Source organism: Dryobates pubescens, chromosome 2 (genome assembly GCF_014839835.1).
Source record: "Dryobates pubescens isolate bDryPub1 chromosome 2, bDryPub1.pri, whole genome shotgun sequence".
NCBI classification, from domain to species: Eukaryota; Metazoa; Chordata; class Aves; order Piciformes; family Picidae; genus Dryobates; species Dryobates pubescens.
In genome coordinates this window covers 3,509,124-3,578,404 of record NC_071613.1, presented here as the reverse complement: position 1 = coordinate 3,578,404, position 69,281 = coordinate 3,509,124, and the positions used below count along the sequence as shown (strand labels likewise).

Genomic DNA, 69,281 nt, shown 5'->3' with positions numbered 1-69,281 from the left:
ATTGAGCCTGAAGGCTCAGATTAAAGACTGCTGAAGTTTAAATGTGTGGTGAGTTAATGCCCATTCTGAAAACAGGGGGGAGGGCTTGCGAATGCTTTGCCCTCCCTGCAGGGCGTTTTCCCCCTGGGAAACTGAGTCTGTTGCACTCTCCCGTCCCTGCCCGGCTAGGGTATAAAAAGGGAGGGCATTGGAGTCATTAGGGCTCCTTTTTGGCTCCTGCCTCTCCTGGCCAAGAGCTACTGCAGCTGCTTTCCTGCTCCCCTGCCACGTGGTCAGGCCTGATCCTTCTCCCTGCTGCCTCTGTGCCTCTTCAGAGAGAGACTGGTTTTGTATGCTTATTCTTTGTCCCCCTCCCATCCATCCTTGTTCCTTGCCCTTGTGAACCTTACCTTTTAAAGAAAACTCTTTACCTCTCTACTTCCAGGCTGACTCCAAATTATTGTTTGGTAGATTTGCTCCTTCCCTTTCCCTTTTTTTCCCCTCTCTGTTGGGAGGGAGGAGGGGGGAGTGGGGGAGATATTCTCAGCCTTGCCCCCCATCTGAGCTCTTAACTCCCAGTTAAGGCTCAAACCACCACAAAATGCTTGCAAAAAGTCAGGTAACTGAGGTCTGAATTTTCAGCAAATAGTAGGGCCTCATTGTTATTGTAGTGCTATCAGTTCTGTAGGTGTGTAGAGAGAGCACAAGGTAAAGGAGAACACTTTGAGAAGCACTGCAGTAGTGCTATCAGTTCTGTAGGTGTGTAGAGAGAGCACAAGGTAAAGGAGAACACTTTGAGAAGCACTGCAGTGAGACATCCACATCCCAGCTTCAGCTAAATGGCACAAGGTGAATGTTAATGAAGTCTGTTCCTTTTGCAGAGAAGAGGCATGATATACACAGCAAATACAGCATCAAACTGCAACATCATTTTTCTTTCAGTCATCCTTACAGCTTTTGCCAACCTGCACAATTTAAGGTCATACAAGCACATAAATTCCACAAGACAAATGATACAATTCAGAACACAGAGAAATAAATGTAAAATAAAAAACCCCAAACCAACAAAACCACAGAACACATTTCCTGATGCTCCGGAAATCTTCAGAGGAAGTTTAACACACAAAATGGAATTTATTCAGCAGCACTGATTAAACTCAAGATGAGGCAAGGATCTTCTTTACAAAGTAAAGGCACCAGCTCTTTGTAAACACAGAGTCCTCTCACTTGAACTGAGAAAGCACTCAAAATATTCTGTGGAGGCAACCTGCGTGGGAGTGTTCCATTTGCCTGTGAATACTTCACAGTAGAGATACCAAAGACCTTTCTCCACCTTTCGACTGTATTTTCTTAAAATTGGTTTTTCTTCAAGTTATCTATTGGGAATCTATAACAGTCTCCCCAGAAATGTTACAATGAACCTGTAAGACAGTGTTTTCTCTTATCAGGGAAGTCATTCTACCCCTGTACCCAGCACTGGTTAGGCCATACCTTGAGTCCTGTGTCCAGTTCTGACTTGCTCGAACGTGTTCAGGGAAGGGCAGCACAGCTGGGGAGGGGGCTGGAGCACAAGGCCTATGAGGAGTGGCTGAGGGAGCTGGGGTTGCTTAGCCTGGAGAGGAGGAGGCTCAGAGGAGACCTTATTGCCATCTACAGCTACCTGAAGAGAAGTTGTAGCCAGGTGGGGGTTGGTCTCTTCTCCCAGGCAACCACCAACAGAACAAGAGGACACAGTCAGGGGAGATTTAGGCTGGATGTGAGAAAGAAATTCTTCACAGGATGGCTGGCCATTGGAATGTGCTGCCCAGGGAGGTGGTGGAGTCACCATCCCTGGAGGTGTTTAAAAAGAGACTGGATGAGGCACTTGGTGCCATGGTTTAGTTGAATAGATGGTGTTGGGCGACAGGTTGGACTTGATGATCTCTAAAGGTCTGTTCCAACCTGGTTAACTCTGTATCTGTCTTCTGATACCTATCAAGAAGTTTCAAGGCAAAAGAAAGGTCAGATGCCTGTGTGAAACACACGTTTGCAGTCATCTCTTGCTTTCAGTATTGTGCTATAGACAGTTTCCAGAAGGAACTGCTGGCTAATGTTAAAAATACAGAAACACTACTTTTACAAAAAGGAACTTGTGAATACCCTTCAGCTGCTACTGGCTCTCTGACTATTCAAACGCACTAGCAAAGGCTACACAAAAGATACTTTTGATCATGACTGCACTTGGAGATTCCAGACTTGTTTCAAGTATGCATCCAGAGGTACAGGTGTCTCTAGCACAGAGAGTCCTCACACAGCTCTTCGCTCATGAAATGTAAAACTTGAAAACCATTAGAACAAATACTCCACACCGAGGTGGATGGTCTGCATCTTAGGCAAAATGAACTGGCCATCTTCACAGACTCCACCCCACAGCTTTCATCAGGATCAACCAAACACATTTTACTGCCCACCCACACAAATCCAGTGATTACACTAATTAACATGGTTCAGTGTCCAGCCACACTTGTGCGTTTCCAAGTCATCTTCGTCCAGCTTTATAAAGCCGACTGCATTTTTAACGTAGTACTCTCAGGTTCTGCAGGACTCTCAACTGGTACCTGGAGAGGGGGAAAAGAAGGCAGGAATTGAACTGTCATTCACTGGAAGCTATTCCCTACCTAACTACTCTTAAGTAATAATTAGCAATTAAGTAATTATACCTCAGTACTCTTAAGTTCCAGAGAAGGGCAATGAGGCTGGGGAGAGGTCTGGAACACAAGCCCTAGAGGAGAGGCTGAGGGAGCTGAGGTTGTTTAGCCTGGAGAAGAGGAGGCTCAGGGGAGACCTCATTGCTCTCTACAACTACCTGAAGGGAGGTTGTAGCCAGATGGGGCTTGGTCTCTTCTCCCAGGCAACCAGCACCAGAATAAGAGGACACAGTCTCAAGCTGTGCCAGGGGAGGTTTAGGCTGGATGTTAGGAAGAAGTTCTTCACAGAGTGATTTGCCATTGGAATGTGCTGCCCAGGGAGGTGGTGGAGTCACCATGCCTGGAGGTGTTCAAGAGGGGATTGGACGTGGCACTTGGAGCCATGGTTTAGTTAGTCATGGGGTGTTGGGTGATAGGTTGGACTTGATGATCTCTGAGGTCTTTTCCAACCTTACTGATTCTATGATTCTAATCCAATCATGCTAGAAGAGTCAGCAGCACTTACAGCTTTAACATCCAAATTCGTAATCCCTGAATTCACGTTGTGTCTTCGCAAATCTGATTTTATTAAGGCTGAAACAATAAGCAAACAGAAAACTGGTTCATAACCCTGCAACAGCATACATTTCAAGGGGAATATTTGTACTCTGCAAGCACATGGAAGCTGCTTTCAGCACATTTAATGTGAGCCAGCAGTGTGCCCAGGGGTCCAAGAAGACCAATGGCATCCTGGCCTGCATCGGGAATAGTGTGGCCAGCAGGAGCAGGGAAGTCATTGTGCCCTGTGCTCAGCACTGGTTAGGCCACACCTTGAGTCCGTGTGGGGTGTCCCTGCCCATGGCAGGGGGGTTGGAACTAGATGATCCCTGTGGTCCCTTCCAACCCTGACTGATACTATAATACTACATACTCAAAGTACCCTCATTTATTCTTCCCTCATTACTGATAGTTTGAACTTGCTCCTCAAAGTACACAAAGGACATTACAATAAAAGCTTTTAAACCATGTGGGAACAAAGCTGGGGAGGGGTTTGGAGCACAAGCCCTGTGAGGAGAGACTGAGAGAGCTGGGGTTGTTTAGCCTAGAGGAGGCTCAGGGGAGACCTTATTGCTGTCTACAACTACCTGAAGGGAGGTTGTAGCCAGGTGGGGGTTGGTGTCTCAGGCAACCAGCACCAGAACAAGAGGACACAGTGTCAAGCTGTGCCAGGGGAGCTTTAGGCTGGATGTTAGGAAGAAATTCTTCACAGAAAGAGAGATTGGCCATTGGAATGTGCTGCCCAGGGAGGTGGTGGAGTCACCACCACTGGAGGTGTTTAGGAGGAGACTTGATAGGGTGCTTGGTGCCATGGTTTAGTTGATGAGATGGTGTTGGGTGATAGGATGGACTTGATGACCTCAAAGGTCTTTTCCAACCTGGTTAATTCTATTCCATTCCATTCCATTCTATAGCAAAGCTTGATGCTTTGAGCACTTGCAGCACATTTACAAGCACCAGTATGTGTAAGTCATTGGTACAGTTGAGAAATACATCAGCAATTTCTTGCAGATGTATTTGTTTACAGTTACTATGCTTCTCTGGAACAGACATCTGCCCCAAATCCCAGATATGACTGTGGCAGTTTTAGGCTATGCCTTTAAAATTTAGCTGCAGATTTGGAGCAGACAAGTAGAAAATTATCAATAAATCACTGTTGGGTGTGAAGAGGAAAACAAATGATTGTCCTAAAGAAATTCATAGAATGGAAGTCTGGGGTAAAAGGAGCTGTATCATAACAATTCTTCACATTTCACTTCCATTCCCATTCCTTTTCTCTTCTGACCTTGGCTGTTTTGCTTTGCCCAGGAGCTAAGGGTGCTTCTGGCTGGCCTTTGAGATAAGACTAACACTGCCTTCTCTCAACCTCTTTCTCTCTGGTACACAGGTAGGGGAAGAGTTTTTGTGGGGTAGTGGAGTGGCTTCCCTGGTCTTCTGGGGGGTTTCCTTGTTATTTGCTAATTGTAAACATCTGTATGATATTGTAACTCCTGTATATTTTGTACACATTCATTGCAGTCCATTGTAGAGTGTAGCTTTTGCTTGCAAATACAGCTTCACTTGCTTCTAACTGAGTTAGTCTGGCTAAAGTTAATGCTGGGGGAAACTTCAACCCACCACAATGACTCAAGAAATGTGTGAGAGATGGCTGTCTGTATAGTAGTGACAACATCCTTAAAACAAAGGGCACACACAGAGCAAGCATTTGAAGTGAAAAATCAAAGCAAACTAACCCAAGCCTTGCACTTGCAGCTCCTGTCAGCCCAGACAGAAAGCCACAGATTTAAATCCTAGGTGCCTAAAAAACTGCCTGGAAATTAATTCTCTCAAAGAAACCTCCACAATTTTTACATGAAAGGGAAAGCATTTCTATGTTTCCAATGAATTACCTGTTAAGATAATGCCCACAAAAATCCAAGCACAAAGAAAGAGGTTTCCTGCACGAGGACTGTAGTCTGTTGTGAGTTTTCCTTGAACAAGTGTAAAGACAATTCCAAATATCTATAAACAAACAAGGCACTTATCAGGATCACTCAGAAAAGAATCATCACTTTACCTTGCAAGGTTTCAAATGAAAAAAAACAACAAAAAACCCCAAAAAACCTACAGCAACAGAACTGAGACTTAAGCAGCCAAGTCTAAGAAAGCCTTCTTAGATTCAAGGAGAGTGGCCTTCTTCCTGAGCATCCTGCCCAGGTGGCCAAGAAGGCCAATGGCATCCTGGCCTGCATCAGGAAGAGTGTGGCCAGCAGGAGCAGGGAAGTCATTCTGCCCCTGTACTCAGCACTGGTTAGGCCACACCTTGTGTCCTGTGTCCAGTTCTGGGCCTCGCTATTTAGGAAAGATGTTGAGATGCTGGAAGCTGTCCAGAGAAGGGCAACAAAGCTGGGGAGGGGTCTGGAACACAGCCCTGTGAGGAGAGGCTGAGGGAGCTGGGGTTGCTTAGCCTGGAGAAGAGGAGGCTCAGGGGAGACCCGATTGCTATCTACAACTACCTGAAGGGAGGTCGTAGCCAGGTGGGGGTTGGTCTCTTCTTCCAGGCAACCAGCACCAGAACAAGAGGACAGAGTCTCCAGCTGTGCCAGGGGAGGTTTAGGCTGGATGTTACAAAGAAATTCTTCCCAACAAGAGAGATTGGCCATTGGAATGTGCTGCCCAGGGAGGTAGTGGAGTCACCATCACCGGAGGTGTTTAGGAAGAGACTGGATGGGGTGCTTGGTACCATGGTTTAGTTGATTAGATGGTGTTGGATGATAGGTTGGACTCTATCTCGAGGGTCTCTTCCAACCTGGTTAATTCTATTCTATTCTACCTGTTCCCTTGTAGCAACAAGATGGTATAACCTGTGCTGACGCATTAAGGAGTCCTGAGGAAGTGCCTTCAGATTCTGGGTATGTAATTTCCACAGCAAATTCAAACCCAAGTGGGAGATAGCCAGTCATGAAGAACCTGGTGAAGACAAAAGTAAAAGGGCCTTCATCTATCACTACAGCTAAGAAAATGAAATGCAAACACATGGCATTATGAATTAGATGGTATTCTGAACTGTCTGTTTTCAAGACTCAACACTTGCTTTGCTGGCTTCATTCCCCTGACCTCATCCAACAATTTTAGCCATACATCTCTCTTTCTGGGACAAAGAAATTCAAATGTGTTTGTCATGTTTCCCACAACAACCTTCTCTGACCAGTCCACAAGCCACTCCATAGTTGTTTTCAAATGAAAGACATACACAACCAGTTGACCAGCCCAAACATCCATGTTGGAAGACAAAAAGAGACACCATCAGCAGGGCATGTGGCTGGACATTGGAATATCTGCTAGAAGTGGCTGTGAGGGAAGCTGTGGGGACCAACAGGTGAGAGGAAGAGCAGGGGCTTAATGTAATTGAGGTTGGTTGTTATTTAACTGAAACTCTCAAGGTGTTTCTGGCTCTACCTTGACTACAGTGTCTGGATACAGCATCATTTCTTCAGCACCTTTTGGGCTTTTTAGACTACATATATATGAGAGGTGCTCATGCTTTTCTGAGAGTATGTTGCTTGGGCTATCAAAACATGTCTTAAATGAAAATTACACAGAAGCCAGTCTCAGGTATGCTCAGTTAAACTCTTAATGACTTATCTGCTGGCCAACAGAAAGATTCAACTTTACTGCAGGCAGCATGTTTAGCTGCAACCAAACTGACCACACACAGACTTCGGCTAGGTCCATTAAAATGTCAAAAGGAATTCACTGGTGAGTTACTTTAGATTAATTCTGATGTAACAGAAGGTGAAACCCTAGTAAACCCTACCTGTGAGCTACAGGCACAGGTCAAGAGCATGACAATACAACACACAGTAGCATGGTTTAGCTAAAACAGTCAAATATTGTGTCTGAGCAGAACCTCAGCAAGTCTTCCAGTCCTCTTTAATTGCTCACCCAAGTACTCCTCCAGTCACAAATACTACTATAAGGTATCCAAGGTCCAGGGTGAAAGTAAATACCACCATGCCAATGAAAGAGAGAATGTAAACAATCAAAGTAGTTTGCCTGCAAGCCAACCAAACACAAAGAGAAATTAGTAAAAATGATGTTGTTAACATAAGGTCACAGCACATGGCTGAAGCATGGAAGAGTGACATTAACAGTGCTTACTCTCTAACAACTGACGTTCTACAGCTCTAACATTTGCTTCATGTAATTCTGACTCATACATATCATGCAGTGAGAACTTATATACCTTCCTGCACTCTTTACTGCCTTGGTTATATGGCTGTTTACTCAAAGCTAAAAAAGACTTACTCAAAGCGTGCACAAGCACAGCAGATACTATTACCTTAAGACTACTTTAGCTCTCCTCAATGTTGTACCTCTTGGCCATTCCACAGCCTGGCCTATTATACAATACACGAGCAGCCAAATCAAACTCTATTAGCAACAAAAGTCAGCCTGTGAGGCAAGTCAAACAAAATCTCATTACAATGGTCTATTTATTTTAAAGCTGGAATATTAAAGCACATATCACTTATTTAGAAGCCAAAACACATGCAGAAACACAGCCAATCTACAGCATTAACATTCCTGAAGTTTCTAGAGCTCTTGCACATAGAGTACCAAGAGTCAAGTCACAGGGGAGAACTACTCCACCAGAAGCAGCGCTCCAGGGCACTGCTCACTCCTGGGGGGCACCACACCATGGGTGATGGACCCAAAAGCTCCTACCCTAGAAGAGCTCTGCTCCATGGGCATGCCTCAAATTAAAACAGATGTTATGCTTACTAATAGGATCAGGAGTAGTATATTGAGGAAACAAAAAGAGAGAATCCATCAGCTGTACATTTTACAAATCAGCAACAGAGAGCAGGTCTTGAGCTTTTATGCTTTCCTAGCAGGAGCCCACTGAGCCACTGGGCTCCTGAAAAGCCAGCAGATGGAAAACTCCTTCACATCATTGCATTCTCCTCTCATTTCTTTTGGCCAAGAACCAGTTTGTCTCAAGTGTTTTTTGTAGCCTCAGAAACTAGTCTCCATCAGGGCCCCTAAACAATCAGGGATGAACTGCATTTCATCAGCAGCTCACTTCAGCCCTCAGGTTGCAGTATTTTTCTAATGCTATTGCAACCACTCTCCTACCCCTAACCCCAGACATGCCTACCCACACTTACTTGTATGTTTTAGTGTAATCCAGCCACAAACCACAAATAATGGAACCCACCATTCCTGCCACCACCAGTGTCAAGCCAATTCTCCCAGCGTTCACTTCTTCTCCCTTTCAACAAATATTTATATGGTGCTCATTAATAACTTGCTTCCATTCAGAGTCAAGTTCAGACCTCTTGGCAGTCACAGGTCATAACATTCCTGTGACTCCCACAGCTGTATGGTGCAAGAAATTGCAGGGGGGGCATATAAAGGAAACAAAACGTCTGAGCACACGTAATACCTACATAATAATAAACATCATCCCTGCCAAGTGTACAGTTAAAAAAGAAAAGAGATCCCAAAAACTTACCTCATAATGAGTTACTATCATCTGGTTTAATAATGTTGAGACAGAATAAAATGCCCCAGTCATAATACCTGCAGTGCCAAAAGAAAAGCTTCAGTCATTCCAGGTATAGCCACACAGATCTGCTCCCCCGCTAAACATTTCATCTTATGATATATAAGACTCACATCAAAGGCAAAACCTTTTATCTGTCCAGTTCTGGGCCCCTCAATTTAAGGATACTGAGACACTTGAGTGTGTCCAGAGAAGGGCAACGAGGCTGGGGAGAGGTCTGGAGCACAGCCCTGTGAGGAGAGGCTGAGGGAGATGGGGTTGTTTAGCCTGGAGAAGAGGAGGCTCAGGGGAGACCTCGTTGCTCTCTACAACTACCTGAAGGGAGGTTGTAGCCAGGTGGGGGTTGGTCTCTTCTTCCAGGCAACCAGCACCAGAACATGAGGACACAGTCTCAAGCTGTGCCAGGGGAGGTTTAGGCTGGAGGTGAGGAGAAAGTTCTTCCCAGAAAGAATAATTGGCCATTGGAATGTGCTGCCCAGGGAGGTGGTGGAGTCACCGTCACTGGAGGTTTTCAAGGGGGGATTGTACGTGGCACTTGGTGCCATGGTTTAGTTAGTGATGAGGTGTTGGGTGATAGGTTGGACTTGATCTCTGAGGTATCTTCCAACCTTATTGAGTCTATGATTCTATGATCTGCCACATAAAATCTCTTTGCCAGACCTGCTGGCATTCTGAATCCAGCTGAACCTTCCAGCACTGGCTGCTAAGTACAAGTCTGACCATCCCTCCCCCATAAAAACAAACCCACCACAACTAAAGGTCAATGTGCTTTTTGCACACAGTTGAACTGTTCTGCCAGATGACAGCCAGACAGCACCACTTACCATAACTGATCAGCAAGAGTACAAATGGAATATTTCTGAACAAATTAATAATTGACTGCTTGTAGGAGTAATTCTCAGGAGGCATAGTCTGCAGGACCGCTTGAGAGTGACTAGGAGGGTATTTGGGCTTTTCTTCAAACACTGGGGGAGAAGAAAGAACAATTTTGATTTGTCTTTACCATGAACTTGTGGATTTTAAGCACTTCCATGAAAAAAATCAAGTCACAGAACTAAAATGTGCTAACTATTTGGTCACATCTGACCACCACCAACATATGATCAAAGACTTCATTTGAAATGTGTCTAAACCTTTGTGTCTGAACTGGCAGACTAACAGAGAGAAGGCATGGACTACTCAATGGATAAGGAACTGGCTAGAAGGCCTCCCTCAAAGAGCTGTGGTCAATGGCTCAACATCCAAATGGAGACCTGTGATCAGTGGAGTCCCTCAGGGATCAGTACTAGGACCAGCGCTGTTTAACATCTCTGTTGGCAACATGGACAGTGGCAATGAGTGCACCCTCAGCAAGTTTGCTGACAACACCAAGCTGTGTGGTGCAGCAGAGCCACTGGAAGGAAGGGATGCCAACCAGAGGGACCCTGACAGGCTTCAGAGGTGGGCCTATGCCAGCTTCATGAAGGCAAAGTGTAAGGTTCTGCACCTGTGTCAGGGCAACCTTAAGCATAAATACAGGCTGGGTGACAAGTGGATTGAAAGCAGTCCTGCAGAGAAGGACTTGAGGGTGCTGTTTGATGAGGCATTTGACAAGAGCTGGCAATGTCTGCTGGCAGATCAAAAAGGCAACCACATCATGGGCTGCATCAAAAGATGAGTGGCCAGCAGGTCAAGGGAGCTAATTCTGCCTCTCTAATCTGCTCTTGTGAGACTCCACCTGGAGTACTGAGGTCAGCTCAGAACATGGATCTGTTGCAGAGCATCCAGAGGAGAACCACAAAGATGATCAGAGGACTGGAGCACCCTTCCCACCAGGACAGGCTGAGGGAGTTGGGTCTGTTCAGCCTGGAGAAGAGAAGGCTTCAGGCAGACCTTCCAGCACCTGAAGAGGGCCTACAGGAAAACTGGAGTGGGACTTTTTTTAAGGATCTGTGGTGACAGGACAAGAGGCAATGGTTTTAACCTAGAGCAGGGTAGACTTAGATTAGACATTAGAAAGAAGTTCTTTACTATGAGAGCGGTGAGACACTGAAAGAGGTTGCCCAAAGAAGTTATGGGTGCCTCATCCCTGGAAGTGTTCAAGACCAGGCTGGATGAAGCTTTGAGCAACCTGGTCTAGTGGGAGGTGTCCCTGCCCATGGCAGAGGGGCTAGAACTAGATGATCTTTGAGGTGCCCTCCAACTCAAGCCATCCTATCATTCTATAGGATGCTAAGAATTCACATCATACCATAATGCTCTTGTAGCAAAAAGCCCAAGAGACCAAAATATTCTGAACGAGGTCACAAACTGTTTGTCACTTAACCCTGGTGCAACATGTAAGTGAACACAAGTGAACCAGAGAAAATGGAACCTCAGTTACTTCAAGCAGTCAGATGCTTTAAGTGAGATGTTACAAGTGAGAGATGGTCACCATTTAAACTACAAGAAGAGAACACTTACCAACTCCAGTCAAGAAGAACAGAAGCGTGGACACTATCGCTGTTCCGTAGAACATGATGCTGATGTTGTGTGCCATCAGAGCAACATCATCAGGCGTATTTGGAACCAAAACAGGTGGCAATAAAAAGCCAATTGCAGTGCCAAGCTGTAAAGCAAGAAAAGAAAGCCAAAAATAATCATTTCTTTCTTTTATGTTCACAGGGAAAAGTGAAAAGCCTTACCAGGGGGGGTTCAGAATGTATCTTATAATAAATCTTAATACAACCACGAAGGAAAAGTGTTTCTTTAGTATCATACTTCTGAGTCATTTGCTCTCAAAGACATTTCACAATCAGGCCTTTCACAACTCAGGTTTTAACCTTTTCATTTCTAAATTAAACCATAAAACTAAAGCCTACTACACAGCACACTTAGCAACTAAGCATTAAGGAATTTTGGGGGGGCAGAAGAATCTTTCACAGGAAAATGCTGTGCACACACATGGATTTGTATTGGTCATGCTATCCTGAGAAGGCTGGGGAGGGACTGCTCAGGATCTCAGGTAGTGATAGGACTAGGGGGAATGGAATGAAGCTGGAGGTGGGGAGATTCAGGCTGGAGGTGAGGAGGAAGTTCTTCACCATGAGAGTGGTGAAGCCCTGGAATGGGTTGTCCAGGGAGGTGGTTGAGGCCCTGTCCCTGGAGGTGTTTAAGCCCAGGCTGGATGAGGCTGTGGCCAGCTTGATCTAGTGTGGGGTGTCCCTGCCCATGGCAGGGGGTTGGAACTAGATGATCCTTGTGGTCCCTTCCAACACTGACTGATACTATGATACTACTATGCTGCAAATGAAAGCCTATGGATGACAGAATGAAAGGGATGACAGAAGGCTCCACCTACTGTTGCAGAAACACTCTTCTCTTTTTCCTCAATTAAAATGCTTCACTTGATGTCACAAATCCTACCACTACAGTAACAAAAACTGACATGCAGGTTTTGTTGCAGAATTGATACAGCAGAGAAGAGGGAGGGGAAAAAAGACAGAAAAAAAAGAAGCATCCTTATCAAGAAACACAAAGCCCAAATCTGTATCTGCAACTATTGCTAAGGAGATAAAGAAAAATCACAACACAAAGTAGCAGTGGGTTTGTATCTGAGGTCAATTCCAATGCAGCAACTGATTTTCTCTTAAAAAGGGGCAAAATTCAAGGACTGAAATTCTGGGTATACAAAGTCTTGGACTACGCTGCAATTTATCTCTGCTAAGAACAACTTTTGGGTGTTTTTTTTTAGCTAAAAAAAACCAAACCCTGTGTCTATTTCAGGTAAAGATAAATAAATAAAAGCCAGCACCAAAGACTCTAAGAGCAGCCAGGCCAACACTCAGAAAGTGTTCCAATTAAAGGTGTGCCAATGTACTTTCAAAGCATCCTTTGTGCATGTGTCTAATGACAGTTCTGATGCCTTCCCCCTCGCCTCCCAGACTATCAGATTTACACAGTATCCAGTGCTTGCCTGAAGAATTTGTGTCTCTTCTTATGCTCACCCTGCTGTGTATGAACTCCATAAACACAAGCTGAGTGCACAAATAAAATTTTTCTTCAGGCATGTTTTGAGTCCTGTGTCCAGTTCTGGGCCCCTCAGTTTAGGAAGGACATTGAGACACTTGAATATGTCCACAGAAGGACAACAAGGCTGGGGAGAGGCCTTGAGCACAGCCCTGTGAGGAGAGGCTGAGTGAGCTGGGGTTGCTTAGCCTGGAGAAGAGGAGGCTCAGGGGAGACCTTATTGTTCTCTACAACTACCTGAAAGGTGGTTGTAGCCAGGAAGGGGTTGGTCTCTTCTCCCAGGCAACCAGCACCAGAACAAGGGGACACAGTCTCAAGCTGTGCCAGGGGAGGTTTAGACTTGAGGTGAGGAGAAAGTTCTTCACTGAGCGAGTCGTTCGTCATTGGAATGTGCTGCCCAGGGAGGTGGTGGAGTCACCGTCCCTGGAGGTGTTCAAGGGGAGATTGGACGTGGCACTTGGTGCCATGGTCTAGTTGTGGGGTCTGTTGGGACAGGTTGGACTTGATGATCCTTGGGGTCTCTTCCAACCTTGGTTATACTGTGATACTGTGATACTGTGTTCTCCCCCAATGTAAGCCAAAACATTACCCCCAATACTCCAAGAAAATCAAGTGACACTGTTTTTCACCTTTTACATCAAGAGAGGCTGAGGTCAGAAGGCTCAACAGTTGCAATGAGTCTGGTGTGCTGCTCAGTTTAAGATAATAAATACTTGTGGACATTTGGCACTTTTAACAACCCTTGACAGGTACATCACAGAATGGTCCAGGCCAGAAGGGACCTCCAAAGGTCATCTAGCTCAACCTCCCTGCAGTCAGCAGAGACATTCCAAACTATACCAGGCTGCCCAGGGCCTTGTCAAGTCTTACCCTGAATATCTCCAGGCAAGGGGCCTCAACCACCTCCCTGGGTAACCTGTTCCAGTGTTCCACCAGCCTTGTAGTGAAGAACTTCCTGATATCTAATCTAAATCTGCCCTTAGAATTGAATAAACCAGGTTGGAAGAGACCTTTGAGATCATCGTGTCCAACCCATCATCCAACACCACCTAATCAACTAAACCATGGCACCAAGCACCCCATCCAGTCTCCTCCTAAACACCTCCAGTGATGGTGACTCCACCACCTCCCAGGGCAGCACATTCCAATGGCCCATCACTCTCTCTATGAAGAATTTCTTCCTAACATCCAGTCTCCCCTGGCACAGCTTGACACTGTGTCCTCCGGTTCTGTTGCTGGGTGCCTGGGAGAACAGACCAATCCCACCTGCCAACAACTTCCCTTCAGGTAGTTGTACATGGCAATGAGGTCTCCCCTGAGCCTCCTCTTCTCCAGGCTAAACAACCCCAGCTCCCTCAGCCTCTCCTCACAGGGCTGTGCTCCAGACCCCTCCCCAGCTTCGTTGCCCTTCTCTGGACACCTTCCAGCAACTCAACATCTTTCCTAAACTGAGGGGCCCAGAACTGGTCAAAGTTTGAAGCCATTGACCCTGCATGCCCAGTGATTAACATTTCAATTGCAAATGACTGGCATCTTATGGGACAACAACTGTGATATGATTTTTGGCAACTGCTCTGTCTCTTCCCTGCCTGTGGTCCCAGCCCTGTCTGTTGTAGCTATAAAGTTACGTAAAGTAGCTGATAAGAAACCAGATGACCAACAGCCCAGTTGGCCATAACAACCCAATTCTGTTACATAGTTCACCTTATGCAGTTAAACAAGTACAGTGAGACTGTATCATACTGTGTATGCAGAAGAACACGTATGCATCACTTCTACCTTCCAAGTGCCTAATTGGTCATTTCATACTCCTTCAGTCTAGCTTTTGAGTGGTTGGAGTATTTTCAGAAAGCAAAAACTGAGAGCAGAGCAATTCCATTCTTTGACACTCTATCAATAATCTTCATGGGTCACAAGCAGGATTGGGATCTTAAGCACACAGCTCTGATCAAGCAGGGTAGGACACAGACAACACACATCTTGTCAGTGCTTTTTACAGGTGTCTCCCTGCCAGAGGGCCATCTGCACACTCTGATCAGTCCTAGCTTCTGATGGGGAATATGCTCCAGAAGTAACCAAGCCTTATTTTGTTCACACCTCTGCTCCTGTTTTCCTCATCCATCCTTCCTGTGGTTCCACACAATCCCTGCACTCCTGCTCCTGTCCTGCACCACTTCAACACCCACATCTCAGCATTTGAGGGAAGCATGAGTTGCAGATTCCAAGTTGGTTCCCTAGCACTATCACACAACTCCTTGTACTGGGAGGACTTGTGCATGTCAGGAAGAGTTGAAATTTAGCTGCCAAAGAAACCCTTAACCTGCTTCTGGAATGCAGATGCAGCATTTTTGCTCATCTGCTAAAACCAACAACTTCAAAGCCTTCAGTCCAAAAGAGACAGTCAACTAACTTGTCCATGGGAAGACTTTAACACCAAAGAAAATTATCTTGCAAAAGCATTGGGGGAACTGTAAACAGTTACGAGCTAATGAGCAATCCTAACTGCAAATATGGAACTCTAATATTACTGCTGTAATAATCCAAAGTACACAAGCATAAAACCATTAGACTCACATGAGGAGCAACAAATCACCTGTTACCTTATTCAACCTGTACCTACGACCTTAGCCTGTGTCACTGCTGCTCGCTGGGATCTTTCTGTTGCCACAAAAAAGCAGCAACAGTGGCAGGGCTGAGAACAAGGCTATGGGAGAGGGGGGAAAAACAACAGTATCAGATTCTCACCCATGCTTGCAGATACACCCGTTCTAGTTTTATGAAAAACCAGCCAGGACGAGGGAGCTTGAGGAAATCTGACTCAGTTACTGACTTGTCACAGCAATGTGAACGATCACAGTGTTACAGAAAACTTCGAGTCACCAGGACACTGATTATTGGCATCTAGTGATTCGAGCACATCATTTAAAAAGCATGAACTAATATATCTCGGCACTGGAGCTCACCTAGATCTAGCCAAGGGTGGGACCCAGTCAGATGAATGATGCAAGAAGTAAGACGGTGATTGCAAGAGGAAAAGAAAGCAGTGCAGGATGGCTTCTGAAAAAGGCTCTGACTGATGTAATCCAGGCTGCTAACAGAAGCATCTGAGCCGCTACACACTGCCACAGGTGTGGCAAGGCTGGCCAGGGACTGCAAACCACAACATCACCACTGGGCCTGCCTCTGCACTGCCATTTGTCCACCCTCCAATGCTGCCCTGTAACCATCTCTCGAAGAATACTTTTCCCCACTGATACAACTTAACTTTTAAATCGCTACCACGTCAAACTCTAAGGAAGCCTCCCTTGCCCCACTCCATCCCTACCTGGTTGCCCAGCACGGCCACAGCGCAGGCAGTGGAGACCTCGGTGGGGCCAAACCAAACAGAGGCTATGCGTGAGGGCAGCCCCAGGATGAAGACCTGGGCGACGGCGCAGACGGTCTGAGCGGCCAGGGTGAGCCCGTACCGGTCGGGGGCCAGGCTGGCACACTTGAGCCAGGCGCCCAGGCCGTTGAGACCGGCGCCCAGCAGGGCGGTGAGGCGCAGGCCGCGGGCGTCTAGCAGCCAGGTGGCGGGGAGGATCAGCGGCACGTAGGCCACCATGTAGACTATGGAGAGCCAGTCTATCTGCGTGAAGGAGACGTCGTAGAAGCTGGCGAAGACGTTGCTAAGGATGCTGTACTGGATCCACTGGAAAGCGTTCACCAGCGAGTAGCAGCTGAAGACGGCCAGCACCGCCAGCCGCCGCCGCGACAGCCGCGTCTCCAGCCGCCTGCCGCCCGCCGCTAGCATGGCCTCGGCCTCCGCCGCCGCCCGCTCCCCGCCGCCCTCCGCGGCCGGCCGCTCGCCGTCCTCCGCCTCCTTGCCGGGGAGGAAGCCGTTGCAGCGCTGCAGAGGGGGCACGGCGGCGGCCGCCGGCATCTCCCCGCTCTCGCTCTCCCCTTCCGCCTCCTCCTCGCCGCCGTCTTCCACCATCTCCGCCGTCTCCCCACCCAGCTTCCCCGCTAACCGCGCCGGCAAGGTCACCCGGCTCCCACTCCCGTCCCCGTCTCCGCTCCCACTCCCACCCCGCCACCAACACCACGCCGCTACCGCCCTGCCCGCCCACTTCCAGGGCCGGACAACAGCAGCACAGTCGGGCGGGCGGAGCAGGAGGCGGCCCCTGGGCGGGGGGTTCTCGCCGGGCGGGGAAACACTGACATACCCGAGAGCGCGTTTAAAATCCGTTGCTTCAGCACCCGCTGCTGAGGAGCCGCTGACTGTGATATACCCACTCCTTACAGTGCATTTATTCAACACGACCTATAAAGGCTGTCTCTGCAGGTGACTGAGGGCCAAACGGAGACAGGAATCACAGAATCATAGAATGCTTTAGGCCGGAAGGGATAGTTAAAGAGCATCTAGCCAAATCCCCCCACAACAAACTCGATCAGGTTGCTCAGAATCCTGTCCAACCTGAACTTGAGTGTTTCCAGGGGTAGGGCATCCACCACCTCCCTGGGCAACCTGTATCAGTGTTTTGACACCATGGTAAAAAAATTCCTCCTTTTTTGTAAACCTAAATCTCTCCTCCTTTAGTTTAAAACCATTGTCCTTTGTCCAATCACAACAGGGCCTGCATATTTCTTCAAGTATTGAAAGGCTGCAAAAAAGGTCTCCTTGGAGCCTTTTCTTCTCCAGGCTGAGCAAACTTAGCTCTCACAGTCTTTCTTCATAGGAGAAGCCTTCTAATTCTCTGATCATTTTCGTGGCCCTCCTCTGGAGCCACTCCAGCAGGTCTGTGTCTTTCCTGTACTGAGGCTTCTAGATCAGAACAGGTGGGGTTTCAGTCCAGGTGGGATTTCATCAGAGCAGAGCGGAGGGGCAGAATCACCTCTGTCAACCTGCTGGCCTGCTTGTCACTGATCTTTCTATATGGCATCCCCAAGGAATGAGCACCATAATCACACTCTCGTAATTGCTCTCTCTCGGTCACTGTGTGCTACACAGGCAAAGCTGAGTGATCACAGACCTGGCTTGGCAGCTCATCCCTTGCATACCCTCCACTGGGCACAGCACAGGCTGTATCACCTGCTGTGCCAAGTGGTGCCATGGGCACACAGGCCACACTGCTCCCAGCACACTCAGGAAAAATCACTGGCCTTGCCCTGTGATAATGGATTTGTCTCTTTGCAGCAGCAGTGCAGAGAAATGTACTGATGTGATAAGAGACAGATGGGCAGAAACAGAGGCCTGAATTGTGGTGGATGGTGGCCAGGAGGGCTGTATCCACTCCTGCCCTTCACTGCCTGGGCGCCGCAGGCAAAAGACATTCCTTGTTTCCACTCAACCTCTGAAATTTGGTTTGACACATACCCCAGAAAACTGGCCATCTGATTCATGTAGGGATGCAGTTAGATATCTTGCCTCAAACCCTGCTCAGTACATGTCTGCACAGAGCAGTGTCTGCCAGCCAGTCACGGTTCGTAACTCTGCTGCTGCAGACATCACACCCTCCTAATAAAAAGACAGATTGTTCTCCAAAGAGCATTAGGAAAACACAGAAATATTTCAATTTGTTAATGATGTTAGAAGTATTTTACTGGCTTCTGTGAGAAATCAGTTGGCATGTGTTTAGCAAATAACACACTGCACATTGTTCACAGGTATGTCAGAGCCTAATCAGATCTGTCTGGGTGGTAGACCTGCTTAGCCACCAGTCTCAAGTTCCCTCAGTAATAATGAGTTGGTGTTTTAGTCAAGATCAGGTGATCTATGTAAGCCACAGTCCCTGATCTTATTTACAGAACAAACAACAACATGTAGATGCATTTCAAAGTATTTATGTGGCTATGCTTGCTTTCCCTGAGCACATAGCTGAGCGATGGTAGCAATGAGTTGAGGCACCATGGATTTTTTGAGGCTATTAAAAGTGAATCCTGAATTTGGAGATCACAGGGGTGTGTTTAAAAACCTGCTCTTGAAGAAGAAATTTATCCATGTCAGACTCGGGCCCTTCCTGCTACTTTCATTTATAACAATGAAAACCCTGATTTGTTTTTAGTTTTTCTGTGTATGACCAGATGCTGAGCAAATTCTTCTGAATTCCTCTGCCTGGTTTCACCTTTCAAGTGCTACGTGCTGCAGCAACGAAGCCTTTTTAAGAACAGGCTTCTTCCAGAGGAAGGAGTGTAGTGGAAACAGAAATAAACATGGTATCAAAACAACAGAGTAGCCATATGCCCATGTTACACATTGGTAGAAATACACTGAAAACACGCCTGAGATTACATCTGTGCTAGTGCTTCCAGCAGAGCTTGTCATGGTCACTGGGACCCTGTCCTCCGCACTGCTGAACTGCTACACCAAGCTCTGGCACAGGCTGTGGGTTGGCCTCAGGGCCGGGGAAAGGTCTGTGACGCTTTGCTTGGGTCATACAGATGTAGCATCAGTCTGCTAAACAACACTTAATCTTTTGGAAGAAGGTATAAACATCCATCTACAGCTGAATGAATTTAACATCTTTTTCCTGATAGATTTTGGATGATCTCTAGGTCCATCCAAAGATAACATTCACTCCTTAAAGACAGAGGAAAATAGGCTTTGTTCGTCTCTCATTCTTCCTTTTCCTTCTGTTACACCCTTGGCTCCATCAAGCAGAGCTGCTGCCAGCTAATACCCTCAGTGAAAGTTTCCAATTCAGCTTGCTGAGGAATGGCCACACTTAGGTTTCACTTCCACAGCACCCACAAAGCATCGTCTCAGATAACCACCTGATGGTTCAGCACACAGAGCATCATCTGCCTCCTGCAAAGGGATACTGCATTGTGGTAAGTTGAAAAGTCCCCAGTAGTAAATTTGCCAGACCAGCTCAGTTGGGAGCAAATGAATCTGTATTTACAAGCAAATCGACAATGAAACGCAATCAATATGTACAAAGTATATAATATTTACAACATTTACAGGTTTTTATAATCAATAAACAGCACAAGAACCCCCACTGGCCAAAAAACAGGGGAGCTGCAACAGCTTCTCCTCCCTGCCTCCCCGCTCCTCTCCCTACCTCCCTGTACACAAAAGGGACAAGAGAAAGAGTAGAGAAGTTGTTGTTAATACCAGTCACAACAAAAGCAATGAAATAAAGGTCAGTAAAGCCAGGAGAAGCATCAGCCAAATTCCAGCAGTCAGGCAGAGGCCAAGCACTCAAATTTTAAGGCTGGAGGAAGTTAAAAAGCAATTGGAGTGGTCTGCACTGGTTAGGCCGCACCTCGAGTCCTGTGTCCAGTTCTGGGCCCCTCAGTTTAGGAAGGAGGTTGACTTGCTGGAACGAGTCCAGAGAAGAGCAACAAAGTTGGTGAGGGGTTTGGAACATAAGCCCTACGAGGAGAGGCTGAGGGAGCTGGGGTTGCTTAGCCTGGAGAAGAGGAGACTCAGGGGTGACCTTATTATTCTCTACAACTACCTGAAGGGAGGATGTAGACAGACGGATGTTGGTCTTTTCTCCCAGGCAGCCAGTATCAGAACAAGAGGACACAGTCTCAGGCTGCGCCAGGGAGGTTCAGGCTGGATGTTAGGAAAAAGTTCTATACAGAAAGAGTGATTGCCCATTGGAATGGGCTGCCTGGGGAGGTGGTGGAGTCGCCATCACTGGAGGTGTTCAGGAGGAGACTTGATGGGGTGCTTGGTGCCGTGGGTTAGTTGTTTGGGTGGTGTTGGATTGGTTGATGGGTTGGACGCGGTGATCTTGAAGGTCTCTTCCAACCTGGTTTATTCTATGTATTCTATGTATTCTATTGTTCCTTTTGTATCATAGAATCATAGAATCGATAAGGTTGGAAAAGACCTCAGAGATCATCAAGTCCAACCTGTCACCCAACACCTCATGACTAACTAAACCATGGCTTCAAGTGCCACATCCAAACCCCTCGTGAACCCCTCCAGAGGCAGTGACTCCACCACCTCCCTGGGCAGAACATTCCAACGGCCAATCTCTTTCTGTGAAGAATTTCTTCCTCACCTCCAGTCTAAACCTCCCCTGGCACAGCTTGAGACTGTGTCATCTTGTTCTGGTGCTGGTTGCCTGGGAGAAGAGACCAAGCTTGTAGCACATGTTCAATTGAAAGAACAGTGTCTCTTCATAACTACTATCAAACTTTATCTTGCAGATAATAACATCTTTGTAAAATTGGCTCAGTTCAGGGCATTTCACAAAACCAAGAAAACCCAGCTATGAAGTGGAGTTTCCAGGGTGGAATTAGCTTTCAGACACTCCCAGATAGGTTATTTCAGTGATACCAGTCCTTTCTTCCAAATCAGGATATGATATCTAAGCCCCAGCCCTGCAAAAACCAAACACCCAACTCCCAAAACCCAACCCAAACCAAACCAACCACCCCACAAGTCAATCTATCTTTGTAAACCTTGGTCAGGAGTCTGAAATGAACAATGTAGAGTATTGCCAAACTATCATAGTATCATAGTATCAGTCAGGGGGGGGAAGGGACCACAAGGATCATCTAGTTCCAACCCCCCATTTCTAAAACAAATCTAGAAGTTTTTTGTACAGCAGGCCCACAGTTCAGACTTCAAGATTTTCTCTCTTTTTAATGTTTCAAAACACTTATTTCAGTCTCTTGAGGGAAAAAAACCCTCAGCAAACCACTTTGTTTTCTAATGCATTTATCTCTTGGATATGGTTTTCAATGCAAAAGTTGATCTCTTGATGCAGAAAATACCTACATGGCAGGAGATGCTTGAACAAGTAAACTACAGCATCTTAAGAATGGGATTTCAGAACAAAAGATCTGAAGGTCCAGCTGAGCTATAAATGAACTATTTTAGAAGGATATTAAACAAACCTCAGTAAGCTGGACTTGGAAAAAAGTGGTTGGAGAGACACATTTACATTTCTGGATTGAAAGCTAGTAAAGAATACAGGGGAAAATGTAAACATCCTCTTCCTTCCATGCAATCCTCATTCCAGCAACATTTGCCCACTCCCAGGAAAGATAAAACCATAATTCCACGTGAAGAATAAGAGCTTGTAACACAAGCTCTTTGCTGGTGAATGGAGCCGTATCCAGCAGGTGGCCAGTCACCAGTGGTGTCCCCCAGGGATCAGTGCTGGGCCCCATCCTCTTTAATGTCTTCATTGATGATCTGGACCCCTTTAATGTCTTCATTGATGATCTGGATGAGGGGATTGAGACAGTCATCAGCAAATTTGCAGATGACACCAAGTTGGGAGAGGATGTTGGTCAGTTAGAGGGTAGAAGGGCTCTGCAGAGGGACCTCAACCAACTGGACAGATGGGCAGAGTCCAACATGATGGCATTCAACAAGTCCAAGTGCCAGGTGCTGCACTTCGGCCACAACAACCCCATGCAGAGCTACAGGCTGGGGTCAGAGTGGCTGGAGAGCTGCCAAACAGAGAGGGACCTGGGGGTGCTGATTGACAGCCACCTAAACATGAGCCAGCAGTGTGCCCAGGTGGCCAAGAAGGCCAATGGCATCCTGGCCTGCATCAGGAAGAGTGTGGCCAGCAGGAGCAGGGAAGTCATTGTGCCCTGTACTCAGCACTGGTTAGGCCACACCTTGAGTCCTGTGTCCAGTTCTGGGCCCCTCAGTTTCAGAAGGACATTGAGACACTTGAATGTGTCCAGAGAAGGGCAACAAGGCTGGGGAGAGGCCTTGAGCACAGCCCTGTGAGGAGAGGCTGAGGGAGCTGGGGTTGTTTAGCCTGGAGAAGAGGAGGCTTAGGGGAGTCCTTATTGTTCTCTACAACTACCTGAAAGGTGGCTGTAGCCAGGAAGAGGTTGGTCTCTTCTCCCAGGCAACCAGCACCAGAACAAGAGGACACAGTCTCAAGCTGCACCAGGGGAAGTTTAGTCTCGAGGTGAGGAGAAAGTTCTTCACTGAGCGAGTCATTTGCCATTGGAATGTGCTGCCCAGGGAGGTGGTGGAGTCACCATCCCTGGAGGTGTTCAAGAGGGGATTGGACGTGGCACTTGGTGCCATGGTCTAGTCATGAGGTCTGTGGTGACAGGTTGGACTCGATGATCTTTGGGGTCTCTTCCAACCTTGGTGATCCTGTGATACTGTGATAAAAGGCCCTTAACTGAAATTTGTTGGTAGCTCCAGGTGTTTGCCTGGCCTCCTCAGAAGTGAAAAATTCCTTTTCACAGTAGTCAGGTTTGCCGATCCCCTGGATTGAAACTTTTCTATACTAACAGGAATATAGAAGCACAGAGGTAAGTTCTGAACTTTAAAATACAGGTAATGAACTCCCCAACTGTAAACAACAGACATTTGTGTCTCAACCCACATCAAAGATGCAGAAATGTACATCTGGTACTTCTGTCAGGCTGCCATCTGGTCTTCCTCTTTGCAGTTAGCTATGGATTTCATTTACATAATGGAATTTTACCCCTGAGTTTCTTACTAAAGCAAGCAAAGTAGAAAAAAAATACATTAAAAAAAACCCAGTCATGTGAACAAATACAGTAGGTAAAATTCATGGTGTTCTATTTGTGAAAATTAACAAGGTCTTTATATTATGAATAGAATATATTTGTATTACAAACATGCAAAATATATTGCAATATATATTACCCTCCCAAAAAAAGCAATTTCCATCTGAATCCTTAAGATCAATGATCTGGATGAGGGGATTGAGTCCAGCATCAGTAAGTTTGCAGACAACACCAAGCTGGAGGCAGGAGTTGATCTGTTAGAGGGTAGGAGAGCTCTGCAGAGGGACCTTGACAGGCTGGACAGATGGGCAGAGGCCAAGGGCATGAGATTGAACACATCTAAGTGCTGGGTTCTGCACATTGGCCACAGCAACCCCAGGCAGTGCTACAGGCTGGGGTCAGAGTGGCTGGAGAGCTGCCAAACAGAATGGGACCTGGGGGTGCTGGTTGATAGTAGGCTGAGCATGAGCCAGCAGTGTGCCCAGTTGGCCAAGAAGGCCAATGGCATCCTGGCCTGCATCAGGAAGAGTGTGGCCAGCAGGAGCAGGGAGGTCATTCTGTCCCTGTACACCACACTGGTTAGGCCACACCTTGAGCCCTGTGTCCAGTTCTGGGCCCCTCAGTTTAGGAAAGATTTTGAGTTGCTGGAAGGTGTTCAGAGAAGGGCAACAAAGTTGGTGAGGGGTTTGGAGCACAGCCCTGTGAGGACAGACTGAGGGAGCTGGGGTTGCTTAGCCTGGAGAGGAGGAGACTCAGGGGTGACCTTCTTGCTCTCTACAACTACCTTGAGGGAGGTTGTAGCCAGGTGGGGGTTGGCCTCTTCTCCCAGGCAACCAGCACCAGAACAAGAGGACACAGTCTCAAGCTGTGCCAGGGGAGGTTTGGGCTGGAGGTTAGGAGGAGGTTCTATACAGAGAGAGTGATTGCCCATTGGAATGGGCTGCCCAGGGAGGTGGTGGAGTCACCATCACTGGAGGTGTTCCAGAGGAGACTTGATAGGGTGCTTGGTGTCATGGTTTAGTTGATTAGATGGTGTTGGGTGATAGGTTGGACTTGATGATCTTGAAGGTCTTTTCCAACCTGGTCTATTCTATTCTATTCTGTTCTATGCTATCCTATTCTATTCTATTCTATTCTAAGAGTCTCCTATGCAATGCATAGACAGGCTCTTTAGAGACAAAAGCAAATAAGTGGCTGGAAATGCAACTTTCATCACTAATGAGCCTCTGCTTTTGTTTGTTTTTTCATTAATGCAGGCTAGGGTTTGAACCTCTGTTCCCATTACACAGCAGGAAAATGAGTTTGAAAGAGTCATTGGCTTAGCAGAAAGGTTTGTTGTTCTTCTCTTTGCTCTTCTATATGCAGTACAAAAATATGGCTGAGATCAAAGGAAGGACACTAATTACCATGGTACCTAGTTGTCTCAGCATCTTCCTCTTCAGCAGGTGGTTATCCATCCATTCACTTCCCCTGCTGGAGCTGGATTTCCTCTTGGTGTGGACTGGTTTGGGCATGTGCATGGTAACCCACGCTGCACTGTGTGGTGGCCAGATCATGCAGTGAGCTCAAGGTACTTCTTCCCGGGTCTGGCAGATTTCTATGCCTCTCTGAGTTGCTGTGACTGAGAAAACAGTGAGAAATCATGGTGAGCATGTTGACTGATGAAGCCATACCTGGGGCAGGAACTGATACTCAGCACTGAATGCTCAGTGCTGTTCCAGAGAAATGCTGCCAACCAGGTGCTTAATGCAAACACAGGAGGTCAATGCCATTACTGTGTCTGAGTCTGATGATGAAAACGATGGCATGGTTCACCTGAAAAAGCAGAAACAAAAGAGCTCTGGGACAAGGAGTCTGTAGGAGGAAGGCACAACCCCTTTCTGCCCTTGAGAACAGTGTAACAAACGTCTCTGAGGTCCTTTCCAAGCTTATTGATTCTATGATTCTAAGCAGTGCTGGTATTTTGCCTAGGTGCCACTGAGGACTTAGGTGCACAGAGCCACTGGCATGTGGAGCACTTGTCATGGGATGAGTGCATAGGTGGCATCAAGAAACATGAGGCAAAGCTGGAAAGAAGTGTAGAGAAGTGGCACATGCACAGTAGAGGAAGATCTGGCCTGTTTGCAAAGGGCTGTGATTTGAAGAGCAAACTACTGTGACAGTGCTTAGTGACACACCTGGTGTCCTACCAAAGCATCAACATCACAATACATGGATTTTGCCTCTCAGGCATTATTCCTATGTTGCTTTTTTTCCAGATACCTTGCATTTAGAGGATGTTTTCTGCTCTGTTTCATCCTTGCTAAAATCTTCCATCACTGTTCTGTGAAAATTAAGGTAGAAAAGGCATTAAGATTCCCCCCATTTTGAATGTCACCACTTTTTGTGAAGTCTTAACTGGCTCTTTGTGAGTGTTGGGCAGGACTTCACTCCATGATTTGTGTCCACATCCCAGCAATGCAAGGAGCAGCTGACACTCCTTGTGCTGGCCACAACAAAACAACTGGACTTGCTCATGTGAGCCAGAAAACTTTCACATAGTGTCTTCCTCATACATCAGACTTTAACTAGGCTCCACACCTGTTTCCTGCATTACAGCTCCACAGGCATCCTCTGAAGAACACCAGGGGTTGTTTTGAAGTTTGATTTTATCCAAGTGCTCAATGACCCGAGATAAAACAAACCCCAACAATACTTGTGAGGGCTTACATTTGGAGCATGGCATCTTTGCCAAATGCAAGCTAGAAGAATGTTCCTTTCCAGCTGTGCTTCTTCTAAGGATGTGGGAGACTTCCTAGTCTTGCTCCCAAAGGAAACTTCTTTGTATGGTTCTTCACTTTCTTCTGTTAGTACCCACACCATCCTTTCAGTGATCACTGAGTTGGACTTCCCTCAAAAGGACAACTCAGGATTTAGACTTGTGCTGATTTCTCTCAAGGCTTCATTTTCTCTCCCATGCTCCCTGAGGTAGCAGAGGAAAGGTTCTCATTGAAATAAGGAAAGAAAAAGGGAAGAGAGCCTGCTTTCACCTCCAGAGAACTTGGCTAGTGATTTGTCAGTGATGGCCAGGAGCAGATATGCCTCCTGTCCAGTTACTCATAAAAAATCCTTTGTGGCTCAAGTTCAGGTTTCAGCTGTTGATAGATGTAACTTGCAATGGAGGAAGGAGGATGAGACAAAGCAGCTTCTTATTAATTTAAATAAGCATGCTGCATGCAGTTTTATACATGAGGAAGGGTCATGGTTGTCCTGGGCTAAACCCACTCTAAAGGGGAATTTGAACCTACCTTTGTATGTGATTTCTGAGCTCCAACATGTCTTTTGCTGCCAAAAAATGGCTAGTATTTTTCTCTTCCTCCAGCCATTACAAGGCATGCTCAGGACAGGCCTTGCAGAGTTCATGGAAGTCATTTCAGCAGGGTTAGAATTGGATTGCATGAGCCTTGGCCTTTTGTCTTCTCTTCCAATTGTCATTTTCCAGGACCTGTATGCAGAAGGGAAAGAGTGATACTCACAAGGGTTGGCTGTGCTTGGGAGGTGACATCCACACAATGAAAAGTGTCAGTGCCCCTGTAAACTTGTTTTCTTTTGAAGTGAAAATGAGATACTGGGATGATGATGATGATGATTAGTAGTAGTAGCAGTAGTAGTAAAAAACACCAAAGACATAAGAAAGAGACCTCATGGAGCAGTTTCAAGTTGAACCTCCCACAGGCTGTTGTTTTCAAACAAAATTACCCACTTTGAAATGAGAGGCTGGTTGTTTTTTTTCCCAGATAAAACCAAACACTTCAACACTTATTAACTGAAAGCTCAGTATGAAGTTCTGAAATTCACTGTGAGAAGTGATTTGGTGTTTACAAATGAAAAAAAGAAATGTGTAAGTAGCTTTACTTTCTCACAAATGCAACCTCTCCCAAGCCAAACACTTGTCAGCATGCAGTAGGAGCTTCACATTTACCATCATCTATCTGAACATTGCCCAGTTCTGCTCTTTCTCCAGCCTCTGCTGCTCCATCACCTTCCTCTGGCCTTATGAATGCAGAAAGCCTTTTGTTTCCAGCACTCACACATTTACCCTGGAAAGAGCTGAGATCACAGAATCATAGAATCAGTAAGGTTGGAAAAGACCTCAGAGATCATCAAGTCCAACCTGTCACCCAACACCTCATGACTACTAAACTGTGGCACCAAGTGCCACATCCAATCCCCTCCTGAACACCTCCAGGGATGGGGACTCCACCACCTCCCTGGGCAGCACATTCCAATGGCTAACAACTCTCTCAGTGAAGAACTTTCTCCTCACCTCCAGCCTAAACTTCCCCTGGCACAGTTTAAAACTGTGTCTTCTTGTTCTGGTGCTGGTTGACTGGGAGAAGAGACCAACCCCCTCCTGGCTACAACCTCCCTTCAGGGAGTTGGAGACAGCAAGAAGGTCTCCCCTGAGCCTCCTCTTCTCCAGGCTAAGCAACCCCAGCTCCCTCAGCCTCTCCTCATAGGGCTGAGCTCCAGACCTCTCACCAGCCTCATTGCACTTCCCTGGACATGTTCAAGTGTCTCAATATCCTTCTTAAATTGAGGAGCCCAGAACTGGACACAAGAGTGCCAGATCTAAGCAGAAGGAGACAATAATGAGCTCTCCCTGTCTATTCACTCAGGCTAGGAAGAGGGATGCCAGGATGTTTCTGAGCATCGTGCTCCTGAGCTGGCAGCCAGGTCATGGATGTGTTTTTCTTTCACCATTCTGTTAAACTGACTTGTGTCTTCTCAGCAGCTTTGTGAGTCTTCTTTCTGGCATCTTACATCACTTTTGTCCTGTGTGTGGCTGCCAGGAACCCAAGGTTGTTGTGCAGTCAGTGGAGAGAAGTAAGCATCCAAAGCAGAGTTATTCTCACAACCCAAGTTGTGTTCACTTCATTCCCCTCACAAGGTTTCTAAAAGCTATAAGCTGTTGGTACTGTCTGAGGTCTTAAGGGACATAAATATTCTCTTCAGCCTGTGTTTGCAGATCATTGGAAATACAGGATTATGTCCAAAGGCTTACACAGTCTGAATGCCATTCTGACAGAGCTGGTACTTATTTTGCATGTTGCTATATTGATTGCTGTAGTGAGACTGACATTCTCATGGGCTGGGCTGTTTTGTTTATTTTCCTGGCTGCACCAGTGAAAGAAATTAATCAAACAGAGAACATTGGCTTGGAGACTGATTCCCCTTCCCTTGCTCCACACAAAGAGATATAGACAAAGCTGTGTAGACTGGTCCCTACATTTAGGCTCCTTTAAAAGCCTTCACAGAATCACAGAATGTTAGGAGTTGGAAGGGACCTCAAAAGATCATCCAGTCCAATGCCTCTGCCAGAGCAGGATCACCTGGAGCAGGTCACAAAGGAATGCATCCAGATGGGTTTTGAACTTCCCCAGAGAAGGAGACTCCATGTCTCCTCTGAGCAGCCTGTTTCAGTGTTTTGTCACTGTAATGGTTTAGCACGAGAGCTAAAACCTCCTGCTCCCCCAACACAAAAGCAAGTGCAAGAGTGACACACAAAACTCAGGGCTGAGATAGAGATGAGAGTTTAATGTAACATAAGATATCATAAGCCAAATGCATAATTACATTAGCTAAGAATAGAATAGAATAGAATAGAATAGAATAGAATAGAATAGAATAGAATAGAATAGAATAGAATAGAATAGACCAGGTTGGAAGAGACCTTCAAGATCATCACATCCAACCTATCATAAAACACCATCTGATCAACTAACCCATGGCACCAAGCACCCTATCAAGTCTCCTCCTGAACACCTCCAGTGACAGTGACTCCACTACCTCCCTGGGCAGCACATTCCAATGGGCAATCACTCTCTCTGTGTAGAACTTCCTCCTAACCTCCAGCCTAAACCTTCCCTGCCACAGCTTGAGACTGTGTCCTCTTGTTCTGGTGCTGGTTGCCTGGGAGAAGAGACTAACCCCCACCTGGCTAGAACCTCCCTTCAGGGAGTTGTACAGAACAAGAAGGTCACCCCTGAGTCTCCTCCTCTCTAGGCTAAGCAACCCCAGCTCCCTCAGCCTCTCCTCACAGGGCTGTGTTCCAAACCCCTCCCCAGCTTTGTTGCCCTTCCCTGGACACCTTCCAGCAACTCAACCTCCTTCCTAAACTGAGGGGCCCAGGACTGGACACAGGTCTCAAGGTGTGACCTAACCAGTGCTGAGTACAGGAGCAGAATGACCTCCTTGCTCCTGCTGGCCACACTGTTCCTGATGCAGGCCAGGATGCCATTGGCCCTCTTGGGCTCATGTTCAGCCTGCCATCGACCAGCACCCGTAGGTCCCTCTCTGCCTGGCCGCTCTGTTGGAAGCATCTCCCTTAAAAGTCACTGGTCCATTTGTTTAAACTCTAACCACAATAAACAGCAGAATTAAACAGTGTATCATCCACTTGGTTTCACCATCTCCACACTTGTTCCCATGGTGAAATCTGCAAACACTCTCATCACCCTCGCCATTTGTCCCAGAGTGCAACAGATTCATGACTAAGAGCAAGTTTCAGAAGGCCCCTCCAAAAAACTGGGTGAGTAAGCAAAGATAGAGCCCTTAGACCCCTGGCTGTCAGTCCTGAACTCAGAGGGGATTTCCAGGATCTGAGGCATTCAAGTGACTTACAGTAACCTTTTCGTTCTACTCTATGCAGTCCCTTCTGGTGCACCACTTGCCCTTCAGACAAAAGTCATTTCAGTCTTGTTACACCAATCCTGCCAACAGCTTGGCATGGGTGGCAAAGGGGCAACATCAGCCTGCCAATGAACTGTAATTTCAGCAGCCTTCTAGTCCCTGCTTCTGATTCAAGCTGCTCGTTGAACAAGGAAGGTGCAAAGCACTCCTGTGTGGTTTGGTATCCATTAATGGCATACGCTGACTCACTATCGTGTCTCCATCAATAGACAAATCCACTTTAGAAGCTCTCTAGATCCACAAGCTCCACATGGCAGCCTGTGGAAAGTACCTTCACATTATTACTGTCACCCTGCATCCCCATCATTATTTCTGCCTCGCATTAAGCCGTGTGCTCGCTGCAAGACATTGCACATGTGGGAGCCCCCAGTGCACAAAGTGCATCTGCATGCATTATTCTAAGCCTGGAAAGAATCAAGTGCTGTGAGGCTTTTGTTTTCTGGAAGAAGCTGTACCAGCCAGAGCTACATCAGTTAGAGGCACTAATTATGCCACTAATTATCACAAATGTTTCTGGATTTTTCTATCATTTTGTGCACATCCTGCAAGGTAAAAGACATGAGGAGTCATACAAACTGCAATCACATCTGCTGTTTGGAGCATCCCAGGGAATGGTGATGGCTAAAGGTATCAGATGAAGCCTGGGACCTACTGCTTTCCACAATGCTGCAGACCATCTGTGCCATTCTATCTCTGTGACACAGAAGTCACCTGGGCTGTCAAGTGTCTCCTATAACTAGTGCCATGACTGAAAACTCATGTCTCTCACTAACTCTGTGCTTTTCCCCCCATTTCCCCTCAAGTTTCTCTATGGCTGAACATAGCACCCAGCTAAATTTGCTCCAAGTCCTTCCCCCACTATGGTCACTCTAATGCTCTGTACTACACAGGAGGGAACATGACTTGTCTGGACAACCCAAGAGGCTGCAACAGGGTTCAGCACACATGTGGGTATTACTAAAGCCAGCCTTTGTGGGGCTGGAGGGTGTCATAGCAGGCAGCTACATAGCTTACCTATGAGCTGTCCTGCTTTCCCAAGACCCTTCAAGGCTAGATGCTAGCCAGGGAGTGCAGGCAGAAATACAAGCTCCTTGTTAAATTCCCCTTTGAAGGTAAAGACAGACTTTTGTACTGGGAGCATCTCCATACATCATTGCATTCCCATGCAATACTGGGAAGCCTTCCTGTCACACCAGCAGCAAGCATGTGTAGGGCTGCCTGGTATCACCTCCTTAGCACCTCCAATGACAACACAATTAATCATTGATGTTAATCACGTTAATGCTATGATACCTGTTCCCTAGCACCATCTGGAGGCAAACTCTGTTCTTCACCCACTTCAGTGGGAATGGTGCCTGGAGCTACAGGATAACAGATGGCCCTACTTACATTCAGCAAAGATTCAGGTGTTAGCTGCTCTGAATACATGATGTAATAGAGACAAATAATTCAAGTTTGGTTGTTTGCTGCAGGACAAGAACTCTTTAGAACACAGGCTTAAACTGAGTTAGCTAACACTAGACAAAAAAAACAGCCTCCTGACAATCTGGTTTTAAGAAACTGAGGGTGAAAAAGTAGAGAAAATCAAAAGTATTAAATGGGTATTACCTACAAGCTTTTTCTTCTCCCTCTTTCCCCAACCCCACCCCATCTGGGAGCTGATACCTTCTCCAATTGCATGCTCCTCAAAACAGGAAAAACCCAAATCCCTGACTTTTTGTCCCACACCCATGAGATGATTTCACAGTAAGTAATCACAGGCCATCTTACAAAGGGGCAATCAGGGTAACCAGGGAAAAAAGAAGGAGTTTCATCTGAAAAGTCACATAGGCACCTGAGACATAGAAGACAGATACCCAAAGGCTAAAGCTCTGGGAATTAAGGAATAAGTGGGACATTGTGGCCAGCAGGAGCAGGGAAGTCATTGTACCCCTGTACTCAGCACTGGTTAGGCCACACCTTGAGTCCTGTGTCCAGTTCTGGGCCCCTCAGTTTAAGAAGGACACTGAGATTCTTGAACATGTCCAGAGAAGGGCAACGAGGCTGGGGAGAGGCCTTGAGCACAGCCCTGTGAGGAGAGGCTGAGGGAGCTGGGGTTGCTTAGCCTGGAGAAGGCTCAGGGGAGACCTTCTTGCCCTCTACAACTACCTGAAGGGAGGTTGTAGCCAGGTGGGGGTTGGTCTCTTCTCCCAGGCAACCAGCACCAGAACAAGAGGACACAGTCTCAAACTGCACCAGGGGATGTTTAGGCTGGAGGTGAGGAGAAAGTTCTTCCCAGAGAGAGTTGCTGGCCCTTGGCATGTGCTGTCCAGGGAGGTGGTAGAGTCACCATCCCTGGAGGTATTCAAAAAGGGATTGAAGGTGGCACTTGGTGCCACGGTTTAGTAGTCATGAGGTGTTGGGTGACAGGCTGGACTTGATGATCTTTGAGGTCTTATTGATTCTATGATTCATCACTGCACACTAGCCACCTCCCAGACTAGGAGCACCTGAGCAAGGAGTCTGAGAAACTGAAGTGACAATTTTATAGTGCTCTTCCTCACAAAGTACTTGTTCAGAGGCATGAGAAATGCAAACGAACAACCTGCCTTCATCACTTTCAAGAGATGACAATGGTGCACACCAAAGGTCTCTGAGACATTCCCTATATTCATCCTATGCATCTATACAGCACTCTGCTCACTTCTTGAACTTTGACAGGAAAACTCCACTCTAAAGCAAGACTCACACTGAGTTTATTAATTACACCACAAATCAGTTTTCACAGCATCCTGCATTTCAGTTTCTGGACCTATATCCGGAGGAAGCTGCGCAGCTTGGGGAACACTTTCAGTGCATTCTGGGTAGTTGTTTCTATCACTTCTTCGACTGGAAGTCCTTTAATTTTGGCAACATATTCTGCAGCAATGTAAATGTTTTTTGGTTCATTTCTCACCTGAAAACAAAGTAACAAAAATTAGCCAGACCAAAGTGCAGATCCCCACAGGCAACAGGTGTTTCAGAGTCAGTGCCCCCTGACACAACTTCAGTCATCCTTTGGCATGTGAGCCAGAGAAATCACATGGATCCCTTCTTACTGGATTATCTTCCCCTTTGCCCATTCCTGGAAATTATTACTGGGACACCAAGTTGTTCATCTAAAAGTTTCACTTGCCACCTTGGTGAGGGTTTGGAGCACAAGTCCTGTGAGGAGAGGCTGAGGGAGCTGGGGTTGTCCAGCCTGGAGGAGGCTCAAGGGAGACCTGATTGCTCTCTACAACTCCCTGAAGGGAGGTTGTAGCCAGGAAGGGGTTGGTCTCTTCTCCCAGGCAACCAGCACCAGAACAAGAGGACACAGTCTCGTGCTGTGCCAGGGGAGGTTTAGGGTTTAGGCTGGATGTTAGGAAGAAGTTGTTCACAGAAAGAGAGATTGGCCATTGGAATGTGCTGCCCAGGGAGGTGGTGGAGTCACCATCCCTGGAGGTGTTTTGGAAGGGACTGGATGGGGTGTTTGGTGCTATGGTTTAGTTGATGAGATGGTGTTGGGTGATAGGTTGGACTCAATGATCTCAAAGGTCTCTTCCAACCTGGTTAATTCTATTCTATTCTATTCTATTCTATTCTATTCTATTCTATTCTATTCTATTCTATTCTATTCCATTCCATTCCATTCCATTCCATTCCATTCCATTCCAATGCTATGTTATTCTATTCTATTCTCTTCTATTCTATTCTATTCTATTCCTATTCTACTCTATTTTCATGCTTACACTACTTAACTCTCCAGTGCCAGTAACTGACCTGCATGAGTGGTGGGTTTGGATGTACATACACAGAAGTCCCTCCTCTCATCATTTACCTGTTTTTCAGGCCCCAGAGCAGGAGAGTCAGTTTCCAAGCACATACTTTCCAGAGGTAGCAGTTTCACAAGCTTCTGCTTCTTGGAAGAAAATAAGACAGCTATTGAATGCTTCATGCACTTAGACATGTGCACACACAAAAAAATGGATGAAGAGAGGATATGGTCTGTGTTTAAAAGGAATGGGAAAATACTTTATTGCCACTGCATTTTATCAACAGTTTCAGAATGGAAGCAAGAATACCATGAGTTGCTCACCTTGAGTACTTTGTCCAGTTCTGGCCCCCTCAGTTTAAGAAGGACATTGAGACTCTTGAACATGTCCAGAGAAGGGCAACAAGGCTGGGGAGAGGCCTTGAGCACAGCCCTGTGAGGAGAGGCTGAGGGAGCTGGGGTTGCTTAGCCTGGAGAAGAGGAGGCTCAGGGGAGACCTTACTGCTCTCTACAACTACCTGAATGGAGGTTGTAGCCAGGTGGGGATCAGTCTCTTCTCCCAGGCAACCAGCACCAGAACAAGAGGACACAGTCTCAAGCTGCACCAGGGGAGATTTAGGCTGGAGGTGAGGAGACAGTTCTTCACAGGGAGAGTTGTTAGCCATTGGAATGTGCTGCCCAGGGAGGTGGTGGAGTCACCATCCCTGGAGGTGTTCAAGAGGGGATTGGATGTGGCACTTGGTGCCATGATTTAGTCATGAGGTCTGTGGTGACAGATTGGACTTGATGATCTTTGAGCTCTCTTTCAACCTTGGTGATTCTGTGAAGTCCCTTTAAATTAGGGTGATCCTGTTTTCTAACTATCTAAGAGCACTACTATCTGAACACTGAATCCATTGTGATTTATTAAATCATAGTTAAACTGTACAACATACCCTATCTTTAGAGTTGCCAATGCAACTTTAATTTGCTATTTTCCTGAGTGTATATATATATATATATATAAATATTTGTGTACCTTTTTCCAATATCTGTTTTTTACCCCTCAAGTCCACTTTGCTTTCCTTTCTCCAAGCCCCTAACTCAGCCCTAGCTATATCCATCTCTGACACACACCCCCTCCACTTGAGTTGTGCTCTTTTTCTTTCTTACATTTCCTGGGCTTATCACAGAAAGTATTGATGGTGTAAGACAGAAACGGACTGCCACCCAAAGATAAGAAGTTAGCATAGCTTGCAGCAGCCCAGATATTAAAAGAGCAGTCTTCCCAATTCAAAGGCTGAACCTGACCAACATCATCTTTAAGCAATTTAGCTGCTTCACTGCTGGGTGCACCTTGTGATAATCAACGTGTTTTCAAAGGTCTGTAACTCAGACAATCATGAAGAAACTTCTTTTTGGACAGAAAGTGCCAAAGCACTGAGATAGAAACTAATTTTTTTCCATGTCATGTCACTAGTCTAAAACAATACTGTGACAGAAACTTCCAAAGAAGAATTCACCAGAAATGAGGGGAAAAAAAATGCCTATTTTCTTAACCCGTGTTTCTCAGGAACAGTTGGAACTGTTTCAGCCTAAATTTCCACCCAGAGGTCTAACTAAGGCAAAGCCCCAGACAGAAATGTAGCCAAAGTGAAAATGTGCAATGCCAGAAGCAACTGAAATGCCTATTGAGGAGTATCAGGTGACAGCAACCGTACATGAGTACTACCAGTCCCACTTCAAACGCTACAGACTTAAACAATAAGCCTGTTCTTCAACTGCACTGTGAAAATAGTCAAGATTGCCATCATAAGCTGTCAACAAGTCCCCAAGCTGCCTGCAATCCCCAAGCACCAAGAAGGAAAGCCCTTTAAATAATACCTGTTCACTCCTTATAATGGAAGGAGGAATGGAGAAGAAATATCCAGCTTTCACCCCTTCCATCGCTACAGATGGCTTCCCATCAAATGCATGGAGCAACACTTTTGCAGCACCTCAAAGAAAAGAAGCAAATCCAATCACTGCCAGTGTTTATAGTAGAATTCTGCAGTGTCAGCTTCCATGGGGACCTTGGTCCCACAAAGAACAAATCAAGAATCTCTGCACCATTCCTCCCAAGTTTCATGTACACAAGCTTATTGGAATGGGCTGACTGAGGAGGCAGTGGAGTCACCATCACTGGAAGTGTTTAAAATAAGACTGGATGGAGCACTTAGTGCCATGGTTTAGTTAATTAAATGGTGTTGGGTAGGTTGGTCTTGATGATCTTGAAGGTTTTTTCCAACCTGGTTAATTCAATTCAATTCAATTCAATTCAATTCAATTCAATTCAATTCAATTCAATTCAATGAAATTCTATTCTATTCTATTCTATTCTATCCTATGCTATGCTATGCTATTCTATTCTATTCTATTCTATTCTATTCTATTCTATTCTATGCAATTCTATTCTATGCAATTCCATTCCATTCCATGTCAGGACATGGCATAACTCACAGAACTCTGTTGACAAAAGCCATGACATAGAAAGTGCATTAAAGATATACCTTGCTCCTTTAGGAGATTAATGGTTGGTCTTCCTGCTGAGCGTGAATGAACGTTTCTGCACAGAAAAAAAAAGGCCCAGCATTAGGAAATCATTTGAAATACTCTTTTTCCCCCAACACAGTATCACAGGATCACCAAGGCTGGAAGAGACCTCAAAGATCATTGAGTCCAACCTGTCACCACGGACCTCATAACTAGACCATGGCACCAAGTGCCACGTCCAATCCCCTCTTGAATACATCCAGGGACGGTGACTCCACCACCTCCCTGGGCAGCACATTCCAATGACGAACGACTCTCTCTGGGAAGAACTTTCTCCTCACCTCCAGCTGAAACTTCCCCTGGTGCAGTTTGATACTGTGTCCTCTTGTTCTGGTGCTGGTTGCCTGAGAGAAGAGACCAACCCCTTCCTGGCCACAACCACCTTTCAGGTAGTTGTAGAGAGCAATGAGGTCTCCCCTGAGCCTCCTCTTCTCCAGGCTAAACAACCCCAGCTCCCTCAGCCTCTCCTCACAGGGCTGTGCTCAAGGCCTCTCCCCAGCCTCGTTGCCCTTCTCTGGACACGTTCAAGTGTCTCGATGTCCTTCCTAAACTGAGGGGCCCAGAACTGGACACAGGACTCAAGGTGTGGCCTAACCAGTGCAGAGTACAGGGGCAGAATGACTTCCCTGCTCCTGCTGGCCACACTGTTCCTGATGCAGGCCAGGATGCCATTGGCCTTCTTGGCCACCTGGGCACACTGATGGCTCATGTTTAGGCAGCTGTCAATCAGCACCCCCAGGTCCCTCTCTGTTTGGGAGCTCTCCAGCCACTCTGACCCCAGCCTGTAGCTCTGCATGGGGTTGTTGTGGCCAAAGTGCAGCACCTGGCACTTGGACTTGTTGAATGCCATCCTGTTGGACTCTGCCCATCTGTCCAGTCGGTCGAGGTCCCTCTGCAGAGCCCTTCTACCCTCTAACTGACCAACATCTGCTCCCAACACAAAGGAACTAACAGCAACTCGAGAAGAAAATAATTAATCTGCATTACACCTTTTATCAAGCAAAAATCTAAAGACATTATATGGCTCATTTTAGCTACAGTGAAGATAGAGCAACAACACAGTAAGGGCAGGAACACAGAAGACCACTGTATTCAAATGGAAACATACGGAAAATTCTATCATGAAGCCTCTGCCTCACAACTTTATCACCTGTCAAATCTAAGGATTCATCTACTACTGGTTTTAGTGATTTCATGTGGGTTTACATGAAGATTCCTACAACCTGACATTTGGCAAAAATACTGCAGATTCTTTTTTAGTTTAACAAGGTCTTTGTTATTACTCCTCACCTTGTGTTTTAAGGGCTTTTAAAGTAACAGCATTGGTTAGGCCACACCTTGAGTACTTTGTCCAGTTCTAGGCCACTCAATTTAAGGACACTGAGACACTTGAACGTGTCCAGAGAAGGGCAATGAGGCTGGGGAGAGGTCTGGAGCACAGCCCTGCGAGGAGAGGCTGAGGGAGCTGGGGTTGCTTAGCCTGGAGAAGAGGAGGCTCAGGGGAGACCTTCTTGCTCTCTACAACTACCTGAAGGCAGGTTGTAGCCAGGTGGGGATCAGTCTCTTCTCCCAGGCAACCAGCACCAGAACAAGAGGACACAGTCTCAAGCTGTGCTAGGGGAAGTTTAGGCTGGAGGTGAGGAGAAAGTTCTTCACAGAAAGAGTAATTGGCCACTGGAATGTGCTGCCCAGGGAGGTGGTGGAGTCCCCATCCCTGGAGGTGTTCAAAAAGATACTGGACATGGTACTTGAAGCCATGGTTTAGTTAGTCATGAGGTGTTGGCTGGTAGGTTGGACTTGATGATCTCTGAGGTCTTTTCCAACCTTATTCATTCTGTGATTCTATGAACATATTCTCTGATTCTATGATTCAATTTGGAGAATCACAGGATACTAATGCCATATAGGAGGAGTTCTGTGAGTAATTCTAAATCCTGGGAAATATGTCACATGTTACTGAGACGTGGCAAATTCCCCTACTAGTACAAACAAAACCTACAAAGGCAAATCCAGTCGTCTTGCTAGTTCAATCTGCTTGATCAAAACCTGTCTTTGTTCTTCCTTCTCTTCATCTGTGCTGGCAAATCTGGGAGTGAAATCTAGTCCGACCTACAGCACAAGAAGAGAAGATCTTACAGTCTTCATGCTTGACTAAACCACAATACCATAGAGAAAGGCAAAAAATACTTCCAAAGTGCCAGGTATTTCAAAATATATATACACTACACACCAGTTACTAACAAACCTGCTTAACATTTTAATTTGGAACTTGTCTTCTGGGGTTTTATGTTCTATTGATCCAGACTAAAGCTCAAATCTGGATCTTTAAATACAGCTAAAATTTCTGACCTGAACCTGTAGCTTTAGCCTTATCTCAATCAACAAATTATCCATTAATTGTACTTTTTTGATTCAGGCAAAATTTATGCCAACCAAAATCCTTGCTATACAGCACAATTACAACATGGTAAGTTTAGCTTATGAATTTTTGCCCATAGTTGCCCTTTCTGGAGCCAGCACAGAACCAGTTTTAAGCTCCTCTGGTCCCAACACACAAAAAAACACAGATTCTACCCTACAGCTTTCAAGCCTCAGTTACCTTATAAACAAATGTAAGACAGGAGACAACACATGGACACAGGTAGAAAAAAGAACTGTAGAAGTTAGTGAGTGTACTGAAATCATGGCTTAGCCTTACTTTGCAAGGAAGAGGTAGGAAGGCTTTGAATGAGGATAACAACATGACTCAACACTCCATTGTGTCAGAGAACAGGTCAAAAGGCAAAATGGATGTGCTGAGACCCTGGGATTTGGCTGCTGGGTCTGCTGCATTACATAAGAGGACATAGCATAATTATGTAATTCTTCCTACTAAATCCACCAGCATAAATGCCATCTATTTCCTCACAATGAAGGAAAAGAGGGAATCAGACAAATCTATGAAGGCAAGTAGATTAAGAGAATTACAAATCAGACCCAGCACTTGTTGTTCAGACTGACAGCAACACTCACTGCAAAAGCAAACACAAGTATTCAGTAAGTCTTTGTAATTCTGCTGACAGAAGCTGCTGAAGCCACAGACATTTAAGTAACTTATGGCATTCTACTTACTTCTCCGATCCCCACCAATTTATCTTTGTAAAGTTCTATAAGTGGCAATGCAGCATCCAGATCCTGCAAGAACAAATTAAAGATGCAACCTTTACTGCCCTTACATGATGCAAGGAGTATGAAATCGACATTAGGATTAAATTGGGAGTTTCCTTCATTGTCCTTAAATTCTGTACCTCAAAAACTTTCTATCACTGCGGGCTGTGCAGTCACAGAGATCAGAGAAACCTGCAAGGATTTCCCCTCTTTACTTCATGATCCTTCATTTCAAGATACCTTTTGACAGGGGCAGAAGAGATAATTAAAAGAAGGCCCATAATTAAAAGAAGGCCCATAAAAAGTCTGGTAACATCAAATGACTGCAGACAGCGCTCCAGCTTTTTCAGGCTGCGGGCACCAAGGGTCACCTTCCGCTTCCCAAGCTAACAAAGGGACATCTGCAAAGACACGTGTGTGCCCTTTGCTGTAAACAAAGCACCCACTTGGGATTTTAAAACCCTTTCACTGCAGCAATACAGCCAGATGACTCCAGTGAACAATTCTACTTTAGGTTTACAAGTGGATGTGCTAAGAGACCCTGGGATTTGATCCACGGGGTCTGCTCGGTCTGCTCTGTTACAGACACGCAGGGGAAAAACAAAACAACACTGTGCAGATCTTCAGTTAAATTAAGCAGACCAGAGCATTCTGCTGTCTGCCCTGAACAGTTCCTGCAGTGCTTTACAGCTGTTCTAATTTCACTTAGGTTTTACCTTCAAAGTAACACTGCGCTGCTCCCCTGGCAAAGCCTCTTGAACCGGGTGAACTCCCAGGCATGGCCAAACAAACCCTGGGAACCTAGAACAGAATAGAATAGAACAGAACAGAACAGAACAGGTTGGAAGAGACCTTCAAGATCATCAAGTCCAACCCATCATCCAACACCACGTAATAAACTGAACCATGCAACCAAGCACCCCATCCAGTCTCCTCTTATACACCTCCAACGATGGTGACTCCACCTCCTCCTCGGGCAGCATATTCCAAGGGACAATCACTTTCTCTCTGTAGAATTTCCTCCTAACCTCCAGCCTGAACCTCCCCTGGCACAGCTTGAGACTGTGTCCTCTTGTTCTGGTGCTGGTTGCCTGGGAGAAGAGACCAACCCCCGCCTGTCTACAACCTCCCTTCAGGTGGTTGTAGAGAGCAGTAAGGTACCTGTCCCTAGACGCGGTACAGGAATCAGTACCGTGAGAGACCACCAAAAAACCCAAGCGTAAGTGAAAAATAAATAGTTAGCCTGACATAAGGATAGGGCACCCTCTTCCCACGCCGCCAGTCGCTCCCGCCGAGGTGCGGACCCGGGTTGGCGGCGCCGGATCCCACCTCGCCGGCTTCGCACCTCTCCGACAGCGCCACGACGCTCTGGAACTCCCCCGCCTGCTCCGACACCACCACCAGCGCCGACACCGCCGCCTGCGGCAAGAAACCCCCCACCCCACTGAGACCGGGCCCGACCAGGCGGTGGGGTCGGGGAGGAGCGGGAAGAGGGTCGCCGCCACCAGCCTCACCTGCTCCGCCGCCCGCACTACAGTCGCCACGTCCTGCACAGGGACACGCGCCACCTTAGCACCGAGGCGGCGCGCGCCCCTCACCCCGGCAGCGCCCCGCGACCCGGCAGCGCGATTCCCCCCCCGGCAGCGCGATTCCCCCCCCGGCAGCGCGATTCCCCCCCCCGGCAGCGCCCCGCGACCCGGCAGCGCGATTCACCCCCCGGCAGCGCGATTCCCCCACTGGCAGCGCGCCCCCCCGAGGCAGCGCGATTCTCCCCCCCGGCAGCGCACCCCCCCGGCAGCGCGATTCCCCTACTGGCAGCGCGATTTCCCCACTGGCAGCGCGATTCCCCCACTGGCAGCGCGATTCCCCCACTGGCAGCGCGCCCCCCCGAGGCAGCGCGATTCACCCCCCCGACAGCGCACCCCCCCGGCAGCGCGATTCTCTCCCCCCGGCAGCGCCCCGCTCCCCGGCAGCGCGATTCCCCCCCCGGCAGCGCGTCCCCTCGGCGCCTCACCGTTCGGAAGCAGGGCGCTGCGAGGTGGCAGTGACAGTCCACGGGCCCCGTCACCGCCGCCATGGCGCGCACCCAGCTGAGGGGAAAAGGCGGAGACGCCACGGGTTCTGCTTCCGGGCCGGCATTTTTCCTGCGTCCGAGGCGGGAAATGGCGGCGGGCCCAGCCGTGCCGCTGTTGTTGCCTCCGCCGCCGGGGGAGAAGGGCGCTGGGCCGCCGCCCAGCCCGGCCGCCGCCGCCGCCCCGCAGGACGCGCGGGTGCGGTGCTGCTCGCGGCGCGGCCTGGGCGAGCTGATGGCGCTCTGTAAGCCCTTCGTGCGGGCCCTGGCCCAGGGGCAGCAGGGCGAGTCCGCCGCGGCGGGAGACGCGTTCTGGGTGAGGCTGAAGGGGGAGGCCTGCTCGTACTGTCTCTGAGCACTTGTGTCTGATCCCGCCTGGGACACGGCACGGAGCTGGGGCGCTCCAGCTGTGCCCCAAGGATTGCTTCTCAGGGTCTCCCGTCTCTTGCAGAACTTCGAAACAGCGATGCGGGAGAACGTTACCATTAATGGGCAACCCTGGGAGGAGACATCGGGGGATAACGATCTGTACAGCGGTACGCGTTGGGTTTCGTTAATCTACGGCTGGATGGGTTTGGTTGGTTTGGTTTGGATTCTGCATGTGGTATTTTTGATTGAGCGGTTTTCCCCCTCGCATTCTGTGATAGTAAGGATGCTCAGGGTGCAGGTAAAGATTGAGCAGCTTTCCCCCTCGCATTCTGTGACAGTAAGGATGCTCAGGGTGCAGGTAAAGATTGAGCAGCTTTCCCCCTCGCATTCTGTGACAGTAAGGATGCTCAGGGTGCAGGTAAAGATTGAGCAGTTTCCCCCTCGCATTCTGTGACAGTAAGGATGCTCAGGGTGCAGGTAAAGATTGAGCAGTTTCCCCCTCGCATTCTGTGACAGTAAGGATGCTCAGGGTGCAGGTAAAGATTGAGCAGTTTCCCCCTCACATTCTGTGACAGTAAGGATGCTCAGGGTGCAGGTAAAGATTGAGCAGTTTCCCCCTCGCATTCTGTGACAGTAAGGATGCTCAGGGTGCAGGTAAAGATTGAGCAGCTTTCCCCCTCGCATTCTGTGACAGTAAGGATGCTCAGGGTGCAGGTAAAGATTGAGCAGCTTTCCCCCTCGCATTCTGTGACAGTAAGGATGCTCAGGGTGCAGGTAAAGATTGAGCAGCTTTCCCCCTCGCATTCTGTGACAGTAAGGATGCTCAGGGTGCAGGTAAAGATTGAGCAGCTTTCCCCCTCGCATTCTGTGACAGTAAGGATGCTCAGGGTGCAGGTAAAGATTGAGCAGTTTCCCCCTCGCATTCTGTGACAGTAAGGATGCTCAGGGTGCAGGTGAAGCCAAACTCTAGCTCTGATGTGCCCATGTAAAGGTCTGAAGTTCTGCACTACAGGAGCACGGTTCTTTCAGGGCAGTATTCATAAACAAATGGAACCAAGAGGTGTAGAGACCTGTGACCAAGAGAAGAGGGGAAGGGAAAAGTGCTTTACTTGAAGGACTACTGCATGTTTGATACTGTTGAGATTCTTCTAAATCTTGAGGCACAAGTTCCAGCTGTCAATAGTATGGTGACTTAAATCTGCTCTTGGTTGCTAGAGAAAACTAGCTTAGAAACTACTGAAATATCTGATATTCACATGGAAAAGCAAAGCTTTAACCAAGTTTAATGGCAGCTGCCTTACTATAGGAAGCTCTTAGAAAGTCAGTATTTCAAAGCAAGAGCTCTTTATCTGGGAAGCTAGGAAAGAGTGTGTTCTATTTCATCAGCTTCACCTAGCAGAATAAAGGTGATCTATTTTTAAAGCTAGAACACAGCAGTGGGATCCAAGTCATAGAATCATAGAATCAACAAGGTTGGAAAAGACCATCAGGTCCAACCTGTCACCCAAGACCTCAAGACTGCTAGACTATGGCACCAAGTGCCACATCCAATCCCCTCTCGAACACCTCCAGGGCTAACAACTCTCTCTGTGAAGTCCAGATGCTTCTCATCTTCTCTGGGCAGTCAGTTTCAGTGTTTGACTACCCTAGTGATGAAAATTTTCTTTCCTGTGGCCTACTGGAATTTCCTTTGCTGTAACACACCTGTGCAGCTGCTGTACACCTCTGAGAAGAACCACCTCTCTAGAACCACACCCTGTAGGTAGCTGAGGAGAGCAGTTAAATTACCCTCTAGACTTCTCTAGGCTGAACAACTGGATTTTGAGTGGACTCTTCCCCACCTCCCCCATTCTCACTGGCTGCCTTACCTCAGAAGCACCTGGTCACCATCAAGTTGTGCTTCAGTTTCTGTATTGCCTTACAAGAAGCTCCAGGACAGATCTCTTATCTTCATTGATAACCACGTGTGATTTCTTATTTTAGATCTAAAGCTGTCTTTTTCCTTCTAACTTTGTCTCATTTTTTTTTTTCCCTCATTTTTAATGTGGAAGAATTCCTGTAGGATCTTCATGTGTTTGTGATTTTCAGGTTCCAACATGAAAACCCTTGATGATCAGTTTGAGGAGCTAATAGTGGAGACAACAAGAAAACGTAAGCAGTGGCCTAAGAAGATACTGAAGCATGCTGTCCAAAGATACAAAGCAGAGCAGGAGATGTTGGTGAGTAATCCAAGATGTTCAGAAACCCTGTGCATGTAGTAGCTGCTGACCACATGTGACTTGAAGAAGTAACTCAGCAAATGTTGGTCACTAAGCTCCTTCCCATGGTTGCTTTTGATTCTTTGTCATATAATGAAATTGCTTCTTTGTATTACTTAGTTCTTTGGTAAAATGAGGCATAGAATAGAATAGAGTAGAATTAGCCAGGTTGGAAGAGACCTTCAAGATCATCACATCCAACCTATCATCCAACACCACCTAATCAACTAAACCATGGCACCAAGCACCCCATCAAGTCTCATCCTGAACACCTCCAGGGATGGTGACTCCACCACCTCCTCGGGCAGCCCATTCCAATGGGCAATCACTCTCTCTGTGTAGAACTTCTTCCTAATCTCCAGCCTAAACCTCCCCTGGTGCAGCCTGAGACTGTGTTCTCTTGTTCTGGTGCTGGTTGCCTGGGAGAAGAGACCAACCTCTGCCTGTCTACAACCTCCCTTAAGGTTGTTGTAGACAGCAAGGTCACCCCTGAGTCTTCTCTTCTGATGCTAAGCAACCCCAGCTCCCTCAGCCTCTCCTCACAGGGCTGTGTTCCAAGCCCCTCCCCAGCTTTGTTGCCCTTCTCTGGACACCTTCCAGCAACTCAACATCCTTCCTAAACTGAGGGGCCCAGAACTGGACACAGTACTCAAGGTGTGGCCTAACCAGTGCAGTGTACAGGGGCACAATGACCTCCCTGCTCCTGCTGGCCACAGTCTTCCTGATGCAGGCCAGGATGCCATTGGCCGTATTGGCTGCCTGGGCACACTGCAGGCTCATGTTCATCCTGCCATCGACCAGCACCCCTAGGTCCCTCTCTGCCTGGCCACTCTCCAGCCACTCTGACCCCATAGTGATGTGACTGTGTGACCTGCAGCTGTGGCACAGTTCCTCAAGTTCATCAAGAAGATTGCTTCAACAGGATGACTTGTGATTTACAAGCCCATTTATACCTACTTACCTTCTTAAACCCAGGGTTTTGAAATCCTTGGCTGAAGGCTAATTGTAGTACTAAATGTTATGGTACACACAGATACTACCACATGCAGTTCATGACTTTCAAAAAGATGGCTGTGTTTTCTGAGCACTTCTGTTGGGCCAGGAGGATGAGCAGAGGGCTGGAGCACCTCTCCTGTGAGGACAGACTGAAGGAGTTGGGGCTGTTCAGTCTGGAGAAGAGAAGGCTCTGAGGTGACCTTATTGTGGCCTTCCAGTATCTGAAGGGGGCCTACAAGAAGGCTGGGGAGGGACTTGTCAGGATCTCAGGTAGTGATAGGGCTAGGGGGAATGGAATGAAACTGGAGGTGGGGAGATTCAGGCTGGAGGTGAGGAGGAAGTTCTTCCCCATGAGAGTGGTGGAGCCCTGGACTGGGTTGTCCAGGGAGGTGGTTGGGGCCCCGTCCCTGGAGGTGTTTAAGCCCAGGCTGGATGAGGCTCTGGCCAGGCTGATCTAGTGTGGGGTGTCCGTGCCCATGGCAGGGGGGTTGGAACTAGATGATCCCTGTGGTCCCTTCCAACCCTGACTGATTCTATGAATCTATAATGATTACATTAAGTGAGTACTTTCAGTAAATTAAGGGGGTTAAAAAAAAGGTGGATTAATGAATAGGTGCAGTAATTCCTGGCTTTTGACACCAAGTGTAAAGCAATTTCTGGCCTTAAAAAACCCAGTTCTGTCCTTGGTTGCCAAATTCCTTTCCTACAGTTACATGAGGCCTTTCTTTTGCTTATCTGCTGATTAATTAGGAGACTATGGTGGGGGAAAAAAGGGATGGGGAGGAAAGAGGAGAAAAAGCAATTAAGCACAAATGAAAATTCAGGAAATTTCATGTAACCATATAAAAATAAAACTAGAACTGTGAAGATAATGAAATGCTGGCACAAGTTGTCCAGCAAGACCGTGGAGTCTCCATCCTCAGAGATAATCAAAACCTGACTGGATGCGGCTCTGAGCAATCTGCTCCAGTTGGCCCTGCTATCGGTAGAGGGTTGGACTAGACAATATCTGGAGTTCTTTTCCAGCCTCAGCTGTTCTTGGATTCTGTATTACCTTGGTGATGCTGTGATACTGTGATTTATTCTATTACTGGTTTTGAAAGTTGTTGAAGAGCCTAAGCTGCATTTCTGGGCACTAAAATTGACAAGACAGTAGCTGTTTAGGTTAGCAGGCTTAGAATCATAGAATCAATAAGGCTGGAAAAGACCTCAGAGCACTAAGGTTGGAAAAGACCTCAGAGCACTAAGGTTGGAAAAGACCTCAGAGCAAAAAGGTTGGAAAAGACCTCAGAGATCATCAAGTCCAACCTATAACCCAACACTTCCTGAGTTCTAAACCCTGGCTCCAAGTGCCACATCCAATCCCCTCTTGAACACTTCCAGGGATGGTGACTCCACCACCTCCCTGGGCAACACATTCCAGTGGCAAACAACTCTGTGTACTCACTTACAGTAAGTACAAGTGCATGGGTATATGTGTGTCTTAAATCTGAGATACTTTCCTGATGTATATTGCCTTTTGTGTCAATGTAGCAAGCATGCAAAACAAGCAAACAAAATCAAGTACAGTAAAATATGCTACTGCATAGCACCAAGATTTAGCAAGACCTCAGCTTCTTCTGTGAAGGTACTAGTGGTTTCCCTGCTTCTGATTGAGGAAGTTTTATGTTCTTTTTTGACCCTAGCTAATCCTGTGATCCACCTTTTCTAAGAGGAGCTATGAATATGCAGTAATTGACTGCAGTTCATCTAGAGAAATGTATGGTCATCTCCCTGTAATTGCCAAAGCAAGAGATGCTCTTGTAGGCTTGCAGTCAGTACATTGAGGAGAATGCAAGCTATGTTTGTTCTTCTGCTTGGAGCTGTTGCTGTAAACTTGCTAAGATGATGTGTGAACTGTGAAAAATTTGCTCTGGTGAAACTGCAGGGAGGAATAACTAACTTTCTGCTACTTGGTTTTGGTTGAAGAAGGTTGAGGGACAGCTCCTGAAGCAGAGAAGAGTACTGACTTACAGATGATATAACTCATGTTCCCATGTCTTTATCTTGTTTCCTTCTTCCCTGGTGGTCACTTCCAATTCCACCTTTAATATAACCATTAGTTATATTCATTATTTAACTTCTGGTCACAGTTAACTGATGTCACAAGACTCACAGTAGGACCAAAGACCCAGAGAGCCTGGTCTGTAAAGGAGGGAGTTCTTATTCATGCATAAGTAATGGCAGGGCTAGAATGTAGTCATTTGTTTCCCTGTTGTTTTAATGTACCCTTTGTTTGAGTTTGCTGCTCTGTGAAAGGACACTGTGTTTGTGAATGGCTCCTTAGAAGTCAGAGCAGCTCTTTTTCCTCAGTTGTGCAGCAGGTGGCAATGCTTCTTCCAAAACTGCTGGATTTCAGTTTCATTCTCATGCTTTAATAGTGAGAATTCTGTAAACTAAAGCAGGCCTTGGAGACATGTTTGCACTGAGCTTAACTGTGTTAACCAGAGTGCTGCTTCCAGGAACTGAGTAGCTCTAAATTGTACCTCTGCTGTGGTGTTCTTTTACCTTATTCTATCACCAGTTCCTTGTTAATGCCCTTTTCCATTGTTCTGCCTGCAATGTGTATATTCAATGTCTGTTAAACCAAGAAGGTATTTTAGAATCTTTCTCTCTTCTTCTTGATTCTGCAGAAGCTCTACCAACCTTCTGTAGCACCAGAAGACATAAGACCACAGCTTTCCCAAGGTAAAGATTTCATGGGGAGGGCAACTTGTTTACCTTTCTGCCTGCCTGTACATGTTCAAAAAGTTTTCTTTAAATTAGTTTTATATTACTGTTTAAACAGTTTCAATGGCTGGAAGTTTGTAATTACTGAATGTATGGCTGCATCAGTTTGCTGTACCCATTTCTTTTCCAAGTGCTGCCTGCTGATGGGCACTGTACAAGCTGGCTGCTGTGTGGGGGTTAGGTAGAAATTGTCACAGAGCTACTACCCTCAGCAGTGTTTTCTTACTTCTTTCCTTTACTATTGGTGGAGCTGGATGGGGAACTAGATGGGTCACTGACATTATACTTTGACCACATTTGTCTTCCTTTTACATGAATACTAGAAATGCTTCAGTCTCTCTTCCCACCAGTCAGTTTCTTCAGGGAATTGAAAGCAGTTGTGTAGTACTCACTGGGGGCAGTGTTGACTTTCCTAAGTTGCTAAGCAGGCACCACATTTTATCCTAGCATGTATCCTGTCATTTGTAAGGACTGATGGAAAACCAGAACTGCATCCAGCCTCATAAATCTGCTACATGCTTTTGAAAGATTCCAACCTCCACAGCCAGCTGGCAGCCAGGCACTAGTGGTGTCCCCCAGGGATCAGTGTTGGGCTCCATCCTGTTCAATGTCTTTATTGATGATCTGGACAAGGGAATTGAGTCCATCATCAGTAAATTTTCAGATGACATGAAGCTCAGGGCAGGAGTTGAGCTGTTAGAGGATAGGACAGCTCTGCAGAGGGACCTTGCCAGGCTGGACAGATAGGCAGAGTCCAAGGGCATGAGACTGAACACATCTAAGTGCCAGGTTCTACACATTGGCCACAACAACCCCATGCAGTGCTAGAGACTGGGGTCAGAGTGGCTGGAGAGCAGCCAGGCAGAGAGGGAGCTGGGGGTACTGGTAGAGTGTAGGCTGAACATGAGCCAGCAGTGTGCCCAGGTGGCCAAGAAGGCCAATGCCATCTTGGCCTGTATCAGGAATACTGTGGCCAGCAGGAGCAGGGAAGTTATTCTGCCCTGTACTCAGCACTGGTTAGGGGACACCTTGAGTCCTGTGTCCAGTTCTGGGCCCCTCAGTTTAGGAAAGATGTTGAGTTGCTGGAAGGTGTCCAGAGAAGGGCAACAAAGCTGGGGAGGGGTCTGGAGCACAGCCCTGTGAGGAGAGGCTGAGGGAGCTGGGGTTGCTTAGCCTGGAGAAGAGGAGGCTCAGGGGAGACCTTCTTACTGTCTCCAACTCCCTGAAGGGAGGTTGTAGCCAGGTGGGGGTTGGTCTCTTCTCCCAGGCACCCAGCACCAGAACAAGAGGACACAGTCTCAAGCTGTGCCAGGAGAGGTTTAATCTGGAGGTGAGGAAAAAATTCTTCACAGATAGAGTGGTTTGCCATTGGAATGTGCTGCCCAGGGAGGTGGTGGAGTCACCATCACTGGAGGTGTTTAGGAAGAGACTGGGTGAGGCACTTGATGCCATGGTTTAGTTGATTAGATGGTGTTGGGTGATAGGTTGGACTTGATGATCTCAAAGCTCTCTTCCAACCTGGTTAATTCTATCCTACTCTGCAGCAGGTGCCTGGGGTGTGCTTTTTTTGAGTCTGACTAAGAAATCTGAAGTTTTACCTTGCCTTTTGTTAATGATAGAATGACTGAAAGTGACAGAATTCACCAGTGCTGTTCTAAGTTGAAAGATATGGTTACAGAACCCTCACCATGGCTTACTGCACATGCTATAAAGCTGGTGCAAACTGCATGAGGTTCAACAAGTCAAAGTGCAAGGTCCTGCATCTGCGTCAGGCCAATCCTGGACACAATTACAAACTGGGTACAGAGTGGGTTGAGCGTGGCTCTGGAGAAAAGAGGCTTGGGTGTGTTGATTGATGAGAAGCTTACCATGAGCTGGCATTGCACTCCTGCAGTCCAGAAGGCAAATCATATACTAGGCTGTATGGAGAAGAGTGTGGCCAGCAAGAGAGGTGATTCTTCCCCTTCACTCTGCTCTTGTGAGGCTCCCCTTTGAATACTGTGTCCAGTTCTGGTCTTCCCATCATAAAAAGAGCTGTTGGAGCAAGTCCAAAGGGCCACAAAGATGATCCAAGGGCTGGAGCACCTCTGCTGTAAGGATAGGCTGAGGGAGCTGGGGTTGTTCAGCCTAGAGAAGAGGAGACTCCAGGGGGACCATACTGATGTCATTCAATACCTGAAGGAATCCAACAGAAAGGCTGGAGAGGGACTTTTCATAAGGCTGTCTAGCAGTAGGACAAGGGGGAATGGTTTTAAGCTGAGGGAGAACAGGGTTAGACTGGATCTTAGGAAGAGGTTCTTCAGTACAAGGGTAGTGAGACTCTGGAATAGGTTGCCCGGGGAGGCTGTGGATGCCTTCAGCCGGGGGGTGTTGGAGGCCAGGTTGGATGAGGCCTTAAGCAGCCAAGTCTAGTTGGGAGGCATCCCTGCCCATGGCAGGGAGGTTGGAGTAGATGATATCTAAGGTGCCTTCCAGCCTAAGCCATTCTGGGAAGCGTTGGTGTTCAACTTTGGGAACTTAAACTTTATCTTCCAGTTCTTATCCTGCTGACATGCCTTTACTCTGAGCATCGTTTCCTCTTTGTAAACAGGAGTCATTGCTTCCAGCAGTGCCAGCCTGTGCAGCAAAGCAGCCGACAGGAGCAGTAAAAAGCATTGCTTCATGTCTGGGTTTCTTTCAGTTTCTAGTGTCCAGATCTTTAGTCTGATGTGCATCAACTACTTCTTGTGAGTTAGTAACACTTGATGCTTTGTTACTGTTCTTTCAGGTTTGGTAGCAGCAAAGTCCTAGCCAAGATAGCCCAGAGTTTGTGCTGGATTGTAGTATTGTGTAGTCTTTGGGAAGTTTATGTATCTCAGTTTAGCAACTACAGTGGCCAGAAACAAAAAATGTTTAGATTACTCAATACCTTTCATTTCCTTTTTTCATTTCCTTTGTTTTGGAAAGCTTTGAACCCTGAGGAATATAATGCTGTCCATGTCAAGCTGAACTGCAAGCAAATTTCATTTAGCTGTGTGTCAGTCTTTCTGTTTGACTGGAAAAATCTGAGTAATTGGTTTTACTTTTCTCAGTACTTACTTTTCTCAGTACTCTGCTTCATTATAGACTTGTCCTTCTTGTAGAGAATGTCCATACATAGGCATCTGTGGGGTGTTGAAGGAGGCTGCTGGTGGGCTTATTTCCCTTCCAAATTCTGAGTGATGCTGCTTGCTCACATCCATGTCCACACATGAATTTTGTCTGCCTGATCACCACATGGGGCATGAGGACACAGGCATCTGTGGGGTGTTGAAGGAGGCTGCTGGTGGGCTTGTTTCCCTTCCAAATTCTGAGTGATGCTGCTTGCTCACATCCATGTCCACACATGAATTTTGTCTGCCTGATCACCACATGGGGCATGAGGACATAGGCATCTGTGGGGTGTTGAAGGAGGCTGCTGGTGGGCTTGTTTCCCTTCCAAATTCTGAGTGATGCTGCTTGCTCACATCCATGTCCACACATGAATTTTGTCTGCCTGATCACCACATGGGGCATGAGGACATAGGCATCTGTGGGGTGTTGAAGGAGGCTGCTGGTGGGCTTGTTTCCCTTCCAAATTCTGAATGATGCTGCTTGCTCACATCCATGTTCACACGTGAATTTTGTGTTCCTAAACCATGCCCGCTCATCACATTGGGCATGAGGACAGCCAGCGTACCAAAATCCTGTCTTCTGCTGCTTGCTGGCTTTCAGCAGGGGATCACTGTCACCCTGCACTAGAACACAGTGGTTGACTCAAATTATCTTCAGTAGCACTAATGAGGTTGACTGCAAATCAGAGTGCTGTGTTAAACCCTGGAGGAAATGTAAGGGTGTGCGCGCCGTCTGACATCGTATCCTGCTGCAGGCACTGGTGAAACCCTGCAGAAAAATAATAGGAGGGGAGGAGAGGCTGCTTGGTTCTGAGGAGCTTGCTGGCTTATCTGCTGATCTTTAAGGTTTTGTTAATGGGATTTAAGATTGTTGTTAATGTGGCAGTTTTAGGCTGTGCCTTTGAAATTTAGCTGCAGATTTCGAGCAGAAAAGTAGAAAGCTATCAATAAATCACTGCTGGGTGTAAAAAGGAAAACAAAAGATTGTTCTAAACAAATTCATTGGGTGATAATTCATTGGGTCTGGGATAAGGGAAGCTGTATCATAACAATTCTTCACATTTCACTTCCATTCCCATTCCTTTTCTGTTCTCTTCTGGTCTTGGCTGTTTTTGCTTCACCCGGGAGATAACGCTGCTTCTAGCTGGCCTTGAGATAAGCTAAGCCACTGCTCTCTCTCAGCTCCTCTTGGTACAGGGTGGGTCTGGGAAGTTTGGGGGAGGGGGGAGGTTTCAGTGGAGCAGCTTCCCTGGTCTTTTTGACTGGGGGCTGGTTTGTGTTGTTTGCTAATTAGAATAGAATTAACCAGGTTGGAAAAGACCTTTGAGATCATCAAGTCCAAAATAGTAAATATCTGTATAATGTTGTAAATAGAATATTGTAACTCCTGTAGATTTTGTACACATCCATTGCATTCCATTGTAGAGTGTAGTTCTTGCTGGTAAATACAGCTTTTGTTTGCTTCTAACTGAGGTAGTCTGGCTGCAGTTAATGCTGGGAGAAGCTTCAATCCACCATACAGAATCACAGAATCACCAAGGCTGGAAGAGGCCTCAAAGATCATCAAGCCCAACCTGTCACCACAGACCTCATGACCAAACCATGGCACCAAGTGCCACGTCCAGTCTCCTCTTAAACACCTCCAGGGATGGTGACTCCACCACCTCCCTGGGCAGCACATTCCAATGACGAATGACTCTCAGTGAAGAACTTTCTCCTCACCTCAAGTCTAAACCTCCCCTGGTGCAGCTTGAGACTGTGTCCTCTTGTTCTGGTGCTGGTTGCTTGAGAGAAGAGACCAAGTCCCTTCTGGCTACAACCACCCTTCAGGTAGTTGTAGAGAGCAATGAGGTCTCCCCCGAGCCTCCTCTTCTCCAGGCTAAGCAACCCCAGCTCCCTCAGCCTCTCCTCACAGGGCTGTGCTCACGGCCTCTCCCCAGCCTCGTTGCCCTTCTCTGGACACATAGTATTGCAGACAGAGATAGAGAACATGCAGAACTCTTGAATAAAGAGTAAATTAATCATCAAATGCTTGTAAATTAATCATCAAACCCATGTATTGTGTTAGTGATCTTATATTGCCACTGCAATCAAATGCATGCCCTTTTCCCCCAGTATCCTGCACCTGTTGGCTGCATCAGTGTTACTGCAAGCTGCTTTTTCTTTCTCATGAACCCAGCAGAATTAATGAAGTTCAGCTTGTTTACACCAGGTTCCTTTTATTCTTGCTGTTAATGCTTGGTAAGTGAAGCCAGGAGAAAAATGTGAGCTTTGGTGTAAAAGTTGAATTGTTGGAGCTGCAAGATTTTAATGATAATTTTTTTTTTTCCCCTTTAGAACTCTTCTGTCAAATACTGTCTTCCTGCTTCATGTTTTCTGTAAGCTGTAGGTTTTCTGGTGAAGAACTTTGTGGCTTGCTGTAGTTGAGACTGCTAGGCACTGCTGCTTTTTGAGTGGGAAAGAATAGTAGTAGAGAAAAGACAAAACCTGTCAGCCCCAATGCTGTAATCCAAGTGGTGAAGGTTTGAGCTTTAAGGAAGGACTCCACTGCTTTTCTGTCTGATTTTTAAGAAGAAAATAGCAAGTATGGAGAGGAGTGAATAATGTCTCAGAAGTTTCTCTGGGCTTTATCCTGTAGATGCTTACATCGCAGATTTGAAGCAGATGACAGAAATGGTGTTCAAAGACATCGGTGGAGCCATGAAGGTGAGGCCCCTGTGTTCTCCAAGAAGGAAGTGATTTTTGTTTTCTTGATATGATAACAGGTCACAAACCAGGAGCTCTAACTCCTCTGGGTTGTAGTTCAGTACAAAGAAGCCTCTGTGTGTTGTGTTGAGGGAAGTGCATCTTTAGGTTTGGACTGCTGAAGCATTGCCCCCACCCCCACCACGGCAGTGAGGAAGACTGCCCTGTGCCTGCAGGAAGTATTTTTAGCAGACTTTAGAACCTGCAACATCCAAAAAAACCCAAAACATCTTTGGAAGATCTGTACAGCTTCATGTAACACATGACATTTATTACTTCAGTGCCAGCTAAGACATGAACTGTGCTGCAGCACAGAGATGTAACGAAGGAACCTTTAAACTTGGCATACTCTTTGCCTGGCCTGCCAACCCTAGTAAATCTGAGTTCCCAACCTTCACATGCCATCCTACGGTTCATCTCTGCAGACACTGAAGCTTTTGTGCCTGTCAGGATCTAATGAATACATTTCATTCACTGCAGCCATTACTTCTCTCATGTAACTTGAGATTCTTGGGTTTGTTTTTGCAGTCTCTCCCAGCGCTAATAGAAAGAGCAGAAGGTTTTTCCCAAGTGTTAACTTGGCAGCCCACCCTGGAGCTCTGCAGGCTGCGGCAAGAAGTCTTCTCTGCTTGCAAGTTGAAGCAGGAAAATAATGTCCAGAATTATGTGGCACCAGCAGAGGTCACACCAACAGGTGCTGATACCGGGAAAAGTCCTCATGTGCTGCTAAAAAGGAAAAGGACTGCGAGCTCCCCGGAACGGAGACGCTATCCGCTGCGGGCGAAGACTGCTCTCAGGACATGAGTCTCTCATTCAGCATCTTCAGTTTGGAGTCTCACTTCAGTGTGCTCAATGTTTCTTCTTCTTCAGATTGTCTCTCCTCTCTCATACAGTGCTACACATGGGAGCTTCCTTAATTATTTAGCCTGTGATCCTTCTAAATATCTGTGGGTTTACTGTCACCCTGATGGTGTATGAAAGCCATGCGTACCAGTAGCACCTACACCCAGCAAGTGAATTTGCCAGTTAACTCATTTTATGCTCTTTTATTGCAGCATTTAGCTTGAGTCCTCATGCTTCTCAGTCAGAGCACGCCCTTGCTGTGTGTGAGCAGTGAGTAAAACCACCGAGTGCTTATTTATATGTCTAAAGAGGCTGGAGAATGTCTGGTTCTCCTAGGGCACGTTCATTTTTACTCAGTAGGGTGGCCAGTTTTTAATCAATCAGTTTTGAAAGGAATTTACATTGGAGCATCTTGAGAACACCAGCTGGGGATATGTTACAGTCTTCAGAAGATCCACACCCAGACATGACAGTCTTCAGAAGATCCACACCCAGACGTGACATCAGTCCCTGCTAGTCCACCTTTGCTGAGGTTAGGTCGGTTGTGTGTGTTTATAGTTGTGTTTGTTTGGACTTGGATTTATTAGCAGTTGCATTTGTTTTGCCATGTGCTCTTCTCAGCATGGATCTGACCACATTTTGCCATCTGATATTTCATAGAATCCAGTTATGCAGTCTGAAGGGTTCATGGACAGTATTTCCACACCTTACAGGGTATTGACTTGGGTCACACAGGCATTTATGGTAGCTGATTACATTTCAAAGCTCAGAACAGCCCACCAGTAAGTGGTATTAAGCTGAGCTAGCATGCTGCTTTGGGGCTTTTTTTTTACACATTAGCACTTAACACCATTGCAGAGTAGGACTGAGTTGAGCCTTGTGCCTTAACCATTCGTAACTTCTTTTGGTTTAGGATTGCATGTGCTTGCAGTAAATGCTGAGGGCTAACATGTAGTGTATTTCTCACACAGTAAAGGGAGGGCTTTTTTTCTTTTAGAAGCTGTATTAATGAAATTGCTGTGGTGAGAAGCTGGACCTCTGGGTCCAAGGGAATGTCTGAGAGACTGAAAACTTCCAAGAAAATGTGTGATAGGTTTTTAGCACTGTTTTATAAAGGTGAGCAGCTCTACTAAGAACTCTGTATATTTAAGCATATGTAAATAATCTGCTTCCTGTTGCTCTTGTATATAGAAATACTGGGTTTTATACAAAGTAAATTAAATCCATTTTAAAAGATCAAAGCTGCAGGTACTGTTGTCAGTTCTACTCCTGGAGCAGGTGATGACCTGAGTGTACTTTAGAAGACATACATGTTCACATTTTGGCTGGAGTGACCCTTCACTGCCTTTTGAACTGTTGTGTCAGGGCTACAAGGTGTGTAAAAGAGGACAGGATGTGAGAGGGGCTGGAGCTATGAAGCTGTGGAACATGGGGCTGGGGCAGTTTCTCACACTAATGGCGACTTTGAGCATATATGCTCTGTGCTGTGTTGTAAATCCTACCATGTCTGTCTCCACCAAGAGCCCCAGAGACTCTTCACTCTGAGTGTTCCTGGACTAAGATGAGCCCAGCAAGATTTTGCATTGCTACCATCGTGGTGTTTCAAGGTTACCTATGTTAACAGGAAGGTTCCCTGCTATTCTCTGTGAGTCATTACAAGCCAGTACAGAAAACAGCTAGGAACAGGCACGCCTCTTTGAAGAGGTCCCATCAGAAATGGCCATGGTAGGGCAAATGCCGTAAGAAACAGAGCACTGTGGATTAAGACTTAAGTGAATTAATTCACCCTACAGTGTGTGTCAGTGTTTAGAGATTGCAGGATGGTTGGTCTGCTCAGGAGCTGAAGGAAGTGAGGACAGATGCTCTGAGCTAGGGCAGCTGGACCTTGTTCTGTGGACCTTGTTTCAACCACAGCTGGGTGGAAAAGGAAACACATCTGGAATTGCTGGCCAGATACTGTAAAGAAAGATAAAGAAAACAATCGAGATTCCAAATGCAGGATATAAACCATGAATTTGCAAGTCTCTGATGGCTACTTTTGGACAAGTGGTAATCACAGAATCAATAAGGTTGGATAAGACCTGAGAGATCATCAAGTCCAACCTATTACCCAACACCTCATGACTACTAAACCATGGCACCAAGTGCCACATCCAGTCCCTTCTGGAACACCTCCAGGGATGGTGACTCCACCACCTCCCTGGGCAGCCCATCCCAATGGCCAATCTCTCTTTCTGTAAAGGATTTCTTCCTAACATCCAGCCTAAACCTCCCTTGGTGCAGCTTGAGACTGTGTCCTCTTGTTCTGGTGCTGGTTGCCTGGGAGAAGAGACCAACCCCCACCTGGCTACAACCTCCTTTCAGGTAGCTGTAGAGAGCAATGAGGTCACCCCTGAGCCTCTTCCAGGCTAAGCAACCCCAGCTCCCTCAGCCTCTCCTCACAGGGCTGTGCTCCAGACCCCTCCCCAGCTTTGTTGCCCTTCTCTGGACACCTTCCAGCAACTCAACATCTTTCCTAACCTGAGGGGCCCAGAACTGGACACAGGACTCAAGGTGTGGTCTAACCAGAGCTGAGTACAGAGCACAATGACCTCCCTGCTCCTGCTGGCCACACTATTTCTGCTGCAGGATGCCATTGGCCTTCTTGGCTACCTGGGCACGCTGCAGGCTCATGTTCAGCCTATTAACCAGTACCCCCAGGTCCCTTTCTGCCTGGCTGCTCTCAGCCACTCTGACTTCAGCCTGTAGCACCGCATGGGGCTGTTGGGACCAAAGTGCAGCACCCAGCACTTGGACTTGTTAAATGACATCCTGTTGGACTCTGCCCATTCAGGTGGCAGGTGGCAGGTGGCAGAGGACCTCCCTTTAAGTGCAAGTTTTGTGATGAGCTAAACTCAATACTGGAATGCTCAGCTGTTTTTCAAATTATCATCAAAAAACTTACACAGCAAGTGGCAGCTGCAACCAGCCATGCCTGGGATCTGTTCTTCCCACTGGCAGAAATATAGGAAAATACTGGATTGATTCCACCCCCTCCACCACCCCCCACCCCCCACCCCACCCCCACCCCCCCCATTCTAGCAGCTTTTTGTCCTTCAGTTAACTTTTCATAGAAATCAGCAGTGTTGTGTAAGACAACTGTCTAATCAGGCTTCTACTGAAATGTCTCAACACCCAAGCTTGCTATTTTTATCTTGGGGCAATTGGTATTGCATCAAGAAATGTCTGGTAGTTTTTCTTTATATAGCCTCTGAATTTTGTAAGCGAGCTCAGTGGTGGTGGGTGCTGGAGAGTTTGAGTTTCTGGGCTCTTGAGGTGGAACATCTTGCTGGTTTTCAGCATGTGCTGTCAGTAATGTGGTTGTTGCTCATGAGGGTGGGCCGTCCCTGCCCAAGAGAAGCTTGCCACTCGGAGCACTATCTATGCACACTTCTGTTGCATGTAGTTTCTGAACAGAGGGGATTACAAATGTCATGCAGGGAAGCTCCTCTCCCAGAAATCTTCCCATAGACAGCAGTGTGTCTGTTTGCAAGCTTGATCACACTGGTGCTCTGAAACCCCACTCTGATCTGTGCTGTTCTTCAGGAGAGCCTCACTGTGCTAAGCTGCATTCAGTAACCATTCCTCATGTGCGTGTAGGCTGCTTCATGCAGACAAAAATGGCTGATAAGCAGGAGCTGTAAAATGTAGACTCAGTGCACCAGGCTGCTTTGTGGGCTTGGTTTCTCCTCCATAGAAACACTCTGCCTTGACTGCTGCATTACCTGGAATTACTGTGTAGGCATCTCTACAGATGTACCAGAGATAGCTTTAATACTCAGCAGAAACTGTTCCCATAAGCAAATTTTGACTTTTCATTTCCTTTGCTACTTTGAACCAGAGCAGACTGTATTCAGGTCAAGGGGACCATACTGTGACTTGTCCCATACTTGCAGGATCCTGGAAGCCTTACCCTGCCCTCCCAGCTGCTGGGAGTTACTGGATGAAGCAGATATTTGTTCAGTTCTGATTCATTCTTGGTAGGCTGCTCAGGACTCACTGCTGTTGGATGGCCTGCTTGTGCAGTTGCCATTAAGGGTAGACTTGCTCCTGGAACAACATAAGAGCTTCATGTGGAGTCAGTTCAAAGTCCTTCAGTGAAAGGGGACTTTTTTTTTCCCCCTGCAGATCACTCAAGGTATTTTGTCTGCATAGTTCATAGATTTTATTGCAAGACTATATTCCTGTTCCCTGAACTTAGGGAAATGCCAGCTTCTAGTCATGTTTATTGCAACTGTGTTGAAGCTAAAGAGCCAGCAAAGAGCCCAATGCTCTCTTCTTAAGCAGCTGCTCCAACTCAGTCTCTGCTCGTGCCCATATTTTTGCTCTTTTTGACTGCATGAGCTGCAGTTAACTGGACAGCTTGGACTGTTTCAAAGGAGCAATTGAAAGCAGTTCACCCCCTCATTGCTCACTGCCTGGTAGCTAGGGCTGCCTTTCAGGACAGAGTGGTTTGAATCCCCTCAGGTGAAGAACAGCACTGAACTGGGCTCTGGGCAACCTGGTCTAGTTGAGGATGCCCCTGCTTACTGCAGAGGGGCTTGGACTAGAGGTTAGACCTTTGGAGGTCCTTTCCAACCTAGACCATTCTATGATACTATGAACACACACCTTCTGCCAGCTCCGTGAGCACGCCTTTGGTAGAGCATCCTGGTGTTGGCAGGCTGGATGGCAGAGGAAAGGAGAAGCAGGACTACCTTTAAAGAAATCGAGGGGGGCTAGCAACATCCTGTGAGATGCTTGGGAAACCCAGCACAATCTGGGGATGCAAGTGAGGTCAGGGCACTTTGGCAAGAGTGCCCACCTGAGTCGTGGGTCCCCGTGGCCATTAAGGTGAGGAAGACTCACAGGTACTCAGTTCTCAGGTTGGAGAAGCTGTGAGAAAGTGCAAAAGCAAAGATGTGAGTACACTGGAAGATGGAGACACAAGCTGCTTTGAGGTGGAACCTGCTCAGGATTGTCAGTAATGCTGATGGTCCCAGAGCCTACCTGGAAACCTGTGGCAGAGCACACACTTCGGTTTGACTTTTGGACTCCTGGGCCCTGCGGTTTTCTCTTGCAGCATGAACTGCAAGATCTTCCTGAAAGGATAGTCTATATTGACTCAGTTTGCAAACTTTGTAACCTCATCTTCTTCTAAGCTGGGTGATTCAAGCTTCTGGTGGAAGCCAGAAAAATAGGGAAGTATCCAATTTATGAAGATACATAGGGCTTTGTAAGTGACAGTCCTGCAGCTGGCGTGCACTCAACCCTCCTCACATGGCCATGTGCTTGCCCCTGTGAGTTGAGCTTTGCCAGGAGTGCACATCAGGTACCATAAACAGATCCATCCATGTGCAGAGCAAGGGTGTTGTTGAAGTACTTGTCCGTGCCAAACCCCTCTCCTGCCTAAGAGCAGAGGGCCAGGAGAATGGGTCATCCAAAGTGTAAGGGAAATATTTGGAGGGGTGAAGAAAAGCTGTTCAGTCAGAAGAGAATTCTCTCAATGGAACGGTCCCACGGAGGGAATTGTGTCTGCAGCAGCTGTCCCCAGCAGCCCTTTTCTGGTGTCGGCTTTACAAGAAGCCGGTGGCATTTCCTTGTTATTTAAAGGAACAGGGCGAGTAGCGAAAGTGAAAATCGGTTTATCCCAGCGCGTCCTCAGCCCGTGAGCCCTGGCTGTCACTGCGCTGGCAGTCACGCCGCTCCCGAGAGCCGATGCCACAGCCGCGGGGCGGGAAGGAGCGGCCTGGGGTGAGCAGTGGCGGGGGGCTCCGCGGGAGGAGGGCAGCGCCGGCTCCCGGGGACACCCCGGCCCTCCCCCGCCATGCCACAGTGGGGGAACTGCGAAGAGAAACGGCGGCGTGGATATTTCTGGAAACGAAAACCCAGAGGGGTGCCGGGCCCAGCTAGCCCCCGAGACTGGGGCTCTCTGGGGATTTTCAGACAGCTCCAGTCCGGCAGCGCCAAGTCCCGAGGACGCGGCCGCTCCGCCAGCTCCTGGAGCTGAGCGGACCCCGCGGTCCCGGGGGACAGGCACGCTTGCCTGCGTGGGGTGTGCTCAGGGCCGGGATGGCGGAGATGGGGCATTCCAGGCGGTCCCGGGGCTCCCGGCTCTCCGGGCGCGGCTGCCGCCGGGAGCCACGTGACAGCCATGCGGACGGCGAGGTGTCCCGGGGCGGGGCGGCGCGCGCGGCGGCTCCGCCCCCGGGCCGGGGGGCTCCAGGTGCCGGGGCGGCCCGGGGCGGTGCGTCCAGCTTCCTCGCCTCGCCCCGACCCGCCCTCCCCTGCCAGCCCCGGCGGGCTGGGGGAGCCCAGCAGCGCCGAGCGCGGCTCCGCAGCCGGCGGAATGTCCGTCGCCGTCCCGGCGGCGGCGGCGGCGGCGGGGGGGGGGGATAGCGCACTGCCTCGGACCGCGGCGGCAGAGGGTAGCCAGCAGGTAGGAGAAGGTTCGGAGGGGCTCGGGGCTGTAGGCGGGCGGGCACGTGGGACTGAGTCACGCCGAGCAGCGCCGTGTCCGGGATGTCCGCCCACCCCAGTCAGGCATCGGCCCTTCCGTTCTGGGGGAAGCAGAGGAACCGTCGGCGGTGGGGGAGAGTTCTCTGCCGCCGGCATATGGCGCGGTCAGCGGTTTTTCCCACGCTTCAGGCAGCCCCAAGAAGCGCCGGGAGCGGAGAGGGGCTGCTCCACCAGCTGCCCGCACCTCTGCCTTCGCGTCCGTGCTGGGCCAGGCAGGTGTCAAACGCAGCGCGGGAGCGCAGATCTCCGCCGGGGGTGAGGGGTGCGCAGGCTCCCCCGTTAGCAGTGGAGCAGGTGTCTGAGGGGCTCTGCAGCATCCCTCAGGCATTCTGGCCGGCTTCCAGCCCTTCGCCTCGGGTCCCGTCTGTGCCATGGGGCCGGAGGTTGCGCTGCCCTGTGCAGTCACTGTGCAGTCGGTGGGCGGCCTGAGGGTAGGTGCTGTGGCATTGGGACAGCGTGCTCGTTCTCAAAACAGTTGCACACCTGACTTTGAGCGTCTCCCTGTGCACCTTAAAATCTAGCAAAGTGCTTCTGGCTTATGTCTTCCAGAGTCACGAAGAAGATGACAGGAAGGTAAGAAGGAGAGAAAAAAATCGAGTCGCTGCCCAGAGGAGCCGGAAGAAGCAAACTCAGAAAGCAGATAAACTTCACGAGGTGAATGGGTACTTGATGTTTTGCAGGCACAGCTTGGGTATTGAGCTCAGGACTTTACAATAATTGGGACTTCTTAAGCAGGCATGGGCCTGTCTTCACACTAATTCAGCTCAGAGAGCCATGGGTATGTGGCAGAGACAGGCATGCTGTGGGGTGTGTGGTTGGGAGCTTTAGGACACCAATGCTCATGTTGGACAGTGCAGCTCTGCTATCGGTGACACTGTCAGGGAGACAGACATGTGGTCCTGCCCTTGCCTCACCCTCCCTGACTACCCAGTAAACTGGATCACAGGGTTCCTCTGGGCTAAAACAAACCCATTTCAGTCTGGATTAGTGTTAAGCTTGTCACTTTTGCTATGGCAGAGTCTTTACAGGCTTACAGTGGAGAAGGCAATGGAGGAGGAAGGGACCATGCTGCTTTGTGGCAGTGCTGCCTTAAGTCAGTTCGTGTGAGACAGAAGTGCCCAGCTGAAAAGGCTTCTTAGGAACTTCAAAACCTCAAAGCATGAGAGCTTGGTGTACTTGTGTGCTCTGATAATTCACAGTGGGTGTTTCAAAAAACCCACAGAAGTAACTGATTCTTCCAGTAACTCTGAATACTTCGCAACATTGCAATGTGGTGTAGTTTTCTTGTGTTCCCAGTGCAAACACTGGAGCACAGGAATCCCCTTTCTCTGGTTTTGGAGGTTACCTCACACAGACTGGTTTTACTGTAGCCCCAGCTGTGTTAGTTCTGCTGCTGCAATTGTGGCTGAGTCAGTTGTTCAGCTCTGGAGGTTCAGCACAGACTCGTATCTTTCTCAGTGTGGAAGGATCTGCTAACACTCAGCAGAGGCCAAGAGGGACAGTGTGGGGAGTTTTGATCTTGGATTTTCCATCTCCTCCGAGTCAGGGTCTGGGAAAGCCAGGTGCAGGGTACTTCTGGAAAAGGGTAACCTCTGGCTTTTGTGAAATAATTTCTGGGCCCTGTGCCATCCTGTAGATCCTCTGATGTTCCTCCTGAGCTACCTCATGCTGAGCATCTTCATGCTGGGCACACAGATTTCTCCAAGGTCAAGCACATCTGGTTGAATAGGAATTAATTCTTAGGAAGAACAATTTGGTAGTTTCACCCCTGAAAATGGATCATCAACTTACTCCAAAACTCAGCATCATAGGGTTTGAGGCAACAGAGGTGAGCAAAGCCAGAGTCAGGGATGGACAACTTTTCTGGCTGGAGCTGCTGTGATGTGTTAGGAGGACCATGCCTGTTTTACTCTGTGTGTGAGAGGTGGAGGGTGACAGAAGAGAGAGGCCAAGGGGATACAAATATCTACATAAAGAGCAGAAAAGGCAGTGCCAGGCTGCCCAGAGGAGCATTGCATGTGAGCTTCTCCCTTCTGACTGGTAAGGAGGCCTTTTAAGGTATGTGTAGGCTTTCAAGTTTGCTCTGAAGCTTTTCCAAGGAGGTGAGATTGAGTGAGAGAGTGTTGAGCCATAGGCCAGCAGCAAGGTGCAGACACCTGCAGGTTTTCCATGAGCTTGCTCTGAACCTCTAGGTCTCCTCTCTTTGGGATGAGAAGGCGTGAGAGCAGGGACACTGGAGGCATGAAGTTAAAAAGCATGACATGCAAGTCTCACATCCATCACTGCAGAACAGCTCAAAATCCCCCTCAGTTAATAGCAGCTTATTCACTGTCAGAGAAGCCTTAGCTCAAAAGCAGCCCAGGTCAGAGATAACCAAGGCAGTGGTCAAGCCACCCGGTCACAAAGGGGCTGGGAACAAGCTGGCATAATGCTCCTCTCCTTCTCTTCCTTCCAAACATCTGAGCAGGTTGCTCCAAGCCCCAACCAGCTTGGAGGAGAGTGGCTGGCACTGGATGCATTGTGCTAAGTGTGCATCTCAGCCAGCACCTGGCTAAGTGGCCTTTCTCTCCAGTGGCCCCGGGCAGGGACTGCCCTTTCCTTCCCGGCAATGCCAGGCACTGGGTTTTCCCAGCACCTACCTGCAGTTGGTGCTTTCATTTTCTCTGCTCTGACATTGCAGAGCTGCCCTGCTCAGCTCTTCCCAGCAGAGGCAGCACAGGACTGGAAGAGGCCACCACAGGGACTCAGCCATCCATACCTGCAGCCCTGGGCTGCTGGGGGACCCTTGAGGACCAACAGCACCTCCTGGTCCTCAGAGTCATGAAAGGAATTAGGGTGTGGGCAGGGCACAGGTTGTAAATCACTTGCCCTGTTCCAGCACTCAGGCTATATTTGCCTTTCCTTATCATTTTGCACACTGTAGTAAGAAACCACACAGCTTTTCTACAGTTGCATGAATATACTCAGGGTGGAAGCACTGAAAGGAATGTTTGGGTTTTTATTTCTTCCAGGAGTATGAGTGTCTTGAGCAAGAAAATACCTCCCTGAAAAGGGAAATTGGAAAGCTAACAGATGAAATGAAGCACTTGAGTGAAGTGTTGAAGGATCATGAAAAGATCTGTCCACTATTGCACTGCACCATGAACTTTGTGACCATACCAAGGCCCGATGCACTCACCAGCTGCCTGCCAAGATGAGACCTCTCCTCTATAGCCTTTAAACGGGATGTGTGAAAGTGCCATTAGCAAGGAATGTCTGAAGAACTGCCCACTTATGGTGCAGGTCTTCCATCAAAGAGCGTTGGACTTGACCATGCAGCTGCTCTCCATGTTGAAGTGTTCTAAACCTCAGGAAGACACCAGCATGATAGAAAGAAACCCTCAAACTGCAGCTTTGTGCTTGGTAGAATCTTTGAGCCATGGTTTTTCAGCCAGCAATGTCAGAGTGCATCACAGCCCCCCACTGCACGATGGAATACTGACCTTGGGCTGGGATTACTTTCTCCCACACATCCTCTGTCAGTAGCCCTTTGTCAGTTGTCATCCATATATACCATGCTCTGGCTGCTCTGGTGGGTTTTTTGGTTTTTTCCTAAGCAGTTTTGGTTAATAAAAGTGATGTCCCATCTTTGTGATGTTCTTCACAGTCTTCATAGAATCAATAAGGTTGGAAAAGACCTCAAAGATCACCAAGTCCAACCTGTCACCCAACACCTCATGACTACTAAACCATGGCACCAAGTGCCACATCCAATCCCCTCTTGAACACCTCCAGGGATGGTGACTCCACCACCTCCCTGGGCAGCCCATTCCAATGGCTAACAACTCTCTCTGTGAAGAACTTTCTCCTCAGCTCAAGCCTAAACTTCCCCTGGCAATGCTTGAGACTGTGTCCTCTTGTTCTGGTGCTGGTTGCCTGGGAGAAGAGACCAACCCCCTCCTGGCTACAGCCTCCCTTCAGGGAGTTGTAGAGAGCAATAAGGCCTCCCCCGAGCCTCTTCTTCTGCAGGCTAAGCAACCCCAGCTCCCTCAGCCTCTCCTCACAGGGCTGTGCTCAAGGCCTCTCCCCAGCCTCGTTGCCCTTCTCTGGACATGCTCAAGTCTCTCAATGTCCTTCTTAAATTGAGGAGCCCAGAACTGGACACAATAATCAATGCCTTTATACAGCTCTACTTTTTCTTGACTGGTCACACCCAATGTCTAATGCTAATCTTCCTGTCAGTTCATTTATTATTTGCTTATCCCCTCCTCATTGGTTCTTCTTTTGAGGTGTGTGTAACAAATGAGTCTACCCATTAATAACCCAAATCACCAGCCCTGCTGACCTTAGTTCTTGGAGTCTTTTATATCCTAAAAGGTGGCTTGGTCAGTTTCTAATGATGACTGTCTGCTCTGCGTGGAAGAAAAGCAAAGCAGAGTCTGCTGGTTCTACTCTTTGTTTTAAGAAGCATCCACTGGAGCTGGACAAATACACTTTCCTTCATCTTGCATATTGCTGCTGGCAAATTATTGTCTGTGGATGGAACAAATCAAGTTTAGCTGAGCATTTTGTTCTACATCCACGCTGTTTGATAACTGCTTCAAGGAAAACATGATGTTTTCTTCAACCCTTTTTTTTCCCCCTTTTAAACAAAAGGAAGAATTATGACAATGCTGTTTAGAAATACACAGAAAGTTTGTTTGCCTTTTTTTTCCCTGAAGATTATTAGGGAGTGTTGAGCTCTAGAAATGTGAATGCTGTAGCCTGGGATCCAGCAAAGCATGTTTTTCCCACTCAGAGGGCACCGTTGGATGATAAGAAAGCTCCACCCCTTTGCCAACTCTCTCACTTCAGTATTTGGATTTATTTTCATAGGATTAATTTCTCCCCTCACTAGGATCATAGCATTTGTCAGCAGAATGTAATCTGAAAGTTTTACAAGTGTTTTCTTCCCCTCCCCTCCCCTCCCCTCCCCTCCCCTCCCCTCCCCTCCCCTCCCCTCCCCAAACCTCTCCTCTCCTCTCCAAACCTCTCCCCTCCCCTCCCTTCCCCTCCCCTCCCTTCCCCTCCCCTCCCCTCCCCTCTCCCCTCCCCTCCCCTCCCCTCCCCTCCCCTCCCCTCCCCTCCCCTCCCCTCCCCTCCCCTCCCCTCCCCTCCCCTCTCCTCTCCTCTCCTCTCCTCTCCTCTCCTCTCCTCTCCTCTCCTCTCCTCTCCTCTCCTCTCCTCTCCTCTCCTCTCCTCTCCTCTCCTCTCCTCTCCTCTCCTCTCCTCTCCTCTCCTCTCCTCTCCTCTCCTCTCCTCTCCTCTCCTCTCCTCTCCTCTCCTCTCCTCTCCTCTCCTCTCCTCTCCTCTCCTCTCCTCTCCTCTCCTCTCCTCTCCTCTCCTCTCCTCTCCTCTCCTCTCCTCTCCTCTCCTCCCCTCCCCGAACCTCTCCTCTCCTCTCCTCTCCTAACCTCTCCTCTCCTCTCCTCTCCGAACCTCTCCTCTCCTCTCCGAACCTCTCCTCTCCTCTCCGAACCTCTCCTCTCCTCTCCGAACCTCTCCCCTCTTTTCTTTTTTTTTCTCTTTTCTTTTCTTTTCTTTTCTTTTCTTTTCTTTTCTTTTCTTTTCTTTTCTTTTCTTTTCTTTTCTTTTCTTTTCTTTTCTTTTCTTTTCTTTTCTTTTCTTTTTTCTCTTTTCTTTTCTTTTCTTTTCTCTTCTCTTCTCTTCTTCTCTTCTCTTCTCTTTTCTCTTCTCTTGTCTTCTCTTGTCTTCTCTTCTCTTCTCTTCTCTCCTCTTCTCTCCTTTTCTTTTCTTTTCTTTTCTTTTCTTTTCTTTTCTTTTCTTTTCTTTTCTTTTCTTTTCTTTTCTTTTCTTTTCTCTTTTCTTTTCTTTTCTTTTCTTTTCTCTTTTCTTCTCTTTTCTTTCTTAAGATAGATTTGGGGAAATCAGCTAGTCAGTTCTGCCTTGTAAAGGGCTCGCTCTCTCTCAGGCTAAAAACTCAAGATAACAGGTGTTAGCTTGAATGGCTTCATTAATAATTGTTGTCCCCAAGAGAGTTTCCAGCACTTGCAGAAGCTATCTCCAGCCTAAAGGCAGTCTTCAAAGTCTCTTGCGGATCTGCGAGAACTGAGTCATTCTGCAATGAAAACCTGGTTCAGTCCCTGCCAAGGAAAATGAAAGTTTCAAGACACTTCACATTATGCTTTTTGGATGCCATCCTTGAGTGATTGCCCATTGGAATGGGCTGCCTGGGGAGGTGGTGGAGTCACCATCATTGGAGGTGTTCAGGAGGAGACTTGATGGGGTGCTTGGTGCCGTGGGTTAGTTGTTTAGGTGGTGTTGGATTGGTTAATGGGTTGGACGCGATGATCTTGAAGGTCTCTTCCAACCTGGTTTATTCTATGTATATGTATTCTATGTATATGTGTCACAATTAAGAAAGGAAGCTTTCTTAAGCACCTTAACCCAGCCACCCACATTCCTTCAGTCTCTGGATGCCACTGTGTAATTCAGACTGAGTGAAGGTGTAATGGAAAAGTGGAAATTCACTATGGGAAAACCCATCATAGCTTTTAGGAGGGAGGGAATGTGAGAGTATGTGCAGCTGAGCTGAGGCTGGGAATGGAAAGTAGCTAATTGAGGTCAAGGCTGGTGTGAAAGCATAGCCTCTCCTACAGAGCCCTGCAGACCCTCAGAATTGGAAGGAAAGGTCAACCACCTCGTTCAAGACACTCCCTCCCAGCAGAACCCTCCTACAGATTTTGTCCCACAGGTACTTCTAAAAGAAGTCAGTTAGTTCTCTGTGTAAAATCCTCCTTCTTACACATTTGTTCTTCTAGACACCTGTCTAGAAATAGGCTCCAGCTTATCGTTCAGGAGTCCAAGATCTATGGTACACTTTTAATTAGTAAGCACTCTGCTTGTTCTGCAATGCAAGCTTTAGACTGCATTGGAATGTATTGGTTTATTAGCTGTATAATGTCTGTGCAGATAGCTGGATTCACAACAATGTTGTCTACTGGCAAGAGCACAACCCACATCCAGGGTCATGCTGCTATTAGAGAGTTGTTAGCCTTTGGAATGTGCTGCCCAGGGAGGTGGTGGAGTCACCATCCCTGGAGGTGTTCAAGAAGGGAATGGACGTGGCACTTGGTGCCATGGTTTAGTTAGTCATGAGGTGTTGGGTGACAGGTTGGACTTGATGATCTTTGAGGTCTCTTCCAACCTTATTGATTCTATGATTCTATTCCTTGGAAGGGCTGGGAGCCCTGCAGAGGCACTCACTGCCACCAGTTCCTTCCCATAACTGCAGAGTGTAGGTTCAGCCTGTCATCAACTCTCTTAGTAAAAGCAGGGTTTGAACTCTCTGGGGCCTGGGCTGCTGCTTCCTCCTGCACCTATTGCATCACTGTTTTCCCCAGCACTTTTCCCACAGAGCCTTGTGCATCATTTTTCTGTTTAACAGCAAAAGCCATCTCTCACAAATGAGTAATGTTCAAAGGAAGCTGGGGACCTCAAGTAGAAGAAGTAAGCAAAAGGAGTACCCTAAGCCAAATAAATACAAGATTTTGATCTATTTGTAGAACTAGTGTCGTGGCTGAAGCATGGGCTGAAAGGGAAAATGAACTGTTAAAGCACAGGCTGATGTATCCCTAAGCAAATGATGCACATACAGACTTGATTGCACTCTGTGGAGTAGCTGTTCATAACAATATTGATTTACAGAGGGTTTCAAAACTGAAAGTATGTTCTGGAGCCTGGGATCATTGTTACATGAATAGGGAACCAGAAAGGAGAACAGAAAGGAAAAGGCTCATTCGTTAAGGAAGCAACAGAAAGTTCTATTTCAAACCCAAACCTCTCCTTTGCAGCAGTTAGACCAACACCAAAGGGGGGGAAAAAAAACCCCCATGGCTATAGAGGGCTAAAATACTGCTTGACATATTCCAGCTTCAGACAGCTTCCAGTTGGTTTGACTTATTCCCTACAAACATGGTCTGTATTATATTCACATACTTTTCAGAGGCAGGCACATGGGGAAGATCTTTTCCCTGTTCAGATGGTGGCTCACGTGAGGAGCACTGTGGATCGCAGTCTTGCCTGTGAATGTGTAACATAGATGAGGGTTGCCAAGAAAGCTGGATTTTGCCTCTGAAGCTCCCAGGGAAGGTTACAGTTTGCCTACCTTT

At 47.5% G+C, this 69,281-nt stretch overlaps 4 protein-coding genes across 4 annotated transcripts; 2 read left to right on the top strand and 2 right to left on the bottom strand.

Annotated features, from left to right (window-relative positions):
- Positions 1-2,192: 2,192 nt before the first annotated feature.
- Positions 2,193-16,771, bottom strand: FLVCR1 (FLVCR heme transporter 1). Its single transcript, XM_009897530.2, has 10 exons — positions 16,064-16,771; positions 11,194-11,338; positions 9,576-9,716; positions 8,701-8,768; positions 8,354-8,457; positions 7,128-7,238; positions 6,047-6,152; positions 5,093-5,204; positions 3,172-3,239; positions 2,193-2,576 (listed from the first exon to the last, which is right to left on the bottom strand). Exons 1-10 carry the CDS (start codon positions 16,712-16,714, stop codon positions 2,514-2,516), a joined length of 1,569 nt encoding a protein of 522 aa, XP_009895832.2. The 5' UTR covers positions 16,715-16,771; the 3' UTR covers positions 2,193-2,513.
- A 15,829-nt stretch (positions 16,772-32,600) lies between these two features.
- On the bottom strand, positions 32,601-41,513 carry TATDN3 (TatD DNase domain containing 3). Its single transcript, XM_054169326.1, has 10 exons — positions 41,427-41,513; positions 40,927-40,959; positions 40,758-40,831; positions 40,129-40,213; positions 39,377-39,439; positions 38,265-38,374; positions 36,223-36,278; positions 35,558-35,670; positions 33,761-33,838; positions 32,601-32,857 (listed from the first exon to the last, which is right to left on the bottom strand). The coding sequence occupies exons 1-10, from the start codon at positions 41,487-41,489 to the stop codon at positions 32,714-32,716; spliced, it is 819 nt and encodes a 272-aa protein (XP_054025301.1). The 5' UTR covers positions 41,490-41,513; the 3' UTR covers positions 32,601-32,713.
- NSL1 (NSL1 component of MIS12 kinetochore complex) lies at positions 41,488-55,060 on the top strand. The gene is made up of 6 exons (XM_009897532.2): positions 41,488-41,799; positions 41,935-42,019; positions 43,941-44,071; positions 47,779-47,833; positions 53,645-53,712; positions 54,280-55,060. Exons 1-6 carry the CDS (start codon positions 41,488-41,490, stop codon positions 54,553-54,555), a joined length of 927 nt encoding a protein of 308 aa, XP_009895834.2. The 3' UTR covers positions 54,556-55,060.
- Positions 55,061-60,766: 5,706 nt separating this feature from the next.
- On the top strand, positions 60,767-64,470 carry BATF3 (basic leucine zipper ATF-like transcription factor 3). The gene is made up of 3 exons (XM_054168821.1): positions 60,767-61,051; positions 61,681-61,785; positions 64,143-64,470. Exons 1-3 carry the CDS (start codon positions 60,767-60,769, stop codon positions 64,326-64,328), a joined length of 576 nt encoding a protein of 191 aa, XP_054024796.1. The 3' UTR covers positions 64,329-64,470.
- Positions 64,471-69,281: the final 4,811 nt, after the last annotated feature.

What these genes read in the sequence shown, in the direction of transcription:
- FLVCR1 (XM_009897530.2), bottom strand. Translation starts at nt 16,714, where the DNA reads ATGGTGGAAGACGGCGGCGAGGAGGAGGCGGAAGGGGAGAGCGAGAGC. An exon ending in GATTACACTAAAACATACAA is followed by an intron (nt 7,239 to 8,353) that starts GTAAGTGTGGGT and finishes GTTGGCTTGCAG; the next exon opens with GCAAACTACTTTGATTGTTT. An exon ending in CGAATTTGGATGTTAAAGCT is followed by an intron (nt 2,577 to 3,171) that starts GTAAGTGCTGCT and finishes CCCCCTCTCCAG; the next exon opens with GTACCAGTTGAGAGTCCTGC.
- NSL1 (XM_009897532.2), top strand. Translation starts at nt 41,488, where the DNA reads ATGGCGCGCACCCAGCTGAGGGGAAAAGGCGGAGACGCCACGGGTTCT. An exon ending in CGGCGGGAGACGCGTTCTGG is followed by an intron (nt 41,800 to 41,934) that starts GTGAGGCTGAAG and finishes CGTCTCTTGCAG; the next exon opens with AACTTCGAAACAGCGATGCG. An exon ending in ACATCGGTGGAGCCATGAAG is followed by an intron (nt 53,713 to 54,279) that starts GTGAGGCCCCTG and finishes TTGTTTTTGCAG; the next exon opens with TCTCTCCCAGCGCTAATAGA.
- TATDN3 (XM_054169326.1), bottom strand. Translation starts at nt 41,489, where the DNA reads ATGGCGGCGGTGACGGGGCCCGTGGACTGTCACTGCCACCTCGCAGCG. An exon ending in AATTGGTGGGGATCGGAGAA is followed by an intron (nt 38,375 to 39,376) that starts GTAAGTAGAATG and finishes CTTGTGCTGTAG; the next exon opens with GTCGGACTAGATTTCACTCC. An exon ending in TAATCTCCTAAAGGAGCAAG is followed by an intron (nt 35,671 to 36,222) that starts GTATATCTTTAA and finishes CTTTTCTTTGAG; the next exon opens with GTGCTGCAAAAGTGTTGCTC.
- BATF3 (XM_054168821.1), top strand. Translation starts at nt 60,767, where the DNA reads ATGCGGACGGCGAGGTGTCCCGGGGCGGGGCGGCGCGCGCGGCGGCTC. An exon ending in CGGCAGAGGGTAGCCAGCAG is followed by an intron (nt 61,052 to 61,680) that starts GTAGGAGAAGGT and finishes TATGTCTTCCAG; the next exon opens with AGTCACGAAGAAGATGACAG. An exon ending in AAGCAGATAAACTTCACGAG is followed by an intron (nt 61,786 to 64,142) that starts GTGAATGGGTAC and finishes TATTTCTTCCAG; the next exon opens with GAGTATGAGTGTCTTGAGCA.